Genomic DNA, 70,669 nt, shown 5'->3' with positions numbered 1-70,669 from the left:
CTTTGAGTGTACAGTACCTTGTTACTTGCTTCTGAAAAGAAGACTCATCAACACGGGATGGATGGTGTCATTTTGGAGAGCAGTTTACTGAAGGCCGAAGTTTTGATCTTAAGCCCCCAGTGAACCATTTCACTCGCTCACTGCTGGTGAAGGAAGCGGCAGATATACAGTGTGCTGAGCTGCCCTGTGAGAAGGAGCCCACAACAAGAAATAACCAAAGAACTTGTAACCTTCAGGCTTGCATAGCCTTGAAGATTCTGTAAGTACACCTGAAAATGCATCAAGTCCGCTTGGAGTTTTGAGATGACTGAAGTCTCTGGCCACACCTAGACTGTCCCCAGGTTAGGATCCTGCTAAAACTTGGAAAATATTATGATTGGGGATAATTTGTGGCACAGTGATAGACAATAAATTTCTCTGGGAATGAACCAAGCACATATAGAAGAGGAAATAGATGGGAAGAGAGTTCATGGTCTTTAGTGTTTATTTGATGTCAAGTACATTATCCCTGTGTAATCTTAGAATCTATCCTCTGAAATGGTTAATCAGACATTTTCCAGACAAAGAAATTGGATGAAAAGGGGGAAAAGGCTACTTCCCTGGGGTCACATTATGTTGCAAAGTAGGATTGATGGATGATCAAGTTGGTGTATCCACTTCCAATATTTCATTGTGCAACCAAAAATGACCAGCCTTCAATTGGCTGTCATCTTGTTTGGGTTGATACAAACAAAAACTGTGCACTGTTAAAAGAAAAATATTATTCTGATTTCTTAAAATCTAGTTCCAATTTCTCTCTCTTCAAGAATAGCGTGGCACCTAAAAATTTAAGAGGAGTAGAACCTTGTCTGCAGTGTTTCTTCTATATATATTTTTCCCACACCCAGCTGTGATTAGGACTCACTTCTAGCTTTGGGCTCGGTGATCATTCCTAGTGGGGGTTGGGGGACCTCATTCAATGTCAGATATTGAACTGGGTCAGTCTCTTGTAAGGCAAGCACTTCACTCACTGTACTATCTCTCTAGTCTCTTAAAGACTTCTGTATATAAGACAATATTAAACAAATGATGAATAACCAAACAAAATCTCCAAAGAGATAAAGTTCCTAGTTCATATACACTATGTATATCATAATACCATAAAATAAAAATGATTCTTGTACTATTCAATAACTAGAATTAATTGAGGATTTACTTGGTGTTCTTAAACTTATTTTTATAAAGTTTTTCACAATATTTCATTCATTTAATGTTCAAACACCAATCTAACCACCACTGCACCTTCCCATCACCATATTTCAAATGTTTCCACCACAAATCCCAAACTGTACCCCTCAAAGCAGAACCGAAATAGTTAATTTAGTATTATTTGTTATGAATAATCCACTAAAAGTGGTCCAATAATATTTCCTTAGAGAAAAGTGTGTGAAGATTGTTGTATTTCATCCTGGACCCATTCAGCCCTTGTATAAGAAATTACTAACATGCTTGTTAAACCCCATCAAATGTTGTGTGCTACTCAGTGATATAGAGTATTAGAGGTCATGCAGCCACACACTCCAGGAATTCTAAAACTTAGAATACGATTATACAGCAGATTCACTTATGGGTGAGGCCATTGATGATATTTTATGGTGCCAGGGGCAGTTTGTGGGTCTGACTTCCAAGCTGCTGGTAAACTAGGAAGATGGGAAGAGGAGGCCCATACCTGCTCCCGGTGAGCTTGGAGATTTCAGTCAAAGATCCCTCACACCTGGGTTCTTCTGCAGATTCAATCATGGGTGAGGCTTGTTTGAGAGCCTTTGGAGGGTGGCTGTGAGCATGGTGGGGATTGACTTCTGGATATTTTCAGCTGCCAGGGCTCTGTTGGGGTGGGGAAGGAAACTCAACCCCCCCCCCCCACCCCGAGTTGCCCTAGTTAAAACAGCCTGGCACGGGGTCCGGAGGCATGTCTGGGATGTTTTTCTATGTTGCTCTCTTCCAGAAGCTATTTTTCTGAGTCTCTGGATCTTGGCTGTTGATGAGATTATATCTTCCTTAGTGTTTGGTGCTATTCTGAGGTCTTTATATGTACTATCTCATTTACCTTCCCAATAATAGTATGAGCCTGCTTTCCTGTTTTAACCTCAACCTCATCTAATCTCATCTCTATACTTCCTGTCCCCTTTCCAGGCAACAAGACACTTGGGCAGGGAAAATTCATCTGTTTTGTTTGCATCTTGGCCTCCTGTTTACAAAAAAGGGATTTAAAATCACATCTTTTCTTCCTGTAAACATGGCCTAAAGATGAAACACATAAGTGAGTTTTATAATCTAACTTCACAAAATCAGGTAGGAACTAGCTTCTTCACATTCTGAGTCGAGTTTGGATAGTGGTAGGTTAGGGCAACCTGGACCCTGTCTGGTCTGGAGGAGCAGATTTACAACCTCAGATTAGATCTGAGCCATGTGGCTCCTGATGATGGAGCCAGAGGATCGCTCTGCAGTTCCTGTTCCTTAGCACAGCTGCTCTCTGGAGTTCAACACTTGGGTGCAGTGACAGCCTCCCACTGGGACATGCTTTAGCGCTGCTGTATTAGGTCCTTCATGTACTATGATATCGAAATGTAGAGACAAGAGAGATAGTTTGAATAATGATTTTTTAAAAATGTTCCTTAAAAATAGGAACATTGTTTTGTCGTACCGGTCTCTTCTCTATGACAGTAGCTGGGTAAGATCACACTAGGCAAGAACTGAGTGCTAAAAGGAGGTAAAGAGATATTCTTGACAGCCTTTCAATATCAATATTGCAAGCCACAATGCCCAAAAGGAGAGAGAGAAAGAGAGAGAAGAGAGAGAGAGAGGAGAGAAAGGAGAGAGGAGAGAGGAGGGTGGGAGAGAAAGAGAGAGAATCAAAATGCCTGCCATAGAGGCAGGCAGTGGGTGGGAGGTGGGGGGTGATGGGAGGGAACCTGAGGGGATTGGTGGTGGGAAATGTACACTGGGGAGGTGGGGAGGGATTGGTGTTGGAACACTGACTGAAATCCAATCATGAACAGCTTTGTAAGGGTCTATCTCACAGTGATTCAATTAAAACGTTTAAAAAATAGTTGATGTCTGTTTTTCCTCGTTCTCTCTTTCCTTCTAGGCACAGTGACTTGCAATACTGAAAGAAAAGTGTCTCCCATAGAGGCAGGCTGGAGGGTGGGAGGGAAACCGGGGAGTTTGGTTGAAGGAAGTGGACACTGGTGAAGGGATAGGTGCTGGAACATCGCATGACTGAAACTCACTCATGAACAACTCTGTAATCTCACTGGGGATTCAATAAGTTAAAAACAATTAAAAAAATAAACACACCTACCAAAATAGTTAATGCTGGAGCAGGAAGCTAGCTCCACGGATGGCAGCATGTTCTCTGCATGCAGGAGGTCTGGGGTTGGTTCTCAGCACGACATGACTCCTGGAGCACCCTGGGGAGTGACCTCTGAGCACTGAACTGGGAGTACTCCCCCAACACTATTGGGTCAGACTCCACACAGAGCCAAATAGACAAAACAAAAGATGCTAAACAGAGCAGAAGGGAAGAGAGAAAAGCATAAGGATAGATGATAGAAGAGGGGACACAGAGAAGGGAATAAATGGAAAATTACAGAAAGAGCTGTTGGTATGGAGCGATCATGAAGAACATTGGAGATGAGACACAATGGTACGTCGTGGGTAAAATCTTCGGTCCCAGCCTCTTTTATTGAAAATAAAAAGTTTTATGTATTTTAACGTGCTGTTGGGCTCGAGCAATAGCACTGAGGGTAGGGCATTTGCCTTGCACACAGTTGACCCGGGTTCAATTCCTCCGCCCCTCTCGGAGATCCCAGCAAGTTACCTAGAGTATCTCGCCTGCACGCAAAGCCAGGCAAGCTACCTGTGACGTATGCAATATGCCAAACACAGTAACAACAAGTCTCACAATTTGTTGTGTGATGTTACTGGTGCCCGTTCGAGCAAATTGATGAACAACGGGGGTACAGTGCTACAGTTCTAATATGCTGTTGGTTAATTTTTTTTTTAATTTTAAAACTTTAGGCACTATAATTTACAATACCATTGATGACAGGCTTTCCTGTATACGAACTTCCAACACCCCGCCGCCCCCCCGCCCCCAGGTCCCAGTCTCTTAATGAAATTTTAGATCCATTCCTTTCCACTAACTTCCATCTGCCCAGGTGGTTTAATTCCTGTCAGCATGTTCATCCTTCTTGGAGCTCCTGTGTCCGGTCTTGCAGGAACTCAAGGGCAAGTGTCGGAAGATGCGTGGCCCTGGAGCCCAGAGAGGGAGCAGCCTGAGGCACTGCAGGCTGCCCTCCAGATGCAATTTCCTGCCCCTGCTTGTCCCTTTTGGAGAAAAGCAGGAGGGCGGCATGGATTGGGGAGAAGCCACATTTTCCACACAGCTGTCAGCCGGGGATAGCAGATCCGCAGCACCTGGGAACACTGGAGACCTTCTCTGGGGAGAGAAGCAGCCTCTGTTCCCTCTTCATCACCAGGCAACCCAGAGTGAGTCCCCAGGGTCACCAGAGAAGGAGTCCTGGGGGCCTCGCTCTGTCTTTGCTCCAGGCATCCGTCAATACCCTTTTTGGATGGTCTGAATGCTCCCAACATCACTTCCCACACAGTCCAGGCCACCTTCCCACTCAGCATCTCTGCAACATCTCTCCATCACTCAGAGAAGGGCCATGGTGGGCTTCACTGAGGCACCATGTGAGCCGAAGGGAGGGAGGAAGGGGTGAGGCAGATTGATACTTCAAGTGTGTTCTAGTTTTCCCCAGAACACAAAATAGACATGAAAACCCAGCAGGTGGGGAAGAACACAGACATACACATAGTGGGTGCAGATCTCGGGAGTCGGAGACAGAAATTAGATGTACGCAAGTCTATGGGGAAGTGAGACAGAAACCTCCAGGGGAGGAGAGAGGCACGTTACTGAGAGTCCACATGTATATGCAGGAGGGCCTTGACAAAGATTGAGATTACCCGTACTGGGCAGAAGCAACGAGCGTGTAAGGCCCTGGCATTCTGGCAAATGTTTTATAGCTACTTCTCAGAAAATGTCCAAACACCTGATTTGTGATGTTAGCCCATTGCCCTGATATAATCTGCTGCTAAAATCACACTCAGTTACCACCAGCATCACACCAAGTACAGGGGCAAAAGAAAGACAGGAGGGATGTGAACAGTAGATTTTTCCACTGGAGGCTTGAGAGGAGATGCTGCCAAGGGCAGAAGTGGGCTGCAGGTGTGGACATGTGGATGTCTACTGCTGCCATGTTTGAGAGCACCTCATTCAGAGTCCCAACCTCTTCATTTGTGGCCCGAAGAAGGAAACAGTTGTACTCTTTATACTCAGGGGTCATCTCCACTCGAACCGGGACCATAAGCTGAGTGGACATCATTGGGTGTTTGCTGTCTGTCAGGTGGCTCAGGTGAGTTTGAAATGCCCGTCCATGCAGTTTTGGTATCTGGAGGAAGGTATCTGCATATATCATGATATATACCTGGAGAAGCTTGTGTTATATACATGTATCTGCTGCTACATAGCCTGTCATTTCAACACTGAAGGTGGTCAGGCCCACGCTTCCAGAGGCTTCTTTCTGACATGAAAGTCATTTGCACTGAGATCTCCAAGCTTGCTCGGAATGGGACTGGGTCTCCTCCTCACAGCTCCCCAGTTTTCCAGGAGTTTGCAGTCACACCTACAAACAGCCCCCAGCACCATGTAATCTCATCAACGGCCAAGATCCAGAGACTATGAAATAAAACTCCCAGAAGAGAGCAACGCAGAATGTCCTGGAGCACGTGACCACAAAAGCTACCTCTTACAGTCTAGCCCACTGATGTACCAAAAGTAGCACACGTTTTTTTGGTTTTTAACATACATGCTCATAATACCTTATATAAGGGCATAAATGGCTCCAGGATGAAATACAACAATCTTCACACATTTTCCTCTTAAGTGGTGGGAAGGTGTACAGTGGTGGGATTGGTTTTTAAGCATTATTTGTAAAAAACTACTGCAAACTGTCCTCCCGTTGATCATCGATTTGCTCGAGTGGGCCCAGTAACGTCTTCTTTGGAGACTTTGTTGTTACTGTATCTGGCATCACGGGGAGCTTGCCAGGCTCTGCCATGTGGGCGAGATACTCTCGGTAGCTTGCCGGGCTCTCCGAGAGGGGCGGAGGAATCGAACTCTGGTCGGCCATGTTGGCTGCGTGCAAGGCAAACACCCTACTGCTGTGCTATCACTGCAGCCCATCGCAAACAACTTTTTTATAATATATATCTATATCTATATCTATCTATCTATATATTTCACTATCACTATCACCCCGTTGTTCATTGATTTGCTTGAGCAAGCACCAGTAACATCTCCATTCATCCCTGTCATGTGCTAGTGTCGCCTGATGGCATACTGGGGTCTCTTTCAGGGTCAGGGGAATGAGGACCATCATTGTTACTGTTTTTGGCATATCGAGCACGCCACGAATGGATTGCCAGGCTCTGCCGTTATATTAATATAATATTAATTAACATTATATAATTAATATATAATATTAATAAGTATTTTTCATTTTATTTCATCATCCTGTTATTCGTCGATTGCCTCGAGCAGGCCCCAGTAACGTCTCTTTCATCCTAGCCCTGAGATTATATTCAGGGCTATTTAGGAGAATGAGACCCATCATTGTTACTGGTATTTGGCATATTTGGTACGCCACGGGGAGTTTGCCAGACTCTGCCCTGTGGGCAGGCTACATTCGATAGCCTGCAAGTTTGTCCAAAGTAGGAATGAGACAATAAGATATCATTAAAAAAGTTTTGATAAGATGTCGCGCGGCCGCGAATGCGGCCCCGCGGTTCCGGGATCTGGATTTTATAGTCTCTGAGTCTTGGCCGCTGATGGGATTACACGGCGCCAGGGGGCCAGGTGGTGGGTGTGACCCCCGCCTACTGGAATTTGGAGGATCTGGGTGGAAGATGCTCGACTCCAATTCGAGTAGGCTTGGAGGTCTCGGCCCCGGAACCCGCGTGGCTTTGTCCCTCTGCCAGTACCTTCATGTGTGCGGAGAGTGGTCTCAGCATGGTGGTGGCTGGTCCTGGAGGTCTTCGGCTGCCGGAGCCCTGGTCGGGGCGGGGAGGAAAGCTCAACCCGCTCCCCTCCAAGGGGCTCCGGGAAGGAACACCCAGGCGCGGGGGCAGAGACTGCGCTGTTCTCGTCCGGGATCTGGATTTTATAGTCTCTGAGTCTTGGCCGCTGATGGGATTACACGGCGCCAGGGGGCCAGGTGGTGGGTGTGACCCCCGCCTACTGGAATTTGGAGGATCTGGGTGGAAGATGCTCGACTCCAATTCGAGTAGGCTGGTCTTATTAATAATAAGTATTAATAAGTATTAATAATAATAAGTAATAATAATAATACGTATTAATAATAATAAATAATAAGTATTAATAAGTATTAATATTAGGCTGGAGCGATAGCACAGCGGGTAGGGCATTTGCCTTGTAAGCGGCCAACATGGCCGACCAGAGTTCGATTCCTCTGCTCCTCTCTGAAAGCCTGGCAAGCTACTGAGAGTATCTCGCCCGCATGGCAAAACCTGTCAAGCTCCCCGTGACGTATTCGATATGCCAAACACAGTAACAATCGTCACAGTGGAGATGTTACTGGGCCTGCTTGGGCAAATTGATGAACAACAGGAGGACAGTGGCAGTGATTATGTATTAATGTATCACGATCACGATCACTATCATCCTGTTGTTTGTCGATTGCTGCGAGCAGGCACCAGTAACATCTTCGTCCTAGCCCTGAGATTTTATTTATTTATTTATTTTTTGCTTTTTGGGTCACACCTGGCGGTGCACAGGGGTTACTCCTGGCTCTACACTCAGGAGTTATTCCTGGCAGTGCTCAGGGGACCATATGGGATGCTGGGAATCGAACCCGGGTCGGCCACGTGCAAGGCAAACGCCCTACCCGCTGTGCTATCTCTCCAGCCCCAGCCCTGAGATTTTTAAAGTGCCATATTCAAGGCCCTTTCAGGGTTAGGAGAATAAGACCCATCATTGTTACTGGTATTTAGCATATTGGGTACACCACGGGGAGTTTGCCAGACTCTGCCATTTTATTAATGTATACAAAAATTAATTTGCTGCCAAATTAGCACAACTCCCATTGGAGATTTGGAGGTTGATATGATAGATCACTTCTCTCTCTACCTCTCTACAGAATCCTTATATAATCTTCACTTATTCCTAAAGAGCAATATGTTTTCTTACATGCCGTCTTATCGGATGGGTTTTTCAAACTGTGATTTTATCAATGCAGAGGATGATCTGCAGGGATGGCGAGTAAGTCTCCCCCTTCAGACCACTGTAAAAGGCAGAACTGGAAGACCGAAGCAAGTTTCACCCCCAGGTTACTGTGTTGCAGACCATGTCATTGCGTGTCTGTTCTGTGTGCGGAAGTGTATGTCTAGCACACACAAATCGCTTTGTGCGAACTTCCTGTAAGAGGTGTGCCTCAGGACTATGTTGGGTGCCTCCTTAGAACCCAGTCAGATGAATCAGAAATTCCCTTGGTGTCTAGTATATACCAGGTAGAGGCACTCACAGGCTCCAAAGTGGCAATAAAGTAGGACATCAAACTCAGAGGCCGGAACAGAGAGATTTTATGGAGTAGGAGAGACTTAAAAACCTTAAATGCAGGGGAAGAGCAGCGGGACAGGCCCAGGAAGACTGGAAAGGTGTGTTTGTTTTCTAATTCCTGTATGGAGCAGCAGGAAATGACCACTTAAGTTGGAAGATATAATTAGGTAATTAATTACATCTAAGCAGGTAATTCATGAGAATGTCCTCTTCCTTTTTTTTTTTTCTTTAGGCCACTCCCAGTAGTGCTCAGGGCTTGCTCCATGTTGTAATGCTTTTCGAAATCCATAAATTGCAGCCAACAGGAGGAAGATGCCCTCTTCCTTTCTTTGCTTCATCTTTCACTTCCTCCTGCTGGCTGCAATTTATGGATTTGAAAAGCATTACAATATATTATGGGTAAGTCTCATGAATGAAATGGTGTGGGAAAGTCAGTCATTTGTGCTGTTCTTTAGAGCTGCAAAGATCTCATGCACCTGACCTTTGTTCATTGTCCTGTTTAGTAAGGGTATTAGACTAGCAATGGGTGACTTAGCAAGGTCACCTGCTTTGACAAGGGCAGTGTCTACTGTTTGATCCAGAAAGTGACTTGAATTTCTATTCACTTTCCGCCTTCCAAACATAATATGAGAAACAATTTCAATTTTGCTGTTCATCAGTTGTCATTCCAAACTTGTTTAACGAGTGTAATAATACACAAATTACATCTACTCTGAACAAAGCATCCATGTAGTACCATGTAGTCTGGAAAGTTCTTGAAGATATACTACTGTGAAAAGAGCAAATGCGGAGTTTTTACTGCTAAGACATAAGAATGATGGGGTTTGCATATGGCTGACCCTAGTTTTATCCCTAGCATTGCATTCTGTATCCAGGAGTGATCCTTGAGTACAAAGTCAAGAGTAAGCCCCAAGCACAGTTGGGTGTAGCCTCAAAACCAATAATGATAATTATAATATTAATACTACTGGTATGAGGAAAAATCTCTGCTCTTTTGACTCACATCTGTATGACTTGACAATGGGCAAATATATAAGAAAAAAGTAGTAGAGCAGTAGAGAATATAGTTAGAGGGGTGAGTTCCTAATATCATTACTTTGATTCATTGAATCCTCTGTATTAAACAAAAAATTGAGTGTTTTAATTTTAATTATTTATTTTTTGATCACACCCAAAGTGAGAGTTTCATCCCAATATTCCTATCTTTACTATTTCCAAGGAGCATCTGTACTGACCAAATATAAACACATAGTGTTTTTAATAGGGAAGAAAATTTTAGATGCAGAGTCAATCAGTGACATAAGAACAATGATGTCATTCGTCCATTTATTTCTGAGAATTGATGAGTTTGAGGGATCAGATCCAGACATTGCTTTGTAGTGGGAAATTTTTGGAACCCAAGGGAAGAAACCAAAGTCAAGTGATTTGAATATCTTTTTCAACCTTCTTCTTTACCTAAAGACACACCTTCAGACTTACATCCCCCATAATGAGTTTGTTTCTCTCTGGTATCAGTTCTGAATCACATACAAAAATGTTTTCTGTAATGAGAGGCCCAGCCTCTCAGGGAAAAGAACCTAATTTTGCTCTTCAGACTTAGCAAATAAAAGTACCAGCAGCCCTCTTAAATCTAGAGTTTAGAAAAATAACAATTTATGTTTCAGTTCTCTTACAATCCTTGGGAACATAATTACATGAAAACAATTATTTGTTGCTTGTCTGGAATTCAAAGTTCACCTAGCATCCTATATTTTGTCTGGCAACTGTAACCTCGGATGCCCTGGGGAGGAATTGCTTAAAGGCATGTGAACACTTTAGCCTAAAGGAACAAGAAGTACTTAGCCCAGTACAAATAAAGAGAACTTTCTGAAAAGACAGACCTGTTTTATGCTTGGTTTTCTAATATGGCAGCCAGCAGCAACTTGAATGTGTTATGTGCAACTGAGGATCTATCAAAATTTCTATTTCAGGTTTTTAATTTTAATTAAAAGCGCTAGATATGAGTAGAGGCTACTCTATTGGGCAAAACAGCTCTAGAACCAATTCTCTATCTCCTTCTAAATTTAGCAATAAGAATTTAAGAGGGGCTGGAGAGATAGCACAGCGGGTAGGGCGTTTGCCTTGCACGCAGCCGACCCGGGTTCGATTCCCAGCATCCCATATGGTCCCCTGTGCACCGCCAGGAGTAACTCCTGAGTGCAGAACCAGGAGTAACCGCTGTGCATGGCTAGGTGTGACCCAAAAAGCAAATAAATAAATAAATAAAATAAAAATAAAGCGTGCAAGGCAGATGCTTAAAAAAAAGAATTTAAGATAAAGTGGTGAGTATACATGGTATATAACCCAAGAATAAACTCACAGGTCCCTGGAGCTTTAAGGTTATTTCATTTCTGTGAAGATACATGATGTCAAAATACTCATCCTAATATTCATCCCAAGTATTTACTGAAGATTTTAATATGGGCAGCATGTGGCATGCCAGGATAAAGAGAAGAGCCTGATAGAATTCAACAAACTCACCCAGAAGAGCATTAACTGGGTAATCCCAGCATTAGAATGTATCGCCAGTCAGGTCTTTTACAATATCTGTAAAGGGCAGACATGGTAAGTGAATGAAATACACACCAGTTGAGTGACCCTTTTCATTCCAGAAGTCTAAGCAAATCACAGACCCAGTAGCATACCAACGAGAATTCAAATAGCAGAAAAGAAGGAATTAAGGCATCCCATGGCAACTGAGGACTATCATGAAGTCCGTAAAACTTAATGGAGAAATCTGAAAAGTGAAGTGTGGAGAGGAGATGGGGCATATTGCCAGACTGACGTTGATAATGGTGTTGGGTGAGCCGGCAACGTGTTAGCAATGGCTTGTGGGCAGACATCTGGATGCAGATCTTCTGAACACCAAGTGCTGGGCTCTGAGAGGTCTTTCTGAGCTCAGCATTTCCTGCTGCAGAGTCAAGTGCTCGTGCTAAATGCTGGGATTTCACAGGCAGTAGACAGAACCAGGTGCCTTTCATGAACCAACTGTGTACAGGGGAGGGGCAAATGACAAAGGATTCCATCAATAAAACCTCAGGCTATATTTTAAGTAATTTCAAGAGGATGGCTGATAGAAAATAACTTGGAGAAGTAGACAAAGGGAGGTTACTTTCTCATTTGAGATTTTTATACTTTATGTATTTTCAAGGGATTTGCAAATCCAGAACCAGCCACAACCATCCTGAGACCACTCTCCACACGCGTGAAGGAACAGGCAGAGGAACACAGGCATGCGGATCCTGGGGCTGAGATCTTCAAGCCTGCTCGGATTGGGGCTGAGCATCCTCCACCCAGATCCTCCATCTTCGAGTAGACAGGGGTAACACCCATCAACTGCCCCCGGTGCCAGGTAATCCCATCAACGGCCAAGACCCAGAGACTATAAAACCCAGCTCCTGGAAGCGCGTGACTGCAAATGTGGCAGCGCGACATCTTATTATCTCATTCTCACTTTGGACAACCTGGCAGGCTACCGAATGTAACCTGCCCACACGGCAGAGTCTGGCAAACTCCCCGTGGCGTACCCAATATGCCAAATACCAGTAACAAGGATGGGTCTCATTCTCCTAACCCTGAAAGAGCTTTGAATATGGCACCTTTTAAAATCTCAGGGCTAGGATGAAGGAGACATTACTGGTGCCTGCTTGAGACAATCAACAAACAACAGGATGATCGTGATCGTGATCGTGATCGTGATGTATTTGCAATGTTGGAGAAGGACCTCCGGTTCACTGTGAGCAGTATCCCTACCTCCTACTTTGATACTTTAGTTGTAGGAACAGAACCTAATACATCGACACCGATACTGCAATTTGTGTTAATTAAACCACATCCAAGAGTGAACCATTGCAAGCACACACCAGTGTCAATGCACTAAAGTATAAAATTTGAAAATGTAAAAAGTAGATATAGAAGTACATATACAAACTCTATAAAGAGACGAAGCATCCTCATTTTAATACTTTACACACAGATATTTGTAAAAGTTAACAATCTCTTCTTCTATGCCCTTACCTCGGGGACTTTGATTTCTAAATGATAGATACTCTCTTTCTCCAACCATTTACTTTACCAATATGTTTTACAGATATTGCTAAGATGACTTCTGAAAAGATGAGAGGTGTTAGCAATTTTCCTTCATCCTCAGAAGATCTGAATATTATTGTAAGTTTAGTGATTACCTGCAACCTAAGTAAAAAACGTTTATTTGTTGTGGCTGTATAATGTACTGTTTAGTTTCGAGAAAGGTGAACATGCTTTCTTCCTCCTCCTCCTCCTCCTCCTTCTCCTCCTTCATATTGAGCATTTGAATTTAATAAAAATTATGATATCCTGTTTTGTTAATTTTTGTTATTATGTTAATTTTTTTATTATGACAAGCCTTTTCCCTATCACTTTGCAGGTGTTCCTTGTACATTAAAAACATTTACCTTTTTTTTTTGCTTTGCTTTTTGGGTCACACCCGGCAATGCACAGGGGTCACTCCTGGCTCATGCACTCAGGAATTACTCCTGGCGGTGCTCAGGGGACCATATGGGATATTGGGAATCAAACCCAGGTTGGCCGCGTCCAAAGCAAATGCCCTACCCGCTGTGCTATCGCTCCAGCCCCCAAAACATTTACCTTTTGAAATTACCTTGGGCTGGAGCAATAGCACAGCAGGTGGGGCGTTTGCCTTGCACGCAGCTGACCTAGGTTCAATTCCCAGCATCCCATATGGTCCCCTGAGCACCGCCAGGAGTAATTCCTGAGTGCATGAACCAGGAGTAACTCCTGTGCATCACTGGGTGTGACCCAAAAAGCAAATAAGTAAATAAATAAATAAAATTACCTTTATTTGGTCTGGAGAGATAGTACAGCAGGGAGGACGCTTGCCTTCCATGTGGCTATCTAGGGTTCAATTCTTGGCATCCCATATCCATATGGTCTCCTGAGCCCATTAGGAGTGATTCCTGAGTGAAAAAGCCAGGAGTAATCACAGAAAATCAATGGGGGTGGCCCAAAACCCAAAAAATAAAATAAAATAAAATAAACTTTATCCCAACTAATTGTCTATGTTAAACTTTAAGATATATTTTTCGGCCTATGTGCTCTGTGCCCATTCAAATATGAGTGATGACTATCTTTTAGCAGATTCCTAATAATGGAGGATCTGAGTTTGGTACAGTATTAATTTATTAGAATAAAATAGAGAGGAATGGATACTAGGGCTGCATGAGTCCTTGTTTCAGATATTCAGAATTCCTGGGAATCCTCAATTAAATCTCTAATGTCTTCTAATAACACACATAAAGTATAATTAATAGGAAATTTACATTAACAATTATAATTTGGAATCAACAGATCATTAGCCCCTAAAAGGTAACCTTTAAATACAAAGGAACAGAGAGATAGTTCAATGCATTGGAATGCAAGCAGGAAGCTTAAGTTTGATCCCTTGGACCCCATGGTTCTCTGAGCATTGCCAGGAATTACCCTTAAGTAAGAATAGACCACGAGTACCACCTGGTGTTTTTCACCCCTCCCCCATACACATAAACTTTTCCAACTGATTAATACACTCACCACACGTGTTTAAAAATGACATATAAGACACAAGGATGTGAGTGGATAATAGGATGAAAAATTAAAAATTAAAATTTCATTTAGAAATCGATAAAGGAATTTTGTTGTGGGTAACATGCCAAACTTATCTGTTTTGTTCAAAACACCCTCTGTAACCAAAGAATGATTCTGTCTCAGTTTCACATCTCAGTAAATCCCAAACATCAGCTTTCCCCCCCTCCCCCCCCCCCATGCCCTGGAGCCTGCAATAATTGAATGCCTGGGTTATCATTCTCATCAACTAGCCCCAATTTAAACACTCCTCCCTTGGACTCCTGAGGCTTTGAAGAGAGAAACCTGCTGCTCTAAGGCTGTGACCAACAAATGCTGCTGAGAGCTTATTGCCCACTAGAGAATTTTCCTAAGAAGTAGCTAGGGTTTTTGACTATAAACAGTGACATTTCAAAGTCGAAAGGAGAGATCATGTTAGAGAGGGGTAGAGACTTTCTCTTCTTGGGATATTTCTTTCCTGAATTACTCTTTCAGATACGGGTTGGTCAGTTGGCATCTTCAGTGTTTCTCTGAAGCCCCAAATCAGGAGCCAATGAAAGCTATATTTTTAAAAATTTAATTGAATTTTTATAAAGTTTGCAATAATTCATTACATTTAATATTCAAACACCAATCTCACCACCATTGCACCTTCTCACCACCATTAAGAGGAAAGTGTGTGATGTTTGGTGTATTTCATCCGGGAGCCATTAAGCTCTTGTATAAGAGATTACAAACATGTATGTTAAACCCAAACAAATGTTTGCTATTCTTGGTACATCAGTGGGGCAGGCAGAGCATTCGAGGCCACACACTCCAGGAATTCTCAAATTTAGCATACGACTATAGAGCAAATTTACTCATGGGTAAGGCCTATGTTGCTCTCTTCCAGGAGTCTCTGGATCTTGGCCGTTGGTGAGATTACACGGTGTCAGGGGCAGTTTGTGGGTGTAACTGCGAAGTTACTGGTAAACTTGGGGCCTTGGGGGGAGGAGGCCAGTCCCACACTGCGTGAGCTTAGAGATTTCAGTCACAGGTCCCGCATACCTGAGCTTTTCTGAAGTTTCCCTCGTGGGTGAGGATCGTTCGAGCCTGTGGAGACTGGCCATGAGCATGGTGGCGGTTGGGTTCTGGAGATTTTTGGCTACCGGGGCAAAACTAGATTTTTAGAAGGGATTTTCTTATTATTTTTTCTTTTTTTTTTCTTTTTGGGTCACACCCGGCGATGCACAGGGGTTACTTCTGGCTTTGTACTCAGGAATTATTCCTGGCGGTGCTCAGGGGACCATATGGGATGCTGGGAATCAAACCTGGATCGGCCATGTGCAAAGCAAACACCCTACCCGCTGTGCTATGGCTCCAGCCCCAAGAAGGCATTTTCTTTTTTTTTTTTTTTTTAAATTTTTATTAGTGAGACACCATGAGGTACAGTTGTAGACTTACAAATTTTTGTGCTTGGGTTTCAATTATACAATGATCAAATACCCATCCCTCCACCAGTGCCCATTTCCCACCACCACGGATCTCAGTATCCCTTCCACCCCCCGTACCTCCCATCCCATCCTGCCTCTGTGGCAGGGCACTCCCTTTTGTTCTCTCTTTCATAAGAAGGCATTTTCAACTGGAAAGAGAAGTTGTCATTAGTTACCAGTCTGGTATAATTAATGTGTCTTTGATTATAATATGACCCTTCAGGACAAAGTGCTTCCTGATGACCCACTGACCCAGCTTACCACTGACCCAATGTCTTGGGGGCCAGAGTGATAGTACAGAGGTAAGGCGCTTGGCTTGCCGTGATGACTAGCCACAATTTAGCAAGACAGGGACCTGGATATTTAGGCAGTCTTACTGAAGATGAGAAGAAGAGACAAAACTAATTTAGTAGGGATGGAGAGAGAGTACAGAGGTGTAGTCAACCCTTGGGAGAACCCCCAAATCACACCCCCCCATTAACATGTCATGCCATTCCAAATAAGTAAATATTTTATTATTGTAGTCCAAATGACTGAATTCCCTTCTTTGCTAATACTTTTCCTCACTCACCCCAAAATAAATTTATTCAACCCAAGAGATAGCTTAATGAGCTAAACACACGCTTTGCATTCAGAAGGCCTGAGCTTGATCCCCATTACCTTAGACAGTCCCCTGAGCACTGTCTAAAGTGACACACAAGCACAGAGGCAGGAGTAACCCCTGAGCACTACAGGGGGTAACCCTCAAACTAAACAAAAATGAATTAATTCCGGTAGCTCTATACCAAGCCCTCTCCTCAGCTCTCCTCTTGTTCTAATTATCACACACTAAATAAAAGAATAATTTGGCATTTTTGGGGGGGTGTGGGTGTCCTCCCATATTGTCACAATTTACCTTTCTTTGTGTAGAGTCAGTAGGAGTTCACATCCTTTTCCTTGTCTTAAAGTCTCCACTGAGTTTAGTATGTGATTAATAACATTCTGGCATATGGGCAACATTACTTTATCATGTTTTGAGTTTTTATTTGGTTTTGTTATACAATACCCTTGTAGAAAATATTATTTGGTTTTGTTATTTGACAATAACCTTGTAGAAAAGAGAGGCTAGAGACTAGATAGCAGTTTGGAACACTGAGTTCCTGACGTTGGGACTTTGATAAATTGTTTATACTCTGCTAGTGTTTTCTCATCTGTAAAATCAGTATGGGGGGCTGGAGCGTTAGTACAGCAGGTAGGATGCTTGCACTGCATGCGTCTGGCCTGGCTTCTATCCCCAGCATCTCATATGATCCTCTGAGTACTGTCAGGAGTAATTCCTGAGTGTAGAGCCAGGAGTTACCCTTGAGCATCCCTGGGTGTGTGCACCAAACAAAATCAAAATGAATACATAAATAAAAATCAAATCAAATCAGTATGGGGACAGAACTTCTAGAGATTGTTAAATGAATTTATATGCTGGAAGCACATGGAGGAGAGGGAGTGTTGGACCACACCCAATGATCCCGTCTCTGAACTCAGGAATTACTTCTGGCAGTGCTCGAGGGACCATATAGGATACTTGGGATCAAACCTGGATGGTTGTGTGCAAGGCAAACACCCTCGCCCCTGGACTATTGCTCCAGCCCTTGGAAAAATGTCTGACACATTAAGTGCTTCCTAGTAAGTTGGGTACCTTGTGGTAGCATTTCAGAACCCACATTCCAGAGTTCATTGGAAAAAAAATTTCATAATGAGCAGGGTATATCCCAAGAATCTGAGGATAAATACCTACCCCGAGGTTCTACATCTAGAAGGTGTTGTATCTTACTTCAAAGACAATCTGCAAAGTCTGGGAAAAGCATTCCAGGGTTCATCCAACAAAGCTATTAGGAAATAGGAATCCTTCCACTTTATGATTCTCAGTCCTGGTCCCCATTAGAATCCCCTAAAACTCTGAAGGAAAATCTGTAATATGTGGTCATGTTGTTTACTCCTTTTTCCGACAATTTGCCTTAATTCACCTCCCAGACATTCTTGTCAACAAGTCTTTTGCTGGTAGTTTGCTCAAACTAGGAGGCGTTTATGTTGGTATCTAGGAAACGGAAGGCTTGTGTCCCCAAGTTTCTGTTTAGGTGATCTCGTCTCACTCAAGTTTAGATTTGGTTTCTTTTGCCTCTTCATTTCCCATCACAACACAAACTGAATCAGGCAATACAAAAACTTGACTAGACAGGATAATCAGACACTAGATTTGTGGGGAATGGGGGAGAGGAGTAGAGTATTTGGCAATGCCCAGGGTATACTCCTGGCTCAGTGCTCAGGTATAAGTCCTGCAGTGCTCAGAGGATCTTATGCTAAACCTGGGGTCAGAACCTGCAAGGCATCTTGAACCCTGTACTATCTCTCTGGCTGATGTCCTAGGGATTTTCTTTTTTCCCTCAGTCCCCCAGATACCAGAAGTCCTACAGGAATGGAATAGCTAAATTACTAAACCTCTGCTAGCAATTTTTTGGTGGAGATCTAGGACCCTACTTTAATCCGTTTTCTGGTTGCTAAGAGAATCTAGGTACTTGAGTTTTTTTTTTTTTTTTTTTTTTTTTTTTGGTGGGGGGTGAGTCACACCCGAGGATGCTCAGAGCTTACTTCTGTCTTTGCATTTAGGAATCACTCAGGCAAGTGCTTGGGGGACTATATGGGATACCCAGGACTGAACCCAGGTCAGCTAGGTGCAAGGCTAAAGCCCTCCCTGCTGTACTATCCCTAGGGCTCCAACATTTTAGTTTCTAAAAATATTTTGAGTATTGGCTTCAGCTCCTTTTGGCAGAAGTGGCTTAATTCAAATTTAACCTAGTGGAGACGCACTCCCTTAAAAGGGTTAAGGAAAGTGGCCTGCAGCCCATGAGCTCCTAGAAGTTGAGGCCACAGAGCAAAGTTTAAGTTTACCTTCAAAAGCACCAGATAGCTTATTATAGCTAAATGTGTTAACTGCAGCTCGTACGTGGCTAGCTGTACTTATTGTCACATTGCCAGGCTAACTTCAGCCTAGGAAGTCCAACTTAACCTTCATTTTCACCAACTCTTAGCGTGCTGTTAGCTCTTAATTTGAAAATATGGGGGGCTCTGAAAAGAGCCTTTGGGTTCGAAAGCGTTAGCGGAAACAGGAGGCTGTCAAATCACTTTCCCTTGGCCTTGTGGTGGCTCTCGGTCTTCTTGGGCAGCAGCACGGCCTGGATGTTGGGCAGGACGCCGCCCTGCGCGATGGTCACGCGTCCCAGCAGCTTGTTGAGCTCCTCGTCGTTGCGGATGGCCAGCTGCAGGTGGCGCGGGATGATGCGCGTCTTCTTGTTGTCGCGGGCCGCGTTGCCCGCCAGCTCCAGGATCTCGGCCGTCAGGTACTCGAGCACGGCCGCCAGGTAGACCGGGGCGCCGGCGCCCACCCGCTCCGAGTAGTTGCCCTTGCGGAGCAGCCGGTGCACACGGCCCACGGGGAACTGCAGGCCGGCTCGGGAAGAACGAGACTTGGCCTTGGCGCGCGCCTTCCCGCCCTGCTTGCCGCGTCCAGACATTGCAAAGAAAAACAAAGCGAGAGGAGCGAACAACTAGGAGAGCTCGGCTAAGTAGGTCTTTAGGAGGACAGCGAAACACCGGAGCCTTTATAGGCATTTCCGGGAGAGAAAATCCCGTTGTCTGATTGGCTGTTACTGAGACACTGTCAGCTAACCAATAGGAAAATAGAACCTCCATACCTCATTTACATAGCCCTGCCCCCGCATGACGACATTGCCGTTTGGCTTCCAATTAACAAAGAGCATTTTGCATCCCTCATTTGCATGCAAGCCCTATAAATACCTGAAGTCGGCTTCCTGCTTTCGCTTCATTTCTGGCGTTTAGCTGATCCCAAAATGCCTGAGCCCGCCAAGTCCGCGCCCGCCCCGAAGAAGGGCTCCAAGAAGGCCGTGACCAAGGCGCAGAAGAAGGACGGTAAGAAGCGCAAGCGCAGCCGCAAGGAGAGCTACTCAGTGTACGTGTACAAGGTGCTGAAGCAGGTGCACCCCGACACGGGCATCTCGTCCAAGGCCATGGGCATCATGAACTCGTTCGTCAACGACATCTTCGAGCGCATCGCCGGCGAGGCGTCCCGCCTGGCGCACTACAACAAGCGCTCGACCATCACGTCGCGGGAGATCCAGACGGCCGTGCGCCTGCTGCTGCCCGGGGAGCTGGCCAAGCACGCCGTGTCCGAGGGCACCAAGGCCGTCACCAAGTACACCAGCTCCAAGTAAACTACAAGTAAGCGTCTTCACATCACAAACCAAAGGCTCTTTTCAGAGCCACTCACTTGTCCACAAGGAGAGCTGCAACCGGATACTGTTAGACGGCGGGTGGGGTAACTGCAGTCTTGGGAAACGGGGCTTCCCGCATTGGCAGCGCGGATGAGATTGTTCTTGCCCTTATTACTTAATCCAATTTTAATGAGTTTTTTTTTTCGGTATGACTTAAAACTTGAAATAGGGGTTTGTCTTGGCGACTGCGCATGTTGTGATTTTTACCAAATAGATTACTGGCATCACCCTAATTGTTCATTTGCAGACAATCCCTAGTCTTTCCCTCAGTTTTGTCATCTTTTTTAAAAAATGATAATACTGGTCTAAGATCTGAACTGGTCAGGAACAATCTACTGCACTAGAGAAATTGCTGGGTACCAAATCGTCACAAAGGGAGACAAGTAAAGGTGAATGCTTTGGCTACCATGGCAACTAGGAGAAAGGGGAGGCAAAAGCCACTGTACTTGGCATTCTTTCATCACTAGGAAACTAGCTTATAGGCCGTGAGTCAGAAATTCTTAGCCTTAAGCAGTTTACTCAGCTCCCAAGCAAAGAAAGGCTTCTCTATTCACCAGGGAATACATTTTCAGCATCATGAGGGGAATTGGTTTTTCTCCCCTAAACGCATGGCATAGTACAGAAAATGAAATGTATGTCATTTTCTAACCTATTTGCTTAAAAAAGATTTAAGCAAATAGGTTACGCATAGGTTACAAAATTCTGTTCCTTAGTGTTAGGAGAATTACAGCTTGAAGTAGGACTCCTGGGAAAAACACTGGCACCAGACAGACCTATATTTGAACAGAACTGTCATTGCCTCCTGAGCCAGAGTGTCTTCTGAGAAATGGTGCAGCCCTGGGCCCAAAGTAGAATTGCAAATACAGCACAGTGGCAGTTACCTGTCCTGAGTTGAACAAATCAGTGATTTCCCCCTACCCAACCCCCATCCCTCTGCCCCACCAATCCACGATCCTAGTGTAGTTTATTCCAAATTGACCTGTGTTGTCATCTCAATCAGTTTACCCTACAGTTGTCCAAACAGCTTGTCCCTCCCTGTCACTGCTGTCCCTTTACAGATTTGACTTCCAGATTTGACTTTGTTGAATGACATAATTGTATTGCTCAATTATCTATCAATGCAATAGGGCTAATCATTCATTCCTTGACTATTTCAGATGATTCCACCAAGATCTTGTTTCTGAGAGTCCTACCAAAGTATGAAAGTCACCTTGTCCAGCCTAAGCATTAAGATTTTTTTTCCAAACTCACCTTCCTGGGGCATTTGAATGCTAAAATCTCTTCTTACCCAAATTTTGTTTATTAAGTTGGTTCTTGCTCTTGCAACTTTTTCTGACTGGTTGCAAATGAATTGATAAGTTGGTGGCAGACAACCGGGACTTGGGACTTGCATTTATTCTTGGTCTTTTAGGGATTGTTGGTGTTAGGATTCTGTTCTATTCCAGCTGTTAAAACACAGGATTAAGGAAGTTGGTGTTTTCCCTTCTGCCATATAATGGGTTTCACTATTTTGTGTTTGTATGCTGTGGGTTTCTGTAACTAAAGATTGGTCCTGATCATCCTTGCAAAGCTGTGTTGTATTTATTTTTTAATTAATTCCTTTTTTAAATTTAAATTTAATTTTTTGGCATTTGGGTCACACCTGGCGATGTACAGGGGTTACTCCTGGCTTTGTGTTCAGGAGTTACTCCTGGTGGCGTTCTGGGCACCATATAGGATGCTGGGAATCGAACCTAACCTGGGTCGGGCATGTGCAAAGCAAATGAACTACCTGCTATACTATTGCTCCAGCCCATATTTATTTTTTTATTCTTCACTTTTCCTAATTCTAAATTCAAACAGTTGCCAATATCTGCAAAAATAGAATTATTGTCTTAAAGATAATGGCTGCCTGTAATAACTTTTGACTTTATTAAAGTGTTGGACCTAACAGGAGACACAGGACAGCAAAGAACAAGTGTATGGAGTCTCTAGCTTCCAGTGGGTTGTCTGTTTAATCTTCACCGAAGCCTCTGAGTTTTATGACTAAGTTGTTCTTTCAAAGATCTTTTCCCTTCTGGTTCAGTTGTTGTTGTTTTAGGACCACACTCAGCTGTGCTCAAGGCTTACCTTTGGCTCTGTGCTCAGGGATTATTCTTGTGGTGCTCCAGGGACCATGTGGGGTACTGGGAATCAAAACTGGAATGAGCCACATGCAAGTCAAGTGTTCTGCCTGCTGTACTATGTCTCCTGGCCCCCACTCGGGCTTTTTTATTTTTTATTTTTTTGCTTTTTGGGTCACACCTGGCGATGCACAGGGGTTACTCCTGGCTCTGCACTCAGGAATTACCCCTGGCGGTGCTCAGAGGACCATATGGGTTGCCGGGAATCGAACCCGGGTTGGCCGCATGTAAGGCAAACGCCCTACCCGCTGTGCTATTATTCCAGCTCTGACTTGGGTCGGGCTTTTTAAAAATGAGGTTAGAGAGGAGAGCTCAGAGGCATTTTATTATAGTTCAAACTGTCCTCTGGTTGTTCATCGATTTGCTTGAGCAGACCCAGTAACGTCTCCATTGTGACAATTGTTACTGTGTTTGGCCTATCGAATATGCCACGGGTAGCTTGCCAGGTTTTGCCGTGCAGGAGAGATACTCTGGGTAGCTTGCCAGGCTCTCTGAGAGGGGCGGAGGAATTGAACCTGGGTCGGCCAGGTCGGCCGCATGCAAGGCAATCGCCCTGCTGTGCTATAGCTCCAGCCCTAGTTCAAACTACTGAGTCAAAAATATATGCACCAAACATTTAATAGTTTCTAAACCATTATGTTTAGTTTACTAAAAGGGTGATGGTAGTGGAAACCAGATTTTTCTACCACACTTAGAAGGGTGTTGGGAATTTACTCAGCAATACCATGCCCTGTGATTTCTGATTTTTCGGTACCTTGCCTCTGTTTCGTAAACAGTTTCAAACAGGTAAATCTGTTTTCACCTGCTTTAAATTTGTTCCGTTATCACAATTTAGTCCTCTGACTTGCCCAGCAATTGAGAATGCTCTGTTTTGTAAATATAAACAGTTTCGAACAATTTTTTCTACCTCAGCATGAAATGTACATGGTTAGAATATAAATTTAAATTCTAACAACTTGTAGAAAACTGAAAACACTTTAGTTTAAATAAAGGAAGCACTGTAGCACTGTCCTCCTGTTGTTCATGGACTTGCTTGAGCGGGCCCAGTAACATCTATCTCCACTGAGAGACTTGTTGCTGAGTTTGGCATATCGAATATGTCACGGGGACCTTGCCAGGCGTTGCTGTGCGGGCAAGGTACTCTCGGTAGCTTGCTGGGCTCTCTAGAGGGGCGGAGAAATCGAACTTGGGTCAAATAAAAAATTCTTTAGAGCTGGGAGACAGTGTAAGAGGAAAGGCACTTGCGTTGCATGCAGACAACCTGGGTTTGCTCCCTACCACCATATAAAGCCTCCTCCCCCGGCCCCCACCCCAGCTCTGCAAGGAGGAAGGCCCAAGAACAGTCTGGTGTGGTCCAAAAACCAAGAGGGATATGGGGAAGGAAGTGGAAAAATACCAGAATTAATCTGAATCTACTGAATTCCTCCCTCTAGATTCAGTGTCTAGATGAGTTGACATCCCTTTATAAAAATTTTACAGTAATTGTTTGGATGGATTTTCAATCTCAAATAAAGGGCCCAGAGTCCAGACCTGAAAAAGATTTTTTTACGGTTATTAATGTGCATTGAACTAAGTTTAAACTTCATAGGTGATGTTACTGTAAAATTAAATTAATTTTTTTAATGTTACAAATCAGAAGGATTTAATGTTTCAGCTTGAATTCACTGTCTAAATGCAATGTTAAGGATTTTGACAAGTGTTAAATCCAGTAGATTAGTGCCTGACCATTGGGTACCTGAATAGTTTCTCAATTGTTGGGTATGAAATTTACTTCACTAACAGCAGTTTTTAATTTTTTTATTTTTACCTCATTTGAAATAGCCATAGATGAGCCATCAGGGTAGAGAATGATGCCCTAGGAGGATGTAAAAAGATATACTTGTTTACCATCTTAAGCTATAAAAAGAAAAGTAATGCGTACCTGTGGGTTCAGAGGACCAGCCAGAGCTTGGATCATTTCCCAGTTTGCTTATGCCTGAGGGAGAACCCTGTTGTCTGTTTTTTTGTTATTTTCTTTAGCTTTTTCTTTTATTCACTTTTATTCTCTTTGTATTGTTTTATTTTGGTTTGGGGGTCACACCTGGCTGTACTCTATTTTTCCTTTTTAAGGGCTGCTGTGACTCTACCAAGAGAGAACCCCAAATATGCACAGAGGATCCTGGCTGTGTTTAGTCTATTTATTTGTAAGTTATTAGTTTGTAGCACTGCACTGTAATACTGTCCTCCCATTATTCATCGATTTGCTCGAGCGGGCCCAGTAACGTCTCCATTGTGAGACTTAGTTTGTAGGTGTAGTAAATTCAGTTTAACATGACTCCCAGTATAAACAAATTTAGAATCTGACCACTTGGGTATTTATTTCTTTCCGTTGGAAACCCAATCCTGAGGAAACCATCTCCGGAGCTCTGGAAGTCAGCAGCTTCCTCCTAAGATTCTAGAGATCAAGATAAGACTGGGAATAAGCAGTTTCTTCCTTCTTTTTCCTGTTGTGTTACTGTGAATTCCCCAACCCCCGACCCCCCTTTATCAAGTCTGTCCTAGGATTAAAGTTTTGAATCTGGCCTGTTCTCGTATTTTTCTCAGAGCCTGACATCCTGCTCTAATTTCTACGGGGGTTTTTTGTTTGTTTTTTTAAGTCACGGTCATGGTCCTCCCGTTGTTCATCGATTTGCTCGAGCGGGCCCAGTAACGTCTCTATCATGAGTCTTGTTGTTACTGTGTTTGGCATATCGGATACATCACGGGTATAAAACTGGTTTTATCTGTAAGATTTGATTTGAGGAAGTGTGTGTGTGTCTGTGTGTGTGTGTGTGTGTGTGTCTGTGTGTGTCTGTGTGTCTGTGAGAGAGAGAGAGAGAGAGAGAGAGAGAGAGAGAATAAGGGCTTCTCCGAGTGGGGAGCGAGCCCCAGTACACATCCCAGCAATGGATATGAAAGTACACATCTCAAGAGATGTGGTGACGCATGTACTTGGGCAGCAAATGCACTCAGCAACAACACATGGGCACAGCAGCACAAATGTTTGAGCAGCATATGCATGCCTCTAACTTTCACATATTTTTAACAAAGATCTCTATACATTGATCTCTCTATTTTGAGATCAATTCTAATCTGATGCCAATTAAACAGTTGGACGCAATTTAGTTTTGCAACATTTCTTTCCATATTTGTGATTGCCTACACAGCTTTTCGCCCACTTCTCCTCAAGACTCAGATGACTAAATGCTACAGAGAATACAACCCACACGGGCTGGCTCACTCCTTAAGAAACTCGATCCAAGTGGGGGAGTTGAAATCTCTCGTGCCAGAAATGGTGCCGAGCTGGAGAGGGCAGGTGGCAGATTTTCCAGAGACAGCCTGTCCTTAGCCTTCAAAACCAAGCGCCAGAGTTCCTAGAGATGACACTTTTTTTTTTTTTCATTGAAAGCCCTTCATGATCTCTGCAAGAACAGATTGTGCATTTCCCTTACTGAAAATAGTGTCCAAGCATGAAGTCATAGTCTAAGTTTATCTGTAACATTGCTCTTTCCCCTTGGTCTATATCTCTCTTTTTTAAAAAAAAAAAAAAACTTTGTTGGATGAAATCTATCTTTCCAACAAGTACACAGTGTACCAATACTGGATGAGATGTGAGTTCATTTGATTAGATTGGCAAACCTAATCTCTCTGAGTCTGTAGCATCCTGCCTGTTCTCTGGGCCTCACCTCATTGATGTTCCACCTTCTGCCCTTCGAACTCCTCCTCCCCCCACAGGCATCCTTGGTGCTAAACCTTGGCTCCAGTTTTTTTTCTAATCAAGCCTCCTAATGGCTCCATGAAATCATCATCTATGTGTCACTTTTAATTGATCCTGAGCTCCGATTTGATCCCCACAGATTCCCTAGGGGTTGGTACTGAGTCTGGCATACAGTAGGTACACAAAATTTCTGCCACGGTTGTTTTTTTCTCTATTTTAATTGAGGTACTTTGATTTAGAACCCTGTTAGCGAGACCTTCATGTACACTGTGTCCCCACACCATACCCCTCACCAGGGAGTCTGTGAAAAGAATCACAAATTCCCTGCTGTCAGATTGCTAGGACTCCAGTAAATTGGGGCAGGAAAACAATGACAAAAGTCAACCATCTGCCTGGTTAGAAGGAGAGTGTCATGGAGAGAAAGAAACAAATGCAGAGCAGGAGGACTGAGGAGCAACTGTGTGCGTGAGTGCAGGTAACTGGGGCAATGAATGTACTGCTGAGTGGAGACCCTGATATTTGAGATGCTCAAGGGAGCGCGCTCAGGTGGTGATAGCTTTGAAACTCTGCACCTTTGCTAAGGGACGTTTGCTGGTCATTGGTGACTGAAGGGGATAGCCTTCTACCCCGTGGGGTTCTTCTCAGGCGAGTTGAATACCGGATTATCTGACAGATTAGGAGGAAAGAGAAAATTTATTGACAAACATCTGGAGAATTTACTTGGATATAAATTTTGAAGCATCTGGGGGCAAAGTGAAGTCTCCCTTGCTGAGCTAACCAAATGGGATGAGGCTCAGGAAACAGAAGGGGAGGGGATTCACGTGTCAAAGGAGGCGGGGATGACTTCATTTGACAAAACTTAAATGTTTGTTTTGCCTTTAGATAGATTTCTTTGATTAAAAGGTTATTGCTTGGGGCTGGAGCAACAGCACAGCAGGTAGGGCATTTGCCTTGCATGCAGCCGACCTAGGTTCGATTCCCAGCATCTCATATGGTCCCCTGAGCACCACCAGGAGTAATTCCTGAGTGCATGAACCAGGTGTAACTCCTGTGCATTGCCGGGTGTGACCCAAAAAGAGCAAAATAAAATAAAATAAAAAAAGGTTATTGCTAGACATGACTCTAATCTAGGTAATCGTCATTTTCTACAGCACTGACTGATAGCTTCTCACAGACTGACCTTAGTGCTCCATAAAGATGATGAGGGCTAAGTAAGTTGAAATATTTGGGGGAAGGCCATCTGATGATTGATGATGCTTTTTAGTCTTTTTCTGACCTTATTTCTTTTTTTGTGCCCCACCTCTACTCCACCATGTCCCACCAACTGACTCCCTTAATCTTGTGCTGTGGCCCCCGATTTACCTGGGTTTCACAGGGTTGAGAAATGCTGGGCTGAGAGACCTGTTCCAGGATGAAGGTCTGGGTGAGATGGGCTGTTGGGGGTCTGCGCTACTGTGAACGCCAATCATTCGCTTCAGTGGAGAAGCCTCATTCTTGCTGTCCCATGGAACACATTCAGGAGCTTGGGTATTCATGTTAGACATTGCTCTCTCTAGTATCCAATGTCCATCACAATGAAGCTGGGACTCATCTCTACTGTCTTTCGGAGACACAGGCTCCTTCTGTCTGCCTCAGGCATCCTTGAGGCTCGGGGATCTCCATGGAGCCTCCACATGAGGCCAGTGCACACGAAGAGGAGCAGGAACGTCTCAGGGAGGGGGACAGGAAGATGCTGTGTGTTTCTGGCCAGAACTTGCATTTCCAGCCACTTTCCTGCGGCGCAGCAGAAGCGTGCTGGTCCCATAACCCAGAGGTTGATGGGTCGAAACCATCCTCTGCTAGCACCTTTTTAGGGCTAGAGCAATAGCACAGCGGTAGGGCGTTTGCCTTACAAGCGGCCAACATGGCCGACCCGAGTTCAATTCCTCCGCCCCTCTCGGAGAGCCTGGCAAGCTACCGAGAGTATTTGATATGCCAAACACAGTAACAACAAAGTCTCCAATGGAGACGTTACTGGGCCCCGCTCGAGCAAATTGACGATCAACGGGAGGGCCTTTACCTTTACCTTTCCTGCCAGGGACACAGGGAACACCAAGCACACGAACACGCTGTGGATGCACAGCAGATTCTTGGTCAGCCCTCATGTCTGGGTCTCCTCCGTCCTCTCCTCTTACCCTTCTGGCTTTTTTTAGAGGTTGCACTGTCATCCAGTGACAATGTCCAGCACAGAGGGATGAGGGCAGTCTAGGAAAGACCTAAGAAAGGGGATACTACCTCTCAGCTGGGAAAGCTAGACCACAAATAATAGTTCTTAAATAGTTTTTTTTATAAGAAGGGAAAGGTGGTAGGAGGGACTGAGGGTCTTGTTTTTTATGTTAACATTAATATAATGCTTAATGCAGCAATCAGACCTAACTCTGGTATGTACCAGGCACTGTCCTAAGCACTATTCAATAGGCGCCAAATTTGTTCTTCTTACACAATAAAATAACAACGCACAAAGGGCCAGTGACCAAGGATGTATTTTAAGGCCCTGTCTCTTCCGAGGACTACATCACTGCCCTCAATCAGGTGTGAGTTTTTGAAGAGAGGTGTGAGTGGGGGCATACAGTAGGGATTGTGGGAGGACCCTGTAGCACAGTTCTTACATTTGGGGTCCTTTCAACAGTTCTTGAGACAATCACAGAGCATGGGCACATGGTTCAGTGATAGAGCATGTGCTTTGTAGCTTTCTTTTATTTTTTTTGTCACACCTGGCACTGCACAGGAATTACTCCTAACTCTGCACTCAGGAATCACTCTTGGTGGTGCTCAGGGGACCATACAGGGTGCTGGGGATAGAACCTGGTTCAGCCGGATGCAAGGCAAAAGCCCTCCCCGCTGGACTATCACTCCAGCCCCTGTGCTTTGTAACTTTGACGCTGAGACGTCAGTTCCTGACACTGGCCCACATCTCACCCCCACTTTGCTGATGACATCGTGGGTACTCACAAGTCTGTGACCCTGGGCACACTGCAGTTAACAGAGAAAAGGGAAGGGCAGGGGAGTACACAGATATATAAGTGATAGAAATATAGGGGAAGGAGGTGGCTCTGTGCTCGGGAGTACTTCCTGGCAGGTCTTGAAAGATCTTGTGTGGTGTTGGGGACCAAGTAATGTAAATTAAATAAATAAGACGGCCCCTGCAATGGTTTACGGAAATACATTGGAAAGAAGACTAAGTCTGTTAAACACCCTAGAGTACCTTCAGAGATCACACCTTAAGGCAGCAGAGATGACTAATGATTTGGGAGAGTCAGACTATGACCTTCCAGGGTTCCTCTTGCTCACCCCCTGTTACCACCATGCTCTGCTTCCAGGCAGATCTCTGTTCAAATGACCTAAATCCCCACAGGATTCTGCTTTGACAAGTACATGCAGCACAAGTGAAAGGCTCTGTATAGCCAAGTGCTGGCCTGGGTGGTGGATCTGCCACCTGTCGGGGGCCATTACCTAGTTAGAGTCTGCAGATGGGCCTCATGTGTGGACACTTGTCAAGGAAACTATTTATCCTCATCTGAGTGTCAGCCTTTAGAGTATTTTTAAAAATGGTTTTTGAGTCACACCAGCAGTGCTAAGGACTTACTCCTGGCTCAGGGATCATTCCAAGCTGTGCTGGGGGACTCTATGTGGTTCCAGGGATTGAACCCAGGTCAGCCTTGTACAAGGCAAGTGCCTTACCTACTTTACTATCTCATCATCCCCAAGGGAAGTCCTCAATCAGCAAATCCTGTGTGCATCTCCCGCATGGGATTTGAATGCCTGGGGAACAACAGGTTTGTCTTTGCTTACTAGCTGGATGCATCTTAGAACCCCGCTGGAAACAAACTAAACATTCACAGGATACATTTCTATTAGATATGCTTCATCTGACATCTTTAAAAGGCACCGATGGGTGACTTCATCAGTCAGGCCCGAGAAGGTGGCTCCTGAGATCTGGTAGACTGGTTGTGCAGGATTAACATGAAGTCTTTAACTATAGGAAGCTCCCCAAGGCTCACACCCTCTCATGCACTCTACCTGAGATAAGTCCCAGCACAGGGCCTTTCACAATGTCTGCTTTGTGAAATTCTGTCACTGCTTCTCATGACCTTCCAGAAGAACTCCTACTCACCCTTTGGACTTAACCCAAATGAAATGCAAAGGACACTGTGTGTGTGTGTGTGTGTGTGTGTGTGTGTGTGTGTGTGTGTGTGTGTGTGTATTCTTCCTTTACTTAGGGGTACACATAGAGAGAGGTGCCACCCAACACCTGGGACTCTCAACTACTTAAGTGTGGAGAACCTTATTTATATCTAAAGCTGTGGCAAGATTAAATGCATTGATATCAATAGCTGCTTAGAACAAACACCACGTGCATGAAACAAGCACCCAATGAACATTGGTCATCTCCATTATCATTGTCCTAAGAATTGACAGCTGATAAATTAGAGAAGTGAACTAATGAATCAATCTCTCTTTAAACAGGACAAGTAAGAAGGCTCTAGACAAGTCTCTTCCTGTCATTGCTCACTGCTGGACACATCGAAGACTCACAAATAAAACTGTGGAACAGGACAACTCTAGAACAGAAATGGAGATAAATGCAACCATGAGAGGATCAAAGAGAACCTGGCTACAATGCTTTCTTTTGTTCAGAGTATAATGATATTATGTGTTCAATGTAGGAATTTGTAAAAGTATATAAAGATAATTAAAATAACTCTAGCATGTCTTTTGTGTATATGACATATATATAGATGTGCAGATATAATACACCCCTAATGTAGTAATGCAAAGCAAATTTGTTTTATGCTACATACATACATAGATGATTTTGTAGGTGGTGGATAGAAACCTAGTTAAAAACAAAAATAAGGGCATCACCTGTGCCTAGGGCCACTTGCCCTGGGATAAGGAACTTGTCCCTTAGGTTTGTGGTGCTTGGGCCAGTGGTGATTGGGTGCCACTGAAATCACACACAGTGCGCTTGGGACAGCTTCCGTGACTGTGACTGGCTATTTAGACTATATGCTCCATTTGAATGCATTATAGATCATACAGATCATACATCTTCATGTATAAATCATTTTTTTCTGTTGTTTTGTGTTTGGGTTTTTGGATATATTTATTTTTTGTGCCAAACCCAGCAATGCTCAGGCTGGGATGCCTGGCTAGGATGCCGAGGATCTAACCCCAGTCAGGCTCCTGCAAGACAAACACCCTACGTATTGTTCTATCATTCCAGCCCCCCCCCCCCCCCCGCCACATCCTACATCTTTGTTTAACTATTTTCTTATTTAAATATGTACAGCATTATATTGAGAATTTTTAAGGCATTATTACTCTGAGAGGCTCAAACAAAAAATCATTAAAATTCCATTTCTCTCTCTTTCTTTCTTTCTTTCTTTCTTTCTTTCTTTCTTTCTTTCTTCTTTTTAGCCAAGACCTTATAAGAATTAACTGTTGCAAAAACAGTAAGCCTGGTTGCAATCATTCTCTGGGAAGGCGCTATACAAAGAATGAGTCAGATCTTAGATTAAGACCAGAAAGCTAATATTTATCTGGCACATCCTGTGCTCAGGACTGTGCTGGAATGTGTTTGGTTGTGTGGAACTAAAACTATTCTTACCTTCAAGCCACCTAACCACTCTGTGGAAAAGGCATCTGCTATGGATTGAATTATGTGACCCTCCCTCTTTCAAATTCACACTGAAGCTCCAGCCTGCAGAGTGACTGTATTTTTAGGAGATAGTATTTTTAGGGCTAGAGCGATAGCACAGGGGTAGGGCGTTTGCCTTGCACGCAGCCAACATGCCCGACCCGAGTTCGATTCCTCCGCCCCTCTCGGAGAGCCCGGCAAGCTACCGAGAGTATCTCGCCCGCACGGCAGATACTGGCAGAGCCTGGCAAGCTCCCCGTGATGTATTTGATATGCCAGACACAGTAACAACAAAGTCTCTAATGGAGTCGTTACTGGGCCTGCTCGAGTATTTTTAGGAGGTAATTAAGCTTTTTTTAGGAGGTAAAAAAATTTTTTTAGGAGGTAAAAAAATGTACTATGAACGACTTTGTAAATCACATTGTTTTAATTAAAATAGATATTAAAAAAAGTTAAAAATCTAGTCCTTTGCAGGCTTTCCTTCTGCAGAGTAAAGTTAATTGGTTAAATTTTTCACTCAGGCATTTGCAAATATTTTACAGATATTCTTTAGGGGATTTTCCTCTGCTGAGACCTTGGACTCTGACTCACCCACTGCTCTCTCAGCAGTTACCTCTGATGATCCAACTGCCATCCCTACCTCTCAAGAAAGTAAATCTTAGGACCAAGCCTGGGTAACTTTTGTTTTGTTCCCAACTGCCCTTTCTCCACAGTTCTGCAGATACACCCACCAACCCAAGATCTTAGAGACCTGTTAGAGATCGGGCCTGTCCTTCCTGCCTCTTACAGGGGATCAAACTGGGTGGATTTTTATGGCTTTTTTGTTTTTCTTTACATTTCTAGGTACTCAAACCCAGATGGCAAACTCTTTTCCAGTGAGCTTTACCCCCATTTTTAGGTCATTTAAAAAGCATTCTCTAGCTCCCTGGTGATAGATGTTTAATGTGTTATTTTCCTCATCTGCATAAATAATCTCCAATAAAAACCAGTGAACAAATTATTAATTTTCCTCGCTAAAGATTAGTCGTCCACTTGGAGACCCCTCAGAACGATAAATTTCCTACTAAGAACGACTTTTGAGTTTATAACGGAAAGGGCCAGTATTTTTATTCTGGAATTTGGCTGAGAAAATGAGGCCTTTATCCTATAGTTTGGGCAGGGTGGGCAAGTTTTCATGAAAGAAGGGAAAAAGCATGTAAAGTTAGTCCCCAGCCACCATGCAGCGGTGGAACCTAAGTGATTCTGTGCAGGGGGGTTTTGTGGGATTCAATTTTAGGGAGTAAAACAAACACAAAAGTTGGTTCTGCCAGGGGCAGGGCGGAGCCTGTGTGATAAACCAATCACAGCGCGCCCTGCTCTATATAAGGCTCTGAGCCACGCATCCTGGTGGTCTTTTTTTCCTTTTCCATTCTTTGCTGTGCTCTGTGATGCGTTGAGATGGTCTCCACCGGCCCGGCGGGTCTTCCAGCTTCTACGAGGAGTGCACCTGGCCAGACGCGAAGGAGGAGACAGGATGGGCATCCAAAAACCAGTCCGAATGCCTGGAGGTCCTTTGTGTCTAAGCTGATCATCGAGGATCTCTCAGTCCCCAAGAGACGAGTCCGCGTGTCTCTGTCCACGCTGAGGAAGGTGTTGGAGTCCACGGGCTTGGACGTGATGAGAAACTACATCCGCATCAAGCTGGGCCTCAGGAGCCTAGAGGAGAAAGACGCCCTGGGCCAGGCCAAGCGCACCCGTGCCCAGAACTCCATGAACCCTGGCAAGAATGCCCGCCAGGAACCCCCCAAGGCCAAGCGCAAGAAGCTTCCTGCTACGAGGACCAAGAAGCCGGTGTTACCCCAGAATTCCAAGTCTCCCAAGAGCATGAAGACCAGTAGGAGAGCCAAGAAGCGGGGAACCGCAAGCAAAGCCCGTGGGAGTGTCAATAAGACCGAAGGAGCCGCGGTCAGCCTGAAGAGCGTAGCCAAGACCCCCAGAACTGAGAAGCCGAAGCGGGGAAAGCCCAAACCGACCCAGTAAGCCAGAAGCTGACCCGAGGGAGGCAGCCTGGGAGAAGTGAGGCCTTCCCCAAGGGTCGGCTTTCGAAGAACCCAAAGGCTCTTTTAAGAGCCACCTACATCTTAAAAGGGCTCAGCGCTAGAGACTAAAAAGCATAAATCCCCATTGGTGACCGGTGTTATAAGGGGCTATGGGCACGTTTGTGTAGATTAGCAACGGGTGTGTGTGTGTGTGTGTGTGGAATGATTTAGTTTTGGGGAGTCACTGTCACTGTCCTCCCGTTGCACGAGCGGGCCCTGTAACGTCTGTGTTTGGCATAGCTTGCCAGACTCTGCCTGTGCGGGCAAGATCTGCCCGTTCGGGCAAGATACTCTCGGTAGTTTGCCAGGCTCTCCCAGAGGGACGGAGAAATCGAACTCCGGTTGACCATGTTGGCTGCCTGCAAGGCAAACGCCCTACCGCTGTGCGATTGCTCCAGCCCCCAGTTTTTTGGGAGGCATGCATATAATAGAGAAGGTAGGGCCTCGATTTAGCCCTTTACAATTCTCAGCAACCTAGAGGAGTCACTCCTGAGAATTGACCAGGTCCTGTGTGTTAGCCAGTTCAGGAAAGCTCTTATACCCAAGCCAAACATACCTGTGTGTACCTAGTGCCACCATCCTGACTTGAGGATGTTTATCAGTGTCATATTACTGACGTCTAACACACAGAAAAGGGGAAGCTTTTTGTTTCTAGTAGTTTAACAACAACAAAAATCTCCAATTGGGAGTGATTGGTAGAAATAAAATTTTCCATTTTACTGGAAATTTTCTAGCTCGAATATTTTAATTTATCCTTATTTCCAAAGTACTATAGTTGAGATGCTAATAGATCTTTGTCACAGAGGCTTTGGGGACTGGTAGTGTACGTTCTATGGCATTGCACATCCATGCCCTTGCAGATAGATAGATAATGGTTTCTGAACCACATCTGGTGGTGCTCAGGGTTTACTCCTGGTTCTTAGCTCAGGGATTATTTTGGCAGGGCTCGGGACCCACTCGCAAGTAGCAAACCCGGGTTTTCTAGCCAGACTACTGACTCAGGCCTGCCCTGGCATTTTTGAGGCCTGGGTTTCCATCCTGTCCACCTATCCTGGGCCACCCCACCACCAGCACAGCAAGGGTGTGGCTGTGGCACCCACAATAGAACTCTTTGGATGATCTTTTAATAACAATTGCTTTCTTCTAACTGTAACTGTTATTTCTATGAAGTGTTAGGCTTATTCAGATTGCTCTTCACGGGCTTGAAAAACGTTCATTTGGAAACCCCGGAAATTTTCAGGGGTCTAATTATACCATCTTTTTTTTTTCTTTAAAAAAATTATTACTATTTTTTATTTTTGAGCTACACCCAGCAGTGATCAGTCTTGGGGTGATCAAACTTGGGTAGTAATGTAAGACAAGCATCCTACAAGCAAGGATTCCAGATCCTAATTTTTTGTTTGTTTTCTTAGGGGTTAAGGTGCTTGCCCTGCACCTCACCAATACTATTTCAAATCGCAGGACCACATAGAGACCCCAAATACCTCCAGGTACCGCCCCTGAGCAGACCAGGACTTCCCTGACCCTGCTCCCCACCTCGACCCACTCCCACCCCCGCCTTCTTTATTTCCTTTAGGTGAGTTTTTGAAATTCTAAATATTATCTGAAAATAAGGACAATATTTTCCTTTTTGAAAAAAATTGTTTCCCTTTGTTAAGGCATTCTTTAAAATCATTCTAAATTCACTTTTATTTATTATTTTGAATTATTATTTATCATTATATATTTATTAAATTATATAATTTATTAATTATTTAGTATTATTTATTTTGAATGAATTCTTTATGCATCACTAAATGCATTTTTCACATACGTGTGTTCTCCACGACTCAGCAGAATCACTAGTGTTACCTATTTACATATGATTAACTGCCGCCAGAGCCCGCTTGAAAACGGCGGCCAGTTTACCTTTGAGCTGGTCTGTGCCCTAATGCAGGAAACTGCGGACTCGCCTACAGTTGTGGGACTGTCGGGCCAGGGGGAACGCAGACTAGCCTCAGCCAGCCTCTCAACCTCTCAACCTCGCCAGTTCGGCACGCTTAGGGTTAACAGGCAGCCCTCAAGTTCTGGGGCGGCTCCAGCTAACCGAGCCAGCCAATACGCAACGAGCTTCGTGGACGTTGCTGTGCCGCGGGAGCCAGTAAGGAGGCACCCGAATAGGTCCCATCTCCCGACTTTGGAGGCCGATTCTTTTTATTTTTTGCTTTTTGGATCACACCCGGTCAGGGGTTACTACTGGTATTGCACTCAGTAACCACTCTTGGCGGTGCTCGGGGAACGCTAAGGGATGCTGGGAATCGAACCCGGGCCGGCCGCGTGCAAGACCAGCCCCTTAAGACCGTTTCTTTTGTCTAGCCGCAGAACGTCGTTACCGTGAAGCCTGACGAGGAACAAATTGTGGTTTTTGATTAAAAAAAAAATAAATAAAGATTCTTACAACGCACAACAGCCCTTCCGTGACTTTTGTGGGCGGCCCTGAAAAGGGCCTTTGGGTTTGGGAAACTGAGAGCCAAACCGAAGTTTAGCCTCCGAAGCCGTAGAGGGTGCGGCCCTGGCGCTTGAGCGCGTAGACCACGTCCATGGCCGTGACGGTCTTGCGCTTGGCGTGCTCGGTGTAGGTGACGGCGTCGCGGATGACGTTCTCCAGGAAGACCTTGAGCACCCCGCGGGTCTCCTCGTAGATGAGCCCCGAGATGCGCTTGACGCCGCCGCGCCGGGCCAGGCGGCGGATGGCGGGCTTGGTGATGCCCTGGATGTTGTCGCGCAGCACCTTGCGGTGGCGCTTGGCGCCGCCTTTGCCCAGGCCCTTCCCGCCCTTGCCGCGTCCAGACATGGTGGCTGCCGGAATGACGAGCGGCCTGCGAGCCGGCCTTTTAAATAGCCCTTCTGCGGACCTGATTGAAAACCGCCAGCGTGGGTGGAGCTGGCTCGCGTGAGGTCACCACGGGGGCGGAGCCAGACTCGTTCTTATTAGCATTTCGGTGTTCTGATTGGTCCGTGGGCCGGCTGGCGGGCGGGGACGAGAGAGGGATTTCTCTGCTGAGAAGCCTGGTTGTCGCTTGTCCTTGTACTTTATTAGGGGCTTTTGGGAAGGGAATGATTTTTTTTCCCCCCAAAGGCGCCTCAGCCACGGTTTTTACTTCGACTTGGTAACTAATAGCTAGGTACTATTTATTTGGGAATATACAGGGTGGTTTTGCAGATGTAGAGGTGTTCCCTTTCAGTTTTAATATTCCTCTTGAGGGGGTGGATATTGGCAGCGAAGGGGTTCAGAATAGGCTTTTGCCAGGACTGCAGAAGATGTGTCATTCAAATGTCGATTATTTCTAGCTAAAAGCAGTTGAGGGCCAGACCTGAAGACTACAACGAAAGGGAAACTTTCTTTGCCCTTAATTACCTTGGAAGAAAACTGGTGTTTTACCCAGGATTGGGGTTATTCCCAGAAACAGCTTGCAGAGTAAATATCGAATCGCCTAAACTCAAGCTTTTTGTCATGTAAATGACCCTTCCCCCACTTGCCCAAACCTGTAGCTGCAGGTCTCTAACCTTTTCCTTAGTTTAAGAAGGTCTGTGATCCTTATCCTCAAGTCTTGTGGATTCCCTCCATCTAGGAAATTAATCCTTTTCCTCTTGTTCATCTAATTCGAGTTGATCATCCCAAGGAACCACAGGGTAGTAGAAAATCTTTCTTCTCCTGCACAATGGCCTCTGTGTTGGGCAAAACGGTCAGCCTGGCTAGGAAGAAGCTCTGGTCCTGTTTGGAAAAATGACAGAGAAATAATTGCAAATTAAAACTCCTTTTCTTTTTCTTTTTTTCTTTTGGAGGGGCTGGAGTGATAGCACTGCAGGTAGGCTGCTTGCCTTGCACACGGTCGACTGGGTTCGATCTCGGCATCTCCTGCCTTCCCCCTGAGCACCGCCAGGAGTAAATCCTGAGCACAGAACCAGGAGTAACCCCTCAGCATCGCCAGGTCGGACCTCCAAACAAAACCAGAAAACCCCATCCTTTTCTTCTCTGTCTCTATTGAGACGTTTATTGGGTCACTTTGTTCTCTGAGCGCAGGCGCTTGACACTGAAACTGCATCCTCTGTTTGCCCTGGTCTCTTCCTGGGCAGCTCTGCAGCTCTGCTCTGAGATTCCAAATAATTTCCTTCTCTTCATCAGGAGGCCTTTGCTGTTCTTTCCCAGTTTTACAGATCAGTGTTTTTTATAGAGTTGGGGATTAATGGGGCAGGGCTAATACTTGATTAAGGTCATTACAAGCCTCTAGGATTCTTCCCTGCGAGGCCTTTGATAAAATGAGCGATTTCTCAAACAAGTCTAATCCCGTCTTCCTTAAAAGAAATGTTGGCTCCTCTCAACTGGTGCTCAGGAGCCACTCCTCGCTTGGTGCTCACTCCCAGTGGGCTCAGGGAACCATGTGGTGTCTGGGATTGAACATGGGCCTCCCGCAAACAAAGCAGGCACTCAGCCTGTTGAGCTATTGAGCTATGTTCCCAGGCCTAATCGTTGTAAAAAAAAAAAAAAAAAAAAAAAAAGCAAAACTAATTGGAATGTGGTTCCAAGTGAGAGATTTCTCAAAAGCTTCTCTTGGACCAGGGAGCTGGTAAAAAAGATGGGAATGCAGGTTTTGTATGTGGAGCTGGGTTCAATTTCGTTTCCAAATGCTTGGAATTTCCACTGCATATATTTTATTCTGAAAAAAAATGCTGATTGTGTATGTTTGGGAACATTTTATAATCTCAAACTCACTGAGATGAAAGGCCGGGTCAGGGGAGGGTAGTCTGGAGGTATATAGTCATCTGCACGGTGAAGATGGGTCCTCCCACTCTGGGAGGAGGGGTTTCTCTAGACCCTCTTTGGTTCACCCTTCCCCTCACCTACTGAGCCTCAGAGTGAACCTGGCTCCTCAGAATCACATTCAATTCAGTGTGCGACCAGAACTGAGAGAGCCCACCTTTAAACTATGGCTGATGAGTCACCAGAAACTTTCAGATAAAACTGTGCAAGCAGACTTCTTATGAAAATACATGTCTTGGGCTGGAGGGATAGTGGGTAGGGCATTTGCCTTGCATGCGGCCAACCCGGGTTCGATTCCCAGCACCCCATATGCTCCCCCGAGCACCGTCAGGAGTAATTCCTGAGTGCATAAGCCAGGAGTAACCCCTGAGCATTGTCGAGTGTGACCAAAAGCAAAATATATATATATATATATATATATATATGTATATGTATATATACGTGTGTGTCTTATAAAACAGAGGCTGGGGATATAGCTCAGCAGTAGTGTTTTGTAAGTCGAAAATCAGATGGGCTGGTCACGTAATGAGATTTAAAGACGACTGCTGGACTAGAGCTGTTACTGATTGGATTCCACGGGATGTCAAAAGACCGCGTGGCTGCCCACCTACCAGATGGTCAGACTTCTTCGTCAAGATCATGAACGATCGGTTTGAGGCCCTTCATGTTCCCAGAGCGAACAGATGCCATTGGGCTACACTAGCACGCGACAGGGACAAATGGAGACGTTACTGGCGCCCGCTCGAGCAAATCGACGACTAACGGGAAGTTAAGTGATTAAGTGATTAAGCCCTGGTCTTACTTATTATCTGTTATCTGACACTCAAAGCTGTTGGGGGGCAGAAGTAAGAATAAACATATATTATCTACATATGTGTAATATATTATATATTAACTCTATGTCCAGAATCAACCTCCATAGCTGCAATAGAAATCTAGCCCAATTATTTTCTACCTCTGCAATCTTCTATAAATTAATTAAGTCTCTGTGCCTGGGTTTCCATCCAATAAAATAAGGCTAACAGAATACCAATAATTTCTACCTCACAGAAATGAATATTTGGGCTGAAAATTGGGCTGAAGGAATTAAATTAATATTCAGGTCAGGACCATGTAAGTACTTGATTACTGGTTTAAAAAGATTTAGTTTAAAAAAAAAAAGATTTAGTTTTAAGTAACGTCGACCATGAAAGATTTTACTGAGAATGCAAGTCATCCAGCAAAGAAACAGAAGGGGAATATCTGCTCCCTAACACACTATTTTTTTCCCCAAGCACCTGAGCAAACTCAGAAACAGGATAGCAGAATGCATGCCTCATGGAGGATGGGAGGAAGGATGCCAAGGCTTTCTAATCAAAATATCGAACAAAATAATTTAGTGTTGTCTTGATATTTCATATGCTAACCCGATTCAAAAAATAGAATGACCCAAAGGCTACAGAAATCACAATTACATATAGATCACCCTGCAAAAAAAAAAAAAGTCATGCATTTTCAAAATGGGCAGCTTATAGGAAGTTTCCAGCATTTTGTTTTGGAGTTGCAGGGGTGGGAGGGTGGTTGTTCTGACTCTGCACTCAGGAATTACTCCTGGCAGTGCTTAGGGGACCACATAGATGCCAGGACTTGAAGCTGGGTCGGCCAAATGCAGGCAAACGCCTGTCCACTGTACTGTCACGCAGGCCCTGCTTCCAGCATTTTTGAGGTGTCACTTTTTAAAACTGTGTATGTACATAAGGAATATTGTGCAATGCAGAGCACCGTGAGACTGTTTTATTACAGCATCGCACAACAAGAATATTTGCTTGTCTCTCCTCCTTGTAGGCCTCATGGATGTTTTCCATTCCATGTTGGGGCAGCTTAGCAATACCTGGGGATTCCAATACTTCCTTTGTCTCAAGTTTTCAAGTTTTCCCTTCCCCCCCCCCCCCCCCCCCCCCCCCCCCAAAGACTGAGCTCCGGGAAGCAGCTCCAGGCCTGTCTCCCTACCCTAGGAAAATACCAAGGTCAGGCCCCCATAGTCGCCAGGCCACCATGACACATCTTTCTACCGACCACAAGATGGCACTGTTGTCCATCCTAAGGCAAGACTGACAAATTCTTCCTCTTTAAATATTGGTCTCAGGCAAAAATCAACCATATTTCAAGAGGAAGAATTTGTCAATGTCTTGTTTTCAGATAAAGGGACCTAGGTCACTAGAACAAAGAAAAACAATTTGAGTTACTATCCTTTAATGAAAATAGTCCTTAAGACCAAATGTTAAAAAACTAAAAACAATATCAATTTTCCTCCCAGACATGATTAGCGATTAAATTGATTACATAAGATAGGAAAATACTTTAGGTAAATCCTGCTGTGTGAATGATTAAGATGTATAGACTTGTTTCATTTGAGATATTTCACTGGAGCAGTAACACTAAAAGGAAGTACATTAATGTCTATTTATGAACTTATCGATGGCTAATGGAAGGGCTGTTTCAATTACAATTTTCAACTTTTCTACATAAACACCAGTTACGTTCCTTTTAGTCACTTGACTTTTGTTACCAGAACAAAAGATTTAGAAGAAAATGGCTGCAACCTCCCGGAACCAATAGTATATACCAGATGAGCACTAGAGTCAGTTGGTCTCCGGATTTCCTTGTCCTCCCAGATGACTTGTTCCAGTTTGCAGCAGCAGAAGCACAAGGGTCAGTTGTTAGTCTTCTTTGGAATGTCAAATGAATTTCTTTCCCAGAATCCAGGGATTCCTGAGTGATTTGCTTAATTTTTTTTTCTTTTTGGAAGGTACCCAGCTGGAGATGAGAACCAGATCCCAAGGGCCCTGGGAATCCATGGAATATCCTGCAGTCTATGGAAATGTGTCTTATCATCTCTAACACAGTTGCTCCAGTTTATAGGGCGAGTGGTGGCACAGTGGAGGGGGCACCCTCTGGTTCTGACACAGTGACTAATCCAACCCATCTCACTAGCCACAGTGCTGGCCTCTGGCCTCAGATGCACAGGGAGATGTATTCTGATCCTTTTCCACAGGAGTCGAGCTAGAAGACAGCGGACCAGCAAAGCAGAGCCGTCGTCTCCCTTCTCCGTTTCCTCCAGGGGCTGGAAGCATGTATGGTCAAAAACCAGACCCACAGCTTAACCGTGTCTTGATCCCTGACAAACTGAGGCTCTCAATACCTTCATCCAAAATACAACCAAGGGGCTGGAGCGATAGTACAGTGAGTAGGGTGTTTGCCTTGCACGCGGCCAACCCGGGTCGATTCCCAGCATCCCATATGGTCTCCTGAGCACCGCCAGGAGTAATTCCTGAGTGCAAAGCCAGGAGTAACCCCTGTGCATTGCCAGGTGTGACCCGAAAAGAAAAAGAAAAACAATGGAGACAAATGAGACCAATGGTATCTACCTCAAGACCTTCCTACTGTGGCTGGGGATGTGACCCTGTCGTAGAGTTTATGCCTTGCGAGTGACACCCTTGGTTTGATTTTTAGCACCTAGTGGTCCCCTGAGCCAAACAAGGCCCAAGTATAGCTGAGTGTCCACTGTCCCTACCCCAAAAATAAATTCCATGTGATGAAGATGATGATGATCAGAACTGAATTTTTGATGATCAGCTGGAGCGATAGCACAGCGGGTAGGGCGTCTGCCTTGCACGCAGCCAACATGGCCGACCCGAGTTCGATTCCTCCGCCCCTCTCCGAGAGCCCGGCAAGCTACCGAGAGTATTCGATATGCCAGACACAGTAACAACAAAGTCTCCAATGGAGACGTTACTGGGCCCGCTCGAGCAAATCGATGATCAATGGGAGGGCCTTTATTAGTTGATGATCAGAACTGAATTTGTTACCAAATAAGCGCTATTTTTCTAAGTTGCAGCCACATTAACAAAATCAACTTTTTTTTTTTTAATATTTTTGGGTTTGGGATCGCACCTGGCGGTGCTCGGGGCTTACTCCTGCCTCTGAGATCAGGGGACCACAATGAATCCAGGTTGGCCGTGTGCAAGACAAACACCTTACCTGCTGTATTATCTCTCCAGCCCTTGCCTCGTTTTCTGTTTTGTTTTGTCTTGTTTTCCATAACTGGAACAAGGAGAAAGCAAATAGAACATTTAAGCTGGGCATACAGAGAAGCATAAATGTAGGTGTTGTTAATCTGAGGAAAACTCCAGGGTGACTGAGAAACTTAGAAGAAGACATTCCTTCTCCAGACGCTTCCCCCATTTTTTGGACTGATTTACACAGACACCCATGGGTGGGCACAGGGAGATGGGAGGTGGGGGTGGTTAATGGGGGCAGCGACCAGGCTAGCCTCCGCTAGCTGGAGACACCCACGGACCTTGAATTACTGAATCACAGGTCTAAAGGAAACTTGAACAGCCCAAGAAAGGCCTGGATGTGTGTGCGGGGCTGAGGGAGCCATCCGAGCTTGTCTGAGAGCAAAGGCCTCCCTTAGACGTTTAAAAACACTGCAATCCCCCGGAGCCCTCTTCCAAAGGGAGATGAGAGGACAGATGCGCATATGGGCTGGGACAATGTGGGAAATGAAGACAGTCCTGAGAGTTGGGTCTTTGAGGGCTGTCTTTGAGGGCTGGGATGTCTGAGGATACAGGGACCCGGAAGCTGTAGGGAGGGTGGGGCGAATATGTGTGAGGCCTTGGGTTGCATCCCTGGTACCACAGAAGCAAACAAGTGGCTACGTGGGGAAAGTGTTCGGTTGGCTTGGCAGCCACATGTGGCCATGCTCAGGGCTAAGTCCCATCTCTGGGCTCAAGGAGCACGTGTGGAGGAGTGATCAGGGAACCACACGAGGTGCCGGGGTTCAAACCCGGGTTAGCTGTGTGCAGGGCAAGTGCCCTACCCGCTGTACTGTCTCTCCAGCGCAGGCAAAGTGTCTTGAGAGTGAATGAGGATGGTGGAAAGTTCAATGGCGTTTCCGCTGTTCCGTGTGCCTCTGAAGCTTGCTGCTCTCAGGCATCCCTCCCTCCCTGAGTCCGGCTCCTCCTCCAGCTCATTCACATTCAGTTAAGACGTAGTCCCCCAGGGCTCCTCCTGGAGAGGCAGACCGGGGAGGCGTCAGGATGGAGGCAGCATCTTGCCTTCTCCCTGTCCCACGCCTCTCCCATCCCCGCACCCACCCACCACTCCCTCCCCGTGGAGCTCAGGTGGGGGGGGAAGGGTCAGGTGCTGGGGTCTCCCGACCAGCTTTCTCCCATCTCCTTCTGTGCTCTCCTTGCCTCGGCTCTCGGTGCCCACACCCAGATGCCCACAGCTCCCCTTCTCACCCCTCTGCACACAACCCATCTGTTTCCCTTCTATCCCACACCATAGGGGGGTATGTGTCCAGGGGGGGTATAAAAGCAGGATTGGTAAGTGATGAGCGGACAGGCTCCAGAAGGATGAGGCTCCAGAAGCATCTCACCTCCCAGGACCCCTTCCATTCTCTGCCCCTCCTAAGGCCCCTTCAATTCTGTGCCCTCTCCTAAGACCCCTTCCACTCGGAGGCAGCCCCTCTGCCTCAACCTCATCTCAAGGCATCCTAATTGCTTCAAGGTCAGCTAAAGATGCCTGTGGAAGTGGGGGCTTCCCTCCAACTTCCCTGCTGTGGGCAGGTGCAGTGCTCCCAACAAAACGGGCAAAGAGAGGGCGTCTCGTGGGCAGCAGGGCCCACTTCCAGCGGGAGATGGGCAGTGGGGGGGGGGGGGCGAGGCCCTCAGGAACGCCTTTTACTCACTCGAAGTCTGCCTCTTCCTCGAGACTCTGAACAGAACGCCGAGGAAGAAGATGATGACGCAAACAGCGATGGCACTGGTGACTCCAATGACCAGGGCACTCGAAGGCGAGGGCTCTAAAGCAGCGGAAGTGGGTTAACACTCAAAACTGTGCCCCAGCCTGGGCAGCATGGGGGACCACTCCCGGCCACCCACTGCGGATTCTCAGCCGTACCCCAGGAGGCAGCCAGGGGCTGGCCCAGGCCTGGGTGCTCCACCTGGCAGGAGTATCTCTGCTCCTCCCCCAGGGGCACAGCCAAAGCCACCCGGCCCTGGTAGGTCCCGTCCCCGCTGGGCAGCACGTCCTGAAGCTCGCTGTCCTGGGCATCCAGCAACTTCCTGTCCTTCAGCCACTTGATGGTGATGTTCGGGGGGTAGAAGCTCCGAGCCTGACACCACAGAGTGGTCGTGGCAGGGGCTATGTGCCGAGTCACTTTCACTGCAGGTGCCACTGCACGGGAAGGAAGGAGGAGGATGGAGAATGCAACTTCTGTCCCCGGAAGCCAGAACTTTCACTTCCTCTCTAGTTACAGGAAGGAGATTCGCCGCCTAGTCAAGGCCCACTCTGGATAAAACACTGGGTCCCCACACGTGTTCCAAGATTGTCTCGGGCGGGGAGTCACTTGGAATAGGCGGTCCCATCAGCCAGCTGCCCTGTCCCACCCGGCCCCTGCAACTGCCATCGGTGTCTTCTGCCCTTGGTGACTGACATTAAGCTCAGTCCCATAAAATGACAGTTTCTGACTGAATTCAGGCCATCAGCAATTTCAGCTCCTTCAACCCAAGTATTCCTGCAAGAAAGGCCCTTTCATGGGGGCTGGAGTTGTAGCACAGCGGGTTGGGTACTTAGCTTCCATGTGGCCCACCTGGGTTTAATCCCAGCACTCCATCCATAGGGTCTCCTGAGCACTGACAGTAGTGAGCCCTGAGCACAGCCAGGAGTAAGCCCTGAGCATCACTGAGTGCTTTCATACGGGCTTTCATATTCCTCATATACTTTCACATCCAGGGGATATGAAAATGCTATTTTAAAGTTATCCGCATCTTGGGGGCTGGAGCAATAGCACAGCGGGTAGGGCGTTTGCCTTGCATGCAGCTGACCTAGGTTAGATTCTCAGCATCCCATATGGTCCCCCGAGCATCTCCAGGAGTAACTCCTGAGTGCATGAGCCAAGAGTAATCACTGTGCATCGCCGGGTGTGACCCAAAAAGAAAAAAAAAAAGTCATCCGCATCCTAGTGTTTATAGTACATGACTCAATTGCTTCCAGAACCAGCCACCACCATGCTGAGACCACTCTCCACACACATGAAGGTACCGGCAGAGGAACAAAGGCATGTGGGTCCCGGGGCTGAGATCTCCAAGCCTGCTCGGATCGGGGCTGAGCATCCTCCACCCAGATCCTCCATATTCCAGTAGGCAGGGGTCACACCCACCAACTGGCCCCCTGGTGCCATGTAATCCCATCAACGGCCAAGACCCAGAGACTATAAACCCAGCTCCCAGAAGCGCAACATCTTATTATCTCATTCCTACTTTGGACAAAGTGGCAGGCTACCGAATGCAACCTGCCCACACGGCAGAGTCTGGCAAACTCCCCGTGGCGACCCAATATGCCAAATACCAGTAACAATGATGGATCTCATTCTCCTAACCCTGAAAGAGCCTTGAATATGGCACTTTAAAAAAAAAAATCTCCAGGCTAGGATGAAGGAGCCGTTACTGGGGCCTGCTCGAGGCAATTGACAAACAACAGGATGGTCGTGACTCATTTTTTCATTTCATTTCATCATCCTGTTATTCGTCGATTGCCTCGAGCAGGCCCCAGTAACGTCTCTTTCATCCTAGCCCTGAGATTATATTCACGGCTCTTTAGGAGAATGAGACCCATCATTGTTACTGGTATTTGGCATATTTGGTATGCCACGGGGAGTTTGCCAGACTCTGCTCTGTGGGCAGGCTACATTCGATAACCTGCAAGTTTGTCCAAAGTAGTAATGAGACAATAAGATGTCATAAAAAAAAGTTCTGATAAGATGTCACGCGGTTCCGGGATCTGACTCAACTGCCAAAAACAAGGCATCAACCATTTGCCTACCAGTTGACACTGGTTCAAATCCTCCACAGCACATGTGGTCCCCTGAGCACTGCCAGGAGTCATTCCTGAGCACAGAGCCAAGAGTACTCCTGAGCACCTTCAGGTTTGACTCCCAAACCCTGACTCCCTTCCCCACTACCAAACAAGGTAAACCAATGCCCTTTGGGACCAAATAAATGGATGGTGAGGTGTCAAGTGAAATATGTAAGGAAGTAAAAGATTGTTGAATGGCTTCATTCGTGTGTATAATATAAATTACTAAAGCAAACAAACTGACAAAATGCAAAAAAAAAAAAAAACCCTCGATTTCTAGCATCAATAAAAACCATGGTGGTGGGGGCCAGAGTGATAGTACAGCAGGTAGGACGTTTGCCTTGCACGCGTCCGGCCCAGGTTCAATCTCCGGCTTCCCATATGGTCCCCGTCCCCTAAGCACTGCCAGGAGTAATTCCTGAGTGCAGAGCTAGGAGTAGCCCCTGAGTATCGCTGGGTGTGACCCAAAAAGCAAAAAACAAACAAACACAAAACAAACAAAAAAACCCATGGTGGTGGGGCTGGAGGAGTACAGTGGAGAGGGTGTTTTCCTTGCATGCAGCCAACAGGTGTTCAATCCCCAGCATCCCATATGGTTCCCTGAGCACCGCCAGCAGTAATTCCTGAGCGCAGAGACAGGAGTAACCCCTGAGCATCGCCAGGTGTGACCCAAAAAGCAAACAAACAAACAAACAAACAAAAAACCCACAAAAAACAAAGTCATGGTGGTTAGCAAAGGAAAGGGAACAGGTTTGGAGGAATATGTAGAAAGGCCTTTTGTCACCGCACATTGAAGACAGGAGTGGTGGTGACAGTTCTGCATATATACAGGATGAAACAGAACTCCTGGAATTCTACAACATTTTAAACCATTGTCTTGTCAAAAACAAAAGGACCTTGTAAGAGAGCGAGACCTCAGGGTCACTGCCGTGTTCTGTGACCAGGACCCTTGACTTCCCTGCGACTTTCTTAGCTTCCTTACTGGGCCATTTCTTGCCCTGGCTATCATGGGGAAAGCCTGAACTCCTAAAAGGTATAGAAATACACACGGTCCTTGGATAAATCAGACATAATCTCAGATCCCTCCTTTAACCGCGAAGGGAAAGAAAGGAAGGCAGGAAGAAAAAAGGAAGGAAGGAAGGAAGGAAGGAAGGAAGGAAAAGAAAGAAAGAAAGAAAGAAAGAAAGAAAGAAAGAAAGAAAGAAGAAAGGAAGGAAGAAAGAAAGGAAGAGAAGGCCGGAGCAATAGTACAGCGGGTAGGGCATTTGCCTTGCATGCAGTTGACCGAGATTTGATCCCCAGCATCCCATATGGTCCCCTGAGCACCGCCAGGAGTAATTCCTGAGTGCAGAGCCAGCAGTAACCCCTGAGCATCCCTGGCTGAGGCCCAGAAAGAAAGAGCCATGTCTTCTGTCCTGTCAGGCTTCTCAGTTAGGGGAGTGAGACCTCAAGGTGGAAGGCTCACATCTTCCCCAGAGAGATATACGCTCCCCTCTGCCTCCCCCCCCCCCGCCCCCACACACACACCCCTGTGACCGTCCAGCCAGAGACCTCGCGGGGGGTCTGCTCCCACCATACCTTGCCGCTCCAAGGCCCGTCGCCCCAGTTCCAGCAGCTGGCGCAGCTGCTCGGGGCAGTCTCTCTCCAGGTAGGCCCTGTTCTGCTTGGCCCGGATCTTGGTCACTTCCCACTCCAGCTTGGTGGCCTGGGCCCTGGGCTCGGCAGCTCTCCAGTCCAGTGTTTCGGGGCGGAAGTCAAGGTGGTCCTGCCCGTCGTACCCATACTTCCAGAAGCCCGTGGTGCTGTTGTCCTCCCCCACCTCACAGCCCAGCATCACCTGCAGGGTGTGGGACTCCGCCAACACCCCCAGCTTCGTTGCTGAAAGGGAAGGCACAAGTTTCACCATCCCCAGGCAGGAAGTCACGGATTTCCCGAAGCCACGTCTGACCCTCCTCCCTGGTGCCGAGGATCCCAAACCCCAGCGCGCCAGCCCCTCCAAGTACCCTTGCTGTGGTTGTAGTTGTCCATGATGGTCCAGAAGTCCACGATGAACATATGGTCCCACCCTTTCAGGCTCTGACTCAGCGTCAGCCACAGTGAGCTCGTGGTGGCCTTCGAGATCCACTGGGCGCGTGGCTCTGCCCGGCGACTCTCGTGTTTGTAGGCCACGAACAGCTGGTCATCCACATAGCCCAGCGCCTCAAACAGGGACAGCCCGAGGTCCCATTCAGAGGCACCCATGAAGAGGTAGTGCAGAGTGTGTGATCCTGGGGGAAAAAAATGACAGTATCTTTGGGGTGCAGTGGGGTGCTGGAGCCTGACCAGAGTCATGAGGCAGTTCTGGGAACATTGCCTTGCAAACAAGGCCGTGTCATAGCTGCAAACAGATAGGAACTCTGAGTGAGCTGGTTTGGGGTCAGAATGTCCCAACACAGGCGCTTTTTGTTATAGATTAACTGTATTATGATTGGATGAAAGTGATATAAATACCTTATTGGGCTATTGTGTAAGTTTCTATAGATTTTGATGTGGAATATATGGGAAGTGGGATGTAAAGATCTACAAGGTGATCTGATTTGCTTTATCAGGAACTTTGGGCGTCATTAGGCTACAAAATAATATGTATTTTAAGGTGTTTTGATATTGTGTATTTTGATCTTATGTGCTCCGAGGCATGTTAGATATTTTGATTGTTAACCCAATAAAAGGGGCCTGCAAAAGCCGAACAGAGCCAAATGGCCTGAGTGAGCTTTGGCCCTCCGTGCTTCAACATTCCACACGCTTTGGTTATCTCTGTGACCCCGACTTATCACTCAATCGAGAACTAACAGGGGGGCCACACACACTTTCTGAACCAACTTCCCAAGTGGGTCCCTTCTCCCCACCACTATGGCCACACTAGGAAAAGTGACCGGCAGAGCTTCTCTGCCACATGACCACTGAATCTGCTCTCTCTTGCACCTACTCTTCCAGCCAACCCCCCCCACCCCCCGTGTGGCTGTCACACCCTCACTGCCCCCCAGCCTCTGTCCCATGATAAGGGCAGTCTCTCCTGGAAGCAACAGACTCTAGGAGATGCCCAGGCTGCTGTAGTTGGGCTCAGGAGTTGGTGCTCAGTGTTCACAAGGCCCAAGGTCAGAGAAAATGGCTCGGGGGTGTCCCCTCTGACTTTTGTCTTCAAACACTTTCCCGTGTGAAAAGGATGCTCTAAAATTCTGGAAGTTGGGTGGAGGGTGCAGCTGCCAACATGGGTTCAATTTGCGCATCCGATATGGTCCCCTGGGCACTGCCAGGACTAATTCCTGAGTGCAGAGTCAGGAGTAGCCCCTGAGCACTGCCAGGTGTGACCCCTAAAGCAAAATAGCACTGTAGCACTGTAGAACTGTCCTCCCGTTGTTCATAGATTTGCTCGAGCGGGCACCAATAACATCTCCATTGTGAGACTTGTTACTGTTTTTGGCATATCGAATACGTCACAGGGAGCTTAACAGGCTTGGCCGTGCGGGCAGGATACTCTCGGTAGCTTGCCAGGCTCTCCGAGAGGGGCGGAGGAATTAAACCCAGGTTTCACCTCGTGCGAGGCAAATGCCCTACCCGCTGTTCTATGGCTCCAGTCCAAAGCAAATAAATACAATTAAATTAAATGCTGGAAGGCCTCAGAAACTTGGCAAGTTACTAAGGCCATCACCAGTGATAAAAGTCACAAGCGAAGAACTTCCCATCCACTAGAGAACCCTCCCAATGCGCAGAGCAAGGCACACAGTAGGCACTTAGTAGTTACTTGTTGGGATGAAGAAAAGCAAGTATCTAGCTTCTGCAGTGCTGGGATGATGCAGCTCCTACATTTGGACCCGTGACGCTGAATTCTAGACTTTTCCACTCACCCTCCTGTAGTGCTCACCCCCGGTTAGAAGTCTGAGCGGACTCCCAAAGCTAACAAACCCCAAATAGCATCTCCTTTCACTAAACTGCTATTTTCTCCGCTTACACCATCTTAGAGATGATATCACCCATTACCCAGTTGCTCAGAGAAAAACAAAATTAAAAAATAAAACCATTGCCAGAGGCACCTTTGGCGCTCCTCTTTCCTTCTCACAACCCAGAGATGCTTCCGAAACATCTTACCAACTCCAGCTGGGAAACGCAAGGCTGTCTCCCGGTTCCGGGCTCCCACTGGCCTAGATCATCACTGCCTTCCTGCACAATGTCACTGCTTCTGGTCCTGTCCCTGTTTTCACTGTTGCTTCTTTTTGGGAGATGGGGGGTGGGGGGAGAGTTAATGTTTTGGGGTCACACTCACCTGTGCTTAGGACCTACTGTTAGGGGACCATACGGGGCTCCAGGGATCAAACCTTTGTTGGCCATGAGCGAGGCAAGTGTCCTACCCACTGTCCTATTGCCCCAGCTCCTTTTTGCTTCTTTCATTCTGCTACTCGCAGAGCAGCTGGAATCATCCTTGTCATGTAGAGCACGTGACTTCCGGGCCTGCCAGACCACAGGAGCCCTTGCCTGGGGGCACCTGGCTCATCCCAGGGCTCACTCTTGGCCACTACCACAGCCGGTCCTTCCGCCAATGCGTCTTTTATTTCTGTTTGCCTATTTATTTATTTTTGCATGGTATGGTCCACCCAAATGGTGCTGATGGAAATACTCCTAGCTCAGTGCTCAGGAGACATTAGAGTACCAGATGTGGTCAAGGGGATTCGCAGCCACAGTTGTAAGCATGATAAGGACCTTTTGTTCTCTACTTACCTTTCAGTCCCCTCAACCATGTTTGCCCGGAGGGCATGTGTCACTGCCTGGAGGCATCTCTGTTTGCCACAACTAGGAGTGTGCTATTAGCCAGGAAGAGCTCAGGGACGTGGCTAAACTTCCCGTGAGAACCTCAGTCATCGTACTGAAGTGGAGAAACTGCCTCTAACTCAACCTGCCAGGCCCAGTCAGCACCTCGGGGAGCGGTTTCTTCTGAGAGGTGTGGCCCTTTGTCCTGGTTCCACGCTCCTTCCCCAAGTGACCCGGTGTCCTCTGCCCATTTGTTCTCTAGTTCCTGTCACCACCGGCACAGTCCAGACACCCAGAAGCAAAATCACCAGCGGCCCCCTGCACTCCTGGCACTCTGCCTGTGACTGGGTGAACGGACTGCTTGCTCCACATCCTACTCCCTGGCTTAGTTCTCTCTGCACTGAGGCTGTTGAGAACTGCCTCTGTAAGGCCTGGAGCAGGAATCAGTGATGAAAGTTACAGTGACAGAAGGTGCCACTGAGGGCTATTGCCACTGAGCACAGTTACCACTGAGGGCGGTTACCACTGAGGGCAGTTATCACTGAGGGCAGTTACCACTGAGGGCAATCACCACTGCTGAAAGTCACCAGTATGGCAGTTACCAGTGATGGCAGTTACCACTGATGGCAGTTATCAGTGATAGAAGTTCTCATGGATGGGAGTTACCAGAGATGGCAGTTACCACTGAGGGCAGTCACCACTGCTGAAAGTTATCAGTGCTGAAAGTTTCTAGTGATGGAAGTTACCAGTGATGAAAGTTTTGCTTTTCCACTGATGAAAGTTCCAGTAAGGGAAGTTACCAGTGACAGAAGTTACCAGTTGTTGGATAACATTGGGTTGTCCTTTCTCTCTCTGGCAGGGAGCTTAGGTTTATTGAGTTATTCACAACACAGTGCTCCTGAGACACTCCCAATTCCATCAGGCACTCCCAGTCCTCTGTGTTTACCTTTAACCTCTCCTTTGTGCTCTTTCCCCCCTATCTGTTAATCACTTTTATCCACAAATCAGACCCTGTGACTTGTAAAGTCAATTCTTCTGAGGGCTTTGGATTTTTGTGTGTGCAAATATTGCTTTTCTCTTTCCTTTATGTCCTTTGCATAGTTTGTTTTAGTGCAATGTCCTTTTTGTATAGACACAGGAAGACAGTTAATGCTATGCTTTTTTAACACGGGAGTTAATCGACGCTGAATACTTACTCCTGGGTATCTGTCATATTTATTGAATTCAAACCTCAATTGCCCTTAGTTCCTAACATCCCAAAAGGAGGGTCCTGGTGAGAAATTTGAATAAATGGCAACAGATTACCACGCAGCCTGTGGCCCCATTCCTTCATCCATTCCTCGATATGATGGGCCGGGGAACAGTTTTCAGCCACCTAAACCACCCACACTAGAACTCACAACCGGTGAAGCAGTCACCACTGATGACAGTCACCACTGCTGAAAGTTACCAGTGCTGAAAGCTACCAGTGATGGAAGTCACCACTGCTGAAAGTTATTAGAGATGGAAGTTGCCAGTGATAAAAGTTACTACTGATGAAAGTTAGCAGTCCTGAAGGTTATGGGTGCTGAAATTTACCCAGGCTACTACTGATGGAAGTTACCCAGGTGACCACCGATGGAAGTTAGTATTGAACACTCAACCAGGAAGTGTGAAAACACAGAAAAACGTCCCTCCAGATGGTGTTGCTGAGTGTGTGGTGACACTACACACTGAGCACCATGCCGTACACACTCACTGACCATTTAATAGCGAAGGGCCCGAACAATAGCACAACGGGTAAGTAGGGTGTTTGTCCTATACGGGACAGACCTGGGTTCGATCACCAGTGCCACATATGATCTGCCAAGCATTGCCAAGGAACGATTCCTAAGTGCAGAGCCAGAAATAACCTCTGAACACTGCTGGGTGTGGCCCCCAAACAAAAATAAATAAATAAATAAATAAAAGAAGAACCTCTCAGAAAAATGGCTCAAAGGAGACAGACAGGACTGTGGCACTAAGGAGGGACTGATATGGAATGTCACAAGGGCGGGCCCAGGATGTGCCTGGTGACCTGGACAACCAAGATGACCAGACAGCAGAATAAGACCATCTTAACGTCCTAGCCCTTGTTCAACTTGCCTACCTGCCTGCTGCAGGCTCCATAAGAAGTGCTCCCCCCTGTTAAAAGGAGATAAAAGGGGAAAAGTTTCTTCTGAACCCTGATTAAGGAGACCACCCCCATCATCCGGGGGCTTCCCTGTCTTTTGTTTTGTTTTTTGTTTTTGGTGGTGCTCAGGGCCTACTCCTGCCTTAGTGCTCAGGAATCACTTCTGGTCAGACTGGGGAGACCTTAGGTGGTGTCAGGATGGAACCCCGGTACAGCTTAAGCGACTCTCCTGCGATTTTGTCTCCAGCCCCTTCCCAGACTTCCTCCTTTCCCTTCTCTTACATAAAATCTTTTCTGAACTCGCTATCCTGTTCCTTGCTTTATTCTTTTTTTTTTTCCTTTTTAACTGCTTCAGGGCAAAGACCTAAGTAATCTTTCACTTTGCATCTTTGGGTAAAAAGACCCGTTCCAGATGTCCCAAAGCTCTTAGCGACACGGAGAGAATCTCGGCAACCTGGCACAGCCCCCAGCAGGAGGCCGAGGCCCTGGGCTGTGAGTTGCTCCAACCCTTTGCCACTGGTGTGGAAACAGTTCGGGGCGTTCGGGCCAAGGTCGCCTTCAGCAGCGCAAAGCACTTCCCGTTTGGGGCCGACGGGGGGAGGGGGACCGTTCGTTTCCACAACAGAAGAAACTGGAAACTGAGATTGCAATCCAGGGACCCCTCCCCCCCCCCCCCCCCCCCCGGCCTACCCCTGCCCCTGCATTACAGAGAAAGCGACCCTATTTGCAAGCGACCCTCGTCCCGGGCCGGGTGGGACCGTTCACCAGGACAGCGGGAGACGCATAGTTTGATTGTCAGCTGCGATCACCTGAAACTTACATAATGTCACCCCGCAATCCACTTCAAATGCAAAGATTAAGGCGTCGCTTTGAGGGGGAGGGGAGTGGGCGGTTGTGGATGCCCCTCGGAAGCCTCGGAGCAGCAGCGGGGTTCGACTGGGAAGGGGCAAGGTCCAGAGAGAGACGAGCCGCCCCAGAACCCCATCTGCACCCTAAGTGTCCGGGGTCCCCTTCCGGGAAGGGACAATGCCCGGGCCTGACCCGGTCCCCCCCCCCCCCCCCCAACCGAGCCGACTCCCGCAGCCTCCAACACCCCAGGGGCTGTCGATCGTTTTCCGCCCTGGCCGCGCGCCCCGCCGCCCGCCGACCCCCCGACTCACGCGGCGGACGCCCCTTTGCGGTCGCGCTGGGCTGGAGCTGCAGAAGCCACAGAAACCACAGAAGCCACAGGAACCGCGGGCGCCGCCGGCCCATTTCCCGGCTCGGACGGCGCGTCCCGGCGCGTGTGCGGCTCGTGCCGGACGGGGAAGTTCCCGGGCCCAGGGAGTCACCCCCGGGCCTTTGCTGGGGCTGCGGGCATCGTGGATAAAACTTCCTGCCCTGGGGGGGGATCCTTTTCCGGGCCTTTGGCGAAGAGAAATGGATCTTCTGGCCCCGAACTCGCCCTCCCGCGGCCCCAGCGCCGGCCCCGGGCTGCTGCGTTCAGACGGGACGTGGAGGGTTTCTGGGAGGCGAGAGCCGTTGCGTTGAAAGCTCGGCTCGTGGAAATATCCAACGCTTTCACATTTCAAGTACACTCCCCCCAACCCCCCCCCCCCCCCAATGTTTTAAGTTCCCCTTGCTGAGCTGGTTAATCCATTAAAAAAAGAAAATTTAGAAATGACATGATTTGGGGGCTGGAGTGATAGCACAGCGGGTAAGGCATCTTCCTTGCACGCAGCCGACCTGGGTTCGATTCCCGGCACCCCATATGGTACCCCCCCCAAGCACCGCAGCCAGGAGTAATTCCTGAGTGCAGAGCCAGGAGGAAGGAACCCCTGAACATGGCTGGGTGTGACCCAAAAAGAAAAGAAAAATGACATGATTTAAAAAAAAAAATTAACACTGCATTAAAAAAGTTCCCAGGGGTGGGGGGTGGGGGGTGATGGGAGGGAAACTTGGGTGATGGGGAACGTTTGAGGATGGAGGGATGGGTGTTGGAACACAGTGTGGATAAAACCTAATCATAAACAGCTTTGTAAGGGTCTATCTCACAGTGATTCTACAAAAAAAAAAAAATCTTTAAAAAAAATTCTCCTCGTGGGGTTTGGGGCTGGAGCAATAGCACAGCGGGTAGGGCATTTGCTTTGCAGGCGGCCGACCCCGGTTCGTCCCTCTCGGAGAACCCGGCAAGCTACTGAGAGAATCCCGCCCGCACAGCAGAGCCTGGCAAGCTCCCCATGGCGTATTCAATATGCCAAACACAGTATCAAGTCTCACAATGGAGAGGTTACTGGGGCCGCTCGAGCAAATGGATGAAAAACGGGAGGACAGTGACAGTGACAGTGGGGTTGGGGGACCATGTGCAGTGCCCCTGATCAAACCCATCAAGCCCCCAAGCAAGGCAAGTGCCACCCCCACTGTACTCTCTCTCCAGCTGCTAACACTGCATTTTAGAATTAATTAGCATGGTTCTAAGATGAACTAATTCAATTTTTCCGAAACATCTTTTTTTTTTTCATTTTTTATAATTTTATTTATTGAATCACTGTGAGAGCAGTTACAAAGCTTTTGGGTCTAAGTTTCGGTCATACAATGAAACACCCGTACCTTCACCAGTGCCCATTCTCCACCCCACAAAACGCCAGTATACCCCCACTCCACACCCTTCCCCTACCTGTGGGGCAGATGATTTCTACATTACTCTCTCTCTACTTTGATCACATTCAATATTTCGACACCAGACCCACCATTATTATTTGAGATTTTACCCCAACACTCAGATATGCTGAAAAGGCAACAATAGACAATTTGTGTTCTATTGCTGTTTATGAATAACATATGATGTCGCGTGGCTGCAGTAGGGCCATGTGATTTTGAAATTCCGAAATTTTAACACTTAAATCTGGAGGGATTTCTGCCAAAAGCCACTGGGTTTCTAGATCTGCTCCTGAGTCTCTGGGATCATGGCCGTTGAGCTGCTTGATCAGGAGCCAGAGAGGCCATTCATGGGCGATGACTTGTGGTCTCATTGGGGTGGGGAGAACAGGCCTGGCTCCACCCCATACCGTGAAGCCCAACAAGTTTCGTCACTGCAGGCCCAAGCTTGACTTTCCAATGGCCTCTGGAGGATGGCGGCCACCGAGCCGCCAGGGGGAAACAGGCGGAGGGACAGCACCCTTTCCCCCCTGGGGTGGCCCGGCGACAGTAACCTACTGCAGGGTCCGGACACATTTCTGCCAAAAGCTGCTGGTTTTCGAGATTTGTTTCTGAGTCTCTGGGATCAAGGCCCGTTAAGCAGCTTGATCAGGAGCCAGAGAGGCCATTTGTGAGCGATAACTTGGGGTCTCGTTAGGGAGGGGAGGACAGGCCCGGCTCCCCGCCCATCCCGTGAGGCCTAACAAGTTTCGTCACTGCCGGCCCAGGCCTGACTGTCCAATGGCCTCTGAAGGATGACGGCCACCAAGCCACCAAGAGGGAGCAGGTGGAGTGACAACACCCTTTCCTCCCTGGGGTGGCCCCGTGACAGTAACGTGCTGTGGGGTCCGGACGCATTTCTGCCGAAAGCCACTGGGTTTCGAGATTTGTTTCTGAGTCTCTGGGATCATGGCCATTAAGCAGCTGGATCAGGAGCCAGAGAGGCCATTCATGGCTGATGACTTGAGGTCTTGTTGGGGTGGGGAGGACAAGCTCGGTTCCACCCCCATCCCGTGAGGCCCTGTGTGTCTCGTCACTGGGGGCCCAAACTTGACTTGACTATCCAGTGGCCTCTGAAGGATGGCAGCCACTGGGCCGCCAGGGGGAACAGGCCAAGGCACAAAACCTATTCCCACCTGGGTTGGCCCAGCACCGGTAACCTACTGCAGGGACCGGACGCATTTCTACCTAATGCCGCTGGTTTCCAAGATTCGTTTCTGAGTCTCTGGGATCATGGCCATTAAGCAGTTCAATCAGGAACCAGAGAGGCCTTGCCTCCAATTATATAGCTGAGCCGGAGGTGGTTTGTGGGTGTGTTTCCCACATGTCTAACTTTTGGCTGTTTACTTTCTTGGTAAACTTTGCCCCAAGGTTTTGGGGTCTGGCCAAAGGCACAGCAGCAATTTTGGGGTATCTGGAAGTCTGAAGGCGCCATCAGGCTGCTGATGCAGTTGCCTCACAGGTACAGATTGACCTACTGGCGGCACCATACCCCCACTGAAACATCTTATTTTCTTTTTTCTTTTCCTTCCTTCCTTTTTTTCCTTTTTGGGTCACAACCTGCAACGCACAGGGGTTACTCCTGCCTCTGTGCTCAGGAATCACCCTTGGCAGTGCTCAGGGGACCATATGGGATGCTGGGAATCGAACCCGGTCGGCTGCGTGCAAGGCAAACGGCCTACCCGCTGTGCTATTGCTTAAGCCCTTTCTTTCTTTCTTTCTTTCTTTCTTTCTTTCTTTCTTTCTTTCTTTCTTTCTTTCTTTTTTTGAGGGGCAGGAGGAGAGGGGTGAGGCCGCACCTGGAGCCCATGCTGGGGGCCTCGGGGCGCCAGGGAATGGTCTGGCCCCCTGTGCTTCTCTCCAAGCCCCTTTCCAGAAACATCTTCCTCACTTTCCATGGCAGAATTTAGTAGCCCAAGTTTTATAACAGCAGGTTGGAATCTCCCAGAGACCCTCTGAACCTCTTGCAGCCTTGCTCCCACCCTGGGCTCCGGCACCCGGGTCGGGCAGGAACTAGCAGGACCCATCTGTTCCAGCACTCTGGAACAGAGCATGCGGGGTGAGGGTGGGGGTGGGGGGGTGTGGCCTTTCTCCCAGGCTACTTCCTCACCCTGCCTGAGTATCTGTATGTACCATCAGATTCAGTTCCCAAAATGCCAATCCTCTCTTGGTCTCCTGGGAGCCACAGAGGCACCTTGGGCCCCTCTGCTGATGTTGGCCATCTGGCCACCCTCTCTGTCCCACACTGTAGACCCAGAGGCCAGCAGAGCCACATGGAAGCTCTTTCCAAGTTCACCCAACAACACCTCCAGAGTTACAGCCGATAGTGGCCACTCTCTGCGGAACACAGAGAAAGCCATCAAAAGAAAAACTACCAGGGAGGGACTCTGGGGTCAGGGGCCATGCGGAAGTTACCCAGGTTCTACCCCGGGGACCACACGGGCCCTCTGCCATCCCAGGATCGCTGAGCACCAATAAGGGGGCCCCGTGGGTCATGAGCCCTGCTGGGCCCAAGCAGCCACATAGCACCTGGCCCTGGAACCACCTGAGCGTATCTGCCAGTATCACTGGGAGGGGTCCCTGGGCCTAAAACCCTAAGACACCCCCCAAAGAATGAAGAGGCAGTGTTGTGTGCTCAAGCGTGATGCTTCTGCTAAGGCATCTGCTAAGACAGAAGTATCTGCTCCTCCTCCTCCTCTTCCTCCTCCTCCTCCTTCTGCTCCCCCTCCTCCTCGTCTTCTCCTCCTCCTCCTCTTCCTCCTCGTTTCCTCCTCCTCCTCCTCTTCCTCCTCCTCCCCGTCTTCTCCTCCTCTTCCTCCTCCTCTTCGTTTTCTCCTCCTCCTCCTCTTCTCCTCCTCCTCCTCCTTTTCCTCCTCCTCCTCTTCCGTATTCTGCCACACCCAACTATGGTCAGGGCTTACTCCCTGCTCTGTGCTCAGGGATCCCTCCTGCTAAGGAGCAAGCATGGGTCAGCCACATACCAGGTAGTTGCCCTACCTGTTGCGCTCTCTCCAGTCCAAGGTCTTTGTCCTTATTAAATTGCACGTGGGCGCATATGAACCATCTATGTCATCCAGACACCAGTCTTGGGGATTTCCCAAATCTCAGTTGGGATCACGGCGCTCTTCTGGATACTGTCATCGCTGATGTGGGGGATCATTGCCTTCATTTGTTTTCTCATGCATGTGCCTCATTCTGGCTGTGCCATCTGCTTCCAAATAACCATCAAAGGAGCCATCTGCTGGGTTGTGAAACCCTCGTTGACTGCTCTGGGCACAGCGCAGATGGGGCTCGGGTCAGAGTGAAAGAGCCGGTTCAAGGGCTGAGGTACTGGAGGGGCCTCTGAGATGTGCTTGCTGGTGGCCTTTGACCTGGACCCGTGTAGTAGGAGGGCCTCACCTGTCCTGGGAAGGACATTCTGTTTCCTTTCCAAGATCTGAAAGCTATCCCAGACAGGGTCCTGTGAAAGGCATGTTTTATTGAGAGCATCTGGACATGACAACTAGTTAAAGCCTCTGTGTAATGTTTAAGGTTCTGTGTAAAGGGTTAAGGTTGGGGTGGGTCATGGATATACACTCGTCGGCACCCAAGGTGAGTCTTTTAAGTTCCACCTTTCACTTTCCGTCTTTCTTTGGTCTCTCCTGACCTTTCTATTGTGGGATTAGTTCCTGATTTTATCTGAAAAGTAAAAAAATGAAAGCTCTCAAGTTTGTGACTGGCTAGTAAACCCTGCTTCTCTCTTTCCATTCATCCACACGTGATTAGAACAGGCTTTTACAAAGGACGGCAGCTCCCGTCCTGGTGGAAACCCCTGGTAGGCCCAGGTGCCCTGTGTTCTTGGAAGCCAGTGAAGGCACAGAAATGAGATGCAGGTGAGGTTCAACAGACTGGATTTCCTTCTCTCCCCGCACTCACTGTCGTGTGAGATTCTGAGTCCTCTGCACCAACTCTCTACTTGCTCAGCTGATGGTGTCAGGCACGCCCAAGGCTGCAGCCCTCATCTCCCAGATCCTTCCTCTTCCTGCTCTATTTAGACTTCTAGGGTCAGCATGAACGTGTTGCTGAGTGGCAACTCCTTCTCCCCTAGGGACAGTCACATGGACCTACTGCTCCCCAGTAGGACCCCTTTGTGACCTGTAGCCTTCCTGTCCTCATGGTGGAAAACATAGGACTTGGCAATGCAACCCCAGACCCCTCCCTGAGGCCCAGTTCCTGCTCGTCTACTTCAAAAAAGGATCTGAGGAGCAGAAGTGGTCTGAGGAGTGGGCCTGGGCCTCCCTCCCAGGATGTTCGTTCCTATAGGACACCCGGGAATCACTCACAGGACGCCCTCTTAGCTCCCGAGCTCGAGCACAGGCCTCAGGCCCTCATCCATGAGAACCTCTCATGGGTGGGTAAGGATTACAGGTTCAAGTGTGCCACCCACCCTCCAATTTTGTTGAAGTCCTAACACCAGAACCTGGGAACGTGATCTCATGTGGAAGTAGGATGTTTGCAAATAACTGAACCAAGCTGACTTCATTGGAATGCGCTATCATCCAAGATGGCTGAATCTGACAGAGAAAGGCTGACAGGAGGGGTGGAAAGACAGAGGGGCTGCCCAGAGGAGCCAAGCTGACTGCAAGTGCTCCCTCCCAGTCCTCCAGGGACCTAGCCTGACTGTTACCTGGGTCTCAGAGCCAGGAGGTACCATGTTTCTGTGTCTAATCCTCCCAACTCGTGGCACTTTGCCATGGCAGCCTCAGGAAAGGCTGGATCCTGGAGTCTAACTTCACACAGGCCATTCTATTAGATGCCACAGCTTCAGTAGGGAGACAGGACTCAGTGGAGTGAATGAATGCTAGAGACCAGGTGACAGAGGTTAGATATGGGATTCCAAGAGGCAGATGTCACAGGGCATTCTCCCTACCTGGAAAGCTTCTGTTGAACCCACTCTTAGGTGTCCACAAAAGTAATGGCTATGTTACTATTGTGTCCCTTTACAAAATAATCATTCAACAACTACTTGTTAAAAACATAACATTCAACCCACTTTTATGGCAAAAAGAACTGCAGTACTGTAGCACTGTCCTCCCATTATTCATTGATTTGCTCGAGCAGGCCAAGTAACGTCTCCATTGTGAGACTTGTTACTGTGTTTGGCATATTGAATACGTCACGGGGAGCTTGCCAGGCTTTGCCGTGGGGGGCGAGATACTCTTGGTAGCTTGCCGGGCTCTCCGAGAGGGGCAGAGGTATCAGACCCAAGTCCTCCGGGTCAGCCGCGTGCAAGGCAAACACCCTACCTGTTATGCTATCACTACAGCCCATCTGTTATAAAATAACAGAACAAATGTTACAAAAACTTTAATACTCAATTTATGTAAATCATGATTGCATTGATTGAATTACATATCTATCATAGGGATCTATCAAATCTTCCAGAAGGGCAATGGAGAAGATTATTCATGACTTCTACTCAGATCTCTTTAATAGCCATGTCCACTTGCCCACATACCACATTCTGCATGATGGATATGTCGCTCCCAATGTTCTCCCTTCCGAAATCCAACATGCCATCTCGTCGGTAAAGAAACAAAGAGCACCTCGCCCAGACAAGATCAGACCTGAACACCCGAAGAACTAACTATCAGTACTCATCAATACACTGGCTAGGCTCTTCACACGCTACCTGTCTGAATGCAAGGTTCCATCCCAATGGAAAACCAGCAGGACTGTACTACTATACAAGAAGGGAGACATCCATGACATTGGCACCTATCGCCCAATCTGCCTATTGTCTGTCATCTACAAACTGTCCACTCGAGTCATCCTGAATAGGATTAGCAGAACACTAGATGAAGGACAACCATGTGAACAAGCCGGATTCCGAAAAGGATTCAGTACCATCGACCATATCCACACGATTACTAAGTGATTGAGGTTTCTCAGGAGTTCAAGATGCCGCTCTGTCTAACGTTCATTGATTTAAAGAAGGCCTTTGATTCTGTTGAGATGGAAGTGGTCATAGAAGCCCTAGCCAATCAGGGTGTACAAACTCAATACATCAGGATCCTTCGTGAGCTCTATTACGGATTCACTACCAGGATCTCACCATTCTACAAAGATGTAATCATCCATGTCAAGAGAGGGGTTCGGCAGGCTGATACCATTTCACCAAAACTCTTCAGTGCCACCCTCGAGAACATCATGCAACGACTGGAATGGGAAAGAATGGGAGTGAAGATAGATGGTCGGCAACTACACCACCTCCGCTTTGCTGATGACATCATTCTAATAACACCAAACATCAGCCAAGTGGCACAAATGCTGACCGACTTTGACCGTGAGTGTGGAAAGGTCAGACTACAGCGGAATCTTACGAAGACAAGGTTTATGAGAAACAGCCTCGTTCCTGACGCTCCATTCGCTCTCAAGGGAAACCACCATTTCCGAATGCAACAGTTATATATACCTAGGTTGAGAAATCAACATGATGAATGACCTGGCACCTGAGTTGCGCAGGAGGAAGAGAGCGGCTTGGAATGCCTTCAAGAACGTTGAAGAAATAACTAAAAGGACCAAGAACCTCCAGCTACGAGCACATCTCTTTGATTCCACTATTCTTCCTGCATTAGCATATGCCTCAGAGACCTGGACCCTACGAAAACAGGATGAGAACGCTATTCGGGTCTCTCAAAGAGGAATCGAAAGAGCTATGCTTGGATAATCACAATTCACTGAAATGAGAGGTAGAATCCGGAGTTCTGATCTCCGTCAATGCTCAAGAATCAGGGACGCTGTCTCATTTGCCAAGACATCAAAAATCAGATGGGCTGGACACGTAATGAGGTTTATAGAAAACCGCTGGACTAGAGCCATTACTGACTGGATTCCATCGGACGTCAAAAGATCACTTGGACGCCCACCTACAAGATGGTCAGACTTCTTCGTCAAGAGCCTGCATGATCGGTTTGAGGCTCTGCATGTTCCTAGAATGAACAGATGCCATTGGGCTATGCTAGAACGCAACAGGGATGAATGGAGACGTTACTGGCACCCGCTCGAGTAAATCGATGAATAATGGGGGATCAAGTGATCAAGTGAATTACATATGTGTATATATATGTGAGTTCAAAAAGTGTAGGTGGGTGCCCAATGCATGTATTCGGTGGTCACGAGTTGCCTCCTCACCTTGGATGGCTGACAGCGGTGGACAAACAAAGGAGGAAACAGGGGGCCAGACTGGTTGGTGATTGTAAAGCCCTTCCCTCAGGAGAAGCTTCTGGCGCAAAATTTCATCCTGCAAGATCTGCCCAAGGGCGGAATACCACCTAGAGGCATATTTCTCCTCTCCTTAGTCCATATCCATATAAATGTCATATTAAATTTACTTCTTAATAATATTTCTAGTCATTTTGTATGGGCACAGTAAGAGACAGATTAAGCTTAAAGGGTGGCTCTCCTGGGACAGCTTGCTGTATATCCCAGACTACAGTCCTCAGGCCAGGGTAGGCTTTCCTAACCCCAGCAGGGTCCTTATAACTTCTCTTTGGGTTCTGACAGAATTTGCCCATGAATGTACTATTTTTTTTTTTTTTTTGCTTTTTTTTGGGTCACAGGGGTTACTCCTGGCTCTGCACTCAGGAATTACTCCTGGTGGTGTTCAGGGGACCATATGGGATGCTGGGAATCGAACACAGGTCGGCCGTGTGCAAGGCAAACGCCCTACCCGCTGTGCTATCTCTCCAGCCCCCATGAATGTATACTCTTAACTTACAGTTTTATGGTGCTTGGACTGTCCCTTTTCCATTCTAGGGTAGTTTACATCTTGCCCTGGGTCTATCCAAGTGTCTTCATTGGGGCCCTCCTTTTGGGGTTCTAGAAACTAAGGGCAACTGAGGTTTAAGTTGAGTAAATAGGACAGATGCCCAGGAGTAAATATTATTCGGAATCAATTAACTCCCAAGTTACAAAAGCATAGCATTTGTCTTCCTGTGTCTACACAAAAAGGACATTATTCTAAAGTAAACTCTGCAAAGGACATAAAGGAAAGAGAAAAGCAACATTTCATTTGCATGTACAAAATCCAGAGTCCTTAGAAGAATTGAACTTTACAAGTTACAGGGACTGATATGGGGATATAAGTGATTAACAGATAGAAGCCAAGCACAGAGAAGTTAACGGTAAACAGGGCATACACGTTAAAGATAAACAGGGCATACAACTGGCTCTATGCTCAAGGATCACTCCTGGAAGGACTTGGGGTAGCACATGGGATGTCAGGGATTGAACCCAGGTCAACTGTGTGCAAGGCAAGTATTCTACCTGCTGTACTATCTTTCTGGCCCCAAGACACATTTACTACGATTTCTATCATGATAATAGTAGTATTTCTAATTAAGAGACCACACCAGGAAGAATAACCAAATGTAAAAATTGTGGATGGATATATCTTATTTATAAGTATTTTCCCTACAGTGATCTATATCATTTGTCCTTAAAGAAATGTTCCAGGTGTGTGTGTGAGAGAGATCAGAATAATAGTACAGTGAGCAAGGTACTGGCCTTGTACACAGCCAACCCAGGTTTGATTCCTGGCACCAAATACGGTCCCTTGAGCCCTGATGGGAGTGTGATAATAATAGTGGTAATGTCACTGTCCACTGTCCTCCCATTGTTCATTGATTTTCTCTAGCGGGCCAGTAACATCTCCATTGTGAGACTTTGTTTGGCATATAGAATACATCACAGGCAGCTTTCCAGGCTTTGCTGTGTGGGCAAGATACTCTCGGTAGCTTGCCGGGCTCTCCAAGAGGGGCGGAGGAATTGAACTCGTGTTCAAACTCGTCTCGACCATGTTGGCTGCGTGCAAGGCAAATGTCCTACCCGCTGTGCTATTGCTCCAACCTTAGTAGTTCTAACTACAATTCTTAGTACTAAGAATGATGACATATAGCACTAGTTCTATTATCATTAACAACTGCTTATCTGAGCTTCCTACCAGGGGATGTCTCAGTATCCTCTTACAAATTGCCTACAAGGTGCTTGTCTCACTATTAAAGTGGTAATTAAAAAAAATAAAAGAAATGCTTTCTATGTAGGATCCTTGGGTTCTTGGGACTAATTTGCTTCTGGCGACAAGATTAAATGGCTTCTTCACAAGATTTTCACATTTAGGAAAATTGGTTATTTTCCGTTGGGCTCTCTGTTCCTTGTCACGGTGGCATATGAGGCAGGAATGTCTATTCTTATCCAGATTTCCTCTTTCCTCTTCATTTATTTTATGAGTACTGGGGGGAGGGGAGACCACATTTAATTTAAACTGAAGCACTAAGTGCTTCCTCTTGTGATCGCATTGTTGAGGAAGTGAATGAATCCATTAAAGTGAGTTTCGTCATGGACAATTTATTCCCATTTACAGATCACTGACTCCTGGGATCAAAGCAGCATCCACTTCTGCCCTCTCGCCCCCCTCCCCACCAACTGCTCAGGGCCCTTACCCCAGTCTCGAAACTTCTCAATTCTGTCATCTTCAATTGCTGGGAATAGTCAAATCTTTCCATCCCAAACCTATATATGAGTAAAGTTTAAAATCTGAGTAATGCAAAATCAAAGTGAGCGATGGTTGATTTAACTCATCCCGGGTTGTTTTGCTTAGAGCGCCATCTGGTGCCCACTGGTATAAACAGCATCCTACGTTTGTAAAAGCATTTTGGGCTGGAAAGGGTTTGAAGCCAAAGCAAGAGTATCAATTTATTTTCCTTCAGCGACCTGAGTACTTGGGGGGATTTTTACGGCTCGAAAGATAGCCTATTTAATCGTTCACCTGAGAAATTAAGAAAAAAAATCTCGCCGGCTATTGGCTGTTTAAGATAGTTTATTTCTTGCTTTTCCCAGATGAGAAAACCACAGTGGGGAAGATCTGTTAGCTCAGCCTGCAAACTCGTTTGGAGGTTTGCTTAGGATCACCGTGACAATTAAGGTCCTGGGTTGACTTCAGGCACACTGCAAAGTCGTGTCTCAAATCTTAAAATGTTTCATCTTTAGCACACGGCACCTAATACACCTAGGATTTCTGTTATTGTTAGTCATCATCGCAACTGATACACCCTGACCATAAAATTCATAATTAGCTCCCTGTTAGAAAAGACCATTTCAAGTGATAGTCTCATTGTATGACTGAACTTTCTTCTTTCATCCTCCTTCTCAGTAGGGTTATTTTACTTGGAAAAAAAGATGAGAAGTATGTTTGCGGTTTAAAAGCTTGCCTTTGAAAGAATCTGTTTAACCTCCACCACTTGATAAAAATCCTCTCTCATCTGCTTTTCCTGTTCACTGTACTTTAAGGTCTCATGCTCCTGTGTTATTCACCTGTATTATTTACTATCTTATTCCCCAACTCCAATACTGCTTTGCACTTATAGGAGGTTATGATTAATTCTTTATGGGATAAATAAATCATCTGGCTTGCTTTTTCTAGGTCACTTCGGCAAAAATTAAAAGTCCTCATTTGTTGCTCCCAGCTTCTTGTCTGCCTGTGAGTTTTCTGCTGTCTTGGGCTTCCTATGGTCTCAGAATTATCATCTGTCAATTGGGAATAAGAATTTGTTTTTCACCGAAAGACACAGAAAGCTCGTAAGGTTAATGGTTAAGTAAAGTTAACAGAAAATTAGAGGTTAATAGTGAAGACCAAAGCGACCCGCTTTTAAATTGCGTTGGTTTGGAGCGCCCTCTAGTGTCCAAAAGCAGATTGTGTAAACATTTGCTTCAGCAAGGAGGTTAATTTTACACACTTTATATATGAAAAATCAAGTTTTATCTTCTTTGATTCATAAGATGCAGCATATTTATTAATTATCATAATAGTCTGTGATGCAGGCACCATATCTGTCCCTTACGAGGCGAGAACATTGAGACATAGAGAAGTTAATGAGCTTGACCAACTTTACACAGCTGAGAAATGACAAGCCAGGCATTCCGGCTCAGAGATCACATATGGTGCTAGGAATTGAATGGTGGTCAGCTGCATGCAAGGTAAGTGCGTTAACCCTGTTCTCTCTCTCTCTCTCTCTCTCTCTCTCTCTCTCTCTCTCGCTCTCTCTCGCTCTCACTCTCGCTCTTCCCCCCGCCTCTTGATAAATGCACAACGATATCTTGTTCCCCATCTATTACTTTAAAAAATAAAGAGAAAAAAAATATGGAAGTTCTACTATAAACCAAGAAAATCTAAAGATACCCTTAAACTAGTAACAGAAACACACTTTTATCCTAGTTAACAGAAACATAAGAACAAGTCCTTAGATAAACCACCATCTTAAGAATTTGAACCCAATCAGGAGTGTTGTTGAATTTAAGCAGGTTTAGGTGCCTTCGATAGTAAAAGATACAAGTTGAAGCAAATCCTTTAAACTCCAGTTTCTCCTTCACAGTAGAACCCTCCTACCATTGGAAGAAAGCACACAGGATGCAGATGCAAGGGGCTAGGTGATTGTGAGTGTCACCACGGTCTCAGAACTTGGCAGTGAGGAAGAAATGAGCTCTGATGTTGGGGTGTTTCTGGGCGGCTGCCTTGGTCCTGGATTATGCATTCACTGACCATTCCCCAACACACACACACACACACACTCATGCACACACACTCACATTCCTTCTCTGATGGCCTAGCTCATCATGCTTCCATGGGGACAGTTTGTAGGTCCTGAGACATTTCAGAGGCCACCAGGGAAACACCCCTAATTAGAAAGAGTGAACCTGCTTGTCAGATTTGATTGGCTCTCACCCATCTCTCTATATTAAGAACCCCAAATTTCTCAGTGCCACCCATAGGGTCCCACGGTATAAGGATCTAATAGAAATAAACTCCAAATAAGAAGTTAGCTACTGTGTACTGCATCCCTTCCCGGACCTACAAGCACATTCTCAGATCTAACCCTAACTTTCCCTAGGGGGAGGCATTATTCCAACGTTAGGGAGAAAAAATGCAAGTGGGGGGATGTTGAGAATTTTGCAGGCCCATCCAGCTCCTGCCCACTGGAACTGGCACTGGAAACAGCACGCTTGCTTCTAGATGCTGCCTTTCCTCTCCCTTGCAGGACCAGTTCAGCTTCAGGCATTTCAGATTAGCCTGGGGCGGCCAAGAAGGAGCTGATCTTCCATGACGCCTATGTTTGTTCAGATATACATACAATCCTATCATATGCATATACATCACTGCATGTTATGTAATAGTTTATATATCATGCAAATATATAAAATATATTTATTTTTTCTTTGTGGAGGTCTCCCAAGCAATGCTTAGAGGACCCAAGGGTCACTCCCCGTGATACTTGGGCAAAGGGTGCTGAGCCAACGATTCGCTCAATAATGAGGCTCTGCTCTGGACCAGCTGTGCTGGGAGTCCCCAGGCCACACCTAGGGATGCTCAGGGGCCCCTTGGACTATACCTAGCTGTGCTCAAAGACCATCTAGTACCTAGGGTGCAACTCTGGTTCTAGTATATGATCTCTCCCTTCAAGCTAATCCCTGGACCGTGTATATTTGTATTTTATATACAAACTCGTATAATAAAATGAACATATTATGTGCTGTATTAATTGTAGATATTACAAATAATAGAAGTTAGTTTGTAAAGATGAATATTATCACTGTCACTGTCATTGTCCTCCCGTTGTTCATCGATTTGCTCGAGCGGGTCCAGTAACGTCTCCATTGGAGACTTTGTTTACTGTGTTTGGCATATCGAATACGTCACGGGGAGCTTGCCAGGCTCTGCGGTGCGGGCGAGATACTCTCGGTAGCTTGTCGGGCTCTCCGAGAGGGGCGGAGGAATCGAACTTGGGTCAGCCATGTTGGCTGCGTGCAATGCAAATGCCCTACTGCTGTGCTTTCGCTCCAGCCCAAATATTATCAGTTAACTAATTTAGTGATGCTTCTAAAGTAGTCAAAATGTTACCTACATTAATATAAATTTTGGGGGGGGGACCCACTTTGCTTTTTAGCAGTGAAAGTCTTCTGTGACATAAACAATTTGAGGATCATGGTATTATTTTGTGTTCTTCTATCTTGTTTCCCAATAGGATTGGTACATAGCTCATCAAGGTTTTTCTTTTTCATTCTGGTCTCTCAGAAGTTTGTGTCTTTGCCATCTGATCTCTTACACGGTCAATGTCTGCCTATCTGCATCTGCCTCACCAAGACTAGTTTGGGAGGAGAAATTTAGCTCGGTTGATTCTTTTTTTTTTTTTTTTTTTTTTTTTTTTTTGCTTTTTGGGTCACACCCGGCAATGCACAAGGGATGCACACTCCTGGCTCTGCACTCGAAATGACTCCTGGCGGTGCTCAGGGGACCATATGGGATGCTGGGAATTGAACCTGGGTCAGCTGCATACAAGGCAAATGCCCTACCCACTGTGCTACCACTCCAGCCCCTAGCTCGGTTGATTTTGTATTATCTCCACCCATGTCCTGTGCCCTATAATTGCTCATAGAGTGTATGAAAATCAAGTGCAGTCAAAGAGGCTGGCTACGAACAAGAAAGCAACATGTCTTCACAGATCTCTGAAAACTGAATGTCCATCTTCTTCCTCTGCAGCCGTTACTACCTCTAAGGCTGTCTTTCAGGTAGATGGATTAACTGTTTCCTGAAGACCAGAGAGATAGGACAGGGATACAGCACTCGCCCTGCACATGGTCAGCACTCCTGAGGCCTGGGAAAGTTTTGAAAGGTATATGTTGTCACTATTGAGAAATTTTTTTTTTTTGAGGGTGAGCCTGCCTGGCATTTTGAAATAGTTTCAGGCCATTTGAAAAGGAGCTTAAAGAATGTGGTGGCTACTGATGACCCAGTTTCCTGTGTCACCCATACACTTCAGTAGAGGTTCTAAAGTGTTAGAGATCTAGGTTTTGCTATGCTTTGTTCCTTTTGCTATGGCTGGAGCGATAGCACAGTGGGTAGGGCGTTCGCCTTACACGCGGCCAACATGGCCGACCTGAGTTCGATTCCTCCGCCCCTCTCGGAGAGCCTGGCAAGCTACCAAGAGTATTCGATATGCCAGACACAGTAACAACAAAGTCTCCAATGGAGACGTTACTGGGCCCGCTCGAGCAAATCGACGATCAACGGGAGGGCCTTTACCTTACCTTTACCTTGTTCCTTTTGAATACTCCATGCTAGATGCTTTCCTGCTCTGTTCTATGTTGGCTTCCCCAGATGTACTTACAGATATAGAAACTTTGGTCTCAGCACTTACGGCACCAGCAGGCTGGGAGAGGAGGGACTTTTGGTTCTTCGCTTACAGTCTAATGGTCCAGTCATTGACCATCTGCCTATCAATACTGATGAAAGAACTGGGAAATTGCCCTGGATTATTTGGAAGAACGAGCTGAGAAGAAAGATGGGAGTGCCTAGGATCTCACTGTTACTAAGCAGCTGACCTCTCTTTTTTGCGGTCCCCTCTGTCTGGGGTTGCACTGTACTGTTAGTGCCCAAAGTGGAGGAAGCCCGAACCTCCAATTCGGAACCTGCTTGCCAGTGGAGAGGCCACTATATTTAGCCTCATCGCTTGGTGAGTCAGGGAAAAGCAAATTTTAATGACTCCAATTGGGACCAAT

The 70,669-nt window shown here is 46.6% G+C and overlaps 5 protein-coding genes across 5 annotated transcripts; 2 read left to right on the top strand and 3 right to left on the bottom strand.

Moving 5' to 3' along the window:
* Window positions 1-18,903: 18,903 nt before the first annotated feature.
* LOC130040276 (histone H2A type 3) lies at window positions 18,904-19,331 on the bottom strand. The gene has a single exon (XM_056132303.1). It carries the CDS (start codon window positions 19,329-19,331, stop codon window positions 18,939-18,941), a length of 393 nt encoding a protein of 130 aa, XP_055988278.1. The 3' UTR covers window positions 18,904-18,938.
* Window positions 19,332-19,630: 299 nt separating this feature from the next.
* On the top strand, window positions 19,631-30,759 carry LOC130040280 (histone H2B type 1-C/E/F/G/I). The gene is made up of 2 exons (XM_056132306.1): window positions 19,631-20,055; window positions 30,513-30,759. Exon 1 carries the CDS (start codon window positions 19,668-19,670, stop codon window positions 20,046-20,048), a length of 381 nt encoding a protein of 126 aa, XP_055988281.1. The 5' UTR covers window positions 19,631-19,667; the 3' UTR covers window positions 20,049-20,055; window positions 30,513-30,759.
* Window positions 30,760-33,123: 2,364 nt separating this feature from the next.
* On the top strand, window positions 33,124-33,705 carry LOC130040145 (histone H1t-like). The gene has a single exon (XM_056132160.1). It carries the CDS (start codon window positions 33,124-33,126, stop codon window positions 33,703-33,705), a length of 582 nt encoding a protein of 193 aa, XP_055988135.1.
* Window positions 33,706-36,024: 2,319 nt separating this feature from the next.
* On the bottom strand, window positions 36,025-36,600 carry LOC130040288 (histone H4). The gene has a single exon (XM_056132314.1). The coding sequence runs from the start codon at window positions 36,595-36,597 to the stop codon at window positions 36,286-36,288; it is 312 nt and encodes a 103-aa protein (XP_055988289.1). The 5' UTR covers window positions 36,598-36,600; the 3' UTR covers window positions 36,025-36,285.
* A 5,748-nt stretch (window positions 36,601-42,348) lies between these two features.
* On the bottom strand, window positions 42,349-54,817 carry HFE (homeostatic iron regulator). The gene is made up of 6 exons (XM_056132293.1): window positions 54,562-54,817; window positions 48,471-48,734; window positions 48,046-48,345; window positions 44,512-44,787; window positions 44,300-44,413; window positions 42,349-43,617 (listed from the first exon to the last, which is right to left on the bottom strand). The coding sequence occupies exons 1-6, from the start codon at window positions 54,653-54,655 to the stop codon at window positions 43,577-43,579; spliced, it is 1,089 nt and encodes a 362-aa protein (XP_055988268.1). The 5' UTR covers window positions 54,656-54,817; the 3' UTR covers window positions 42,349-43,576.
* Window positions 54,818-70,669: the final 15,852 nt, after the last annotated feature.

Source organism: Sorex fumeus, unplaced genomic scaffold (assembly GCF_029834395.1).
Source record: "Sorex fumeus unplaced genomic scaffold, SorFum_2.1 ptg000094l, whole genome shotgun sequence".
Lineage (NCBI taxonomy): Eukaryota > Metazoa > Chordata > Mammalia > Eulipotyphla > Soricidae > Sorex > Sorex fumeus.
This window is presented reverse-complemented; position numbering and strand designations above follow the sequence as displayed.

Coding starts and splice junctions, on each gene's coding strand:
- LOC130040145 (XM_056132160.1), top strand. CDS start 33,124: ATGGTCTCCACCGGCCCGGCGGGTCTTCCAGCTTCTACGAGGAGTGCA.
- LOC130040276 (XM_056132303.1), bottom strand. CDS start 19,331: ATGTCTGGACGCGGCAAGCAGGGCGGGAAGGCGCGCGCCAAGGCCAAG.
- LOC130040288 (XM_056132314.1), bottom strand. CDS start 36,597: ATGTCTGGACGCGGCAAGGGCGGGAAGGGCCTGGGCAAAGGCGGCGCC.
- HFE (XM_056132293.1), bottom strand. CDS start 54,655: ATGGGCCGGCGGCGCCCGCGGTTCCTGTGGCTTCTGTGGTTTCTGTGG. Junction 48,735..54,561: donor CGCAAAGGGGCGTCCGCCGC/GTGAGTCGGGGG, acceptor TTTTTCCCCCAG/GATCACACACTCTGCACTAC. Junction 44,414..44,511: donor GCCCCTGGCTGCCTCCTGGG/GTACGGCTGAGA, acceptor CCGCTGCTTTAG/AGCCCTCGCCTTCGAGTGCC.
- LOC130040280 (XM_056132306.1), top strand. CDS start 19,668: ATGCCTGAGCCCGCCAAGTCCGCGCCCGCCCCGAAGAAGGGCTCCAAG.